General features: G+C 37.8%; 7 protein-coding genes across 14 annotated transcripts; 5 read left to right on the top strand and 2 right to left on the bottom strand.

Annotated features, from left to right (window-relative positions):
- Positions 1-23824: 23824 nt before the first annotated feature.
- LOC126796045 (uncharacterized) lies at positions 23825-27638 on the top strand. The gene is made up of 9 exons (XM_050522815.1): positions 23825-23951; positions 24042-24107; positions 24268-24639; positions 24700-24991; positions 25103-25160; positions 26468-26554; positions 26741-26872; positions 26975-27113; positions 27254-27638. Exons 1-9 carry the CDS (start codon positions 23878-23880, stop codon positions 27477-27479), a joined length of 1446 nt encoding a protein of 481 aa, XP_050378772.1. The 5' UTR covers positions 23825-23877; the 3' UTR covers positions 27480-27638.
- Positions 27639-28713: 1075 nt separating this feature from the next.
- On the top strand, positions 28714-30660 carry LOC126796788 (uncharacterized). The gene has a single exon (XM_050523518.1). The coding sequence runs from the start codon at positions 28714-28716 to the stop codon at positions 30658-30660; it is 1947 nt and encodes a 648-aa protein (XP_050379475.1).
- A 1284-nt stretch (positions 30661-31944) lies between these two features.
- Positions 31945-33279, bottom strand: LOC126792092 (autophagy-related protein 8i-like). Its single transcript, XM_050518584.1, has 5 exons — positions 33191-33279; positions 33013-33068; positions 32863-32915; positions 32361-32479; positions 31945-32243 (listed from the first exon to the last, which is right to left on the bottom strand). Exons 1-5 carry the CDS (start codon positions 33228-33230, stop codon positions 32146-32148), a joined length of 366 nt encoding a protein of 121 aa, XP_050374541.1. The 5' UTR covers positions 33231-33279; the 3' UTR covers positions 31945-32145.
- A 163-nt stretch (positions 33280-33442) lies between these two features.
- LOC126803151 (uncharacterized) lies at positions 33443-48027 on the top strand. The gene is given in 21 exon segments (XM_050530916.1): positions 33443-33559; positions 33606-33919; positions 34170-34320; positions 34825-34974; positions 35195-35395; positions 35491-35583; positions 35990-36204; positions 36609-37163; positions 37244-37266; positions 37269-37323; positions 37410-37495; positions 37985-38725; positions 38925-39078; positions 39186-39300; positions 40006-40299; positions 40388-40426; positions 41038-41153; positions 41779-42138; positions 42226-42254; positions 42342-42698; positions 47284-48027. Coding segments are annotated over 14 exon segments (2931 nt in total). The 3' UTR covers positions 39262-39300; positions 40006-40299; positions 40388-40426; positions 41038-41153; positions 41779-42138; positions 42226-42254; positions 42342-42698; positions 47284-48027.
- Positions 48028-49756: 1729 nt separating this feature from the next.
- On the top strand, positions 49757-50594 carry LOC126795554 (10 kDa chaperonin, mitochondrial-like). Its single transcript, XM_050522397.1, has 3 exons — positions 49757-49945; positions 50033-50172; positions 50261-50594. The coding sequence occupies exons 1-3, from the start codon at positions 49841-49843 to the stop codon at positions 50307-50309; spliced, it is 294 nt and encodes a 97-aa protein (XP_050378354.1). The 5' UTR covers positions 49757-49840; the 3' UTR covers positions 50310-50594.
- A 4966-nt stretch (positions 50595-55560) lies between these two features.
- Positions 55561-60172, bottom strand: LOC126792110 (uncharacterized). 8 transcript variants are annotated; one of them, XR_007671924.1, is made up of 13 exons: positions 59961-60172; positions 59663-59805; positions 59282-59381; positions 58365-58515; positions 57972-58269; positions 57753-57867; positions 57477-57573; positions 57283-57359; positions 57102-57183; positions 56964-57021; positions 56689-56852; positions 56097-56583; positions 55561-56005 (listed from the first exon to the last, which is right to left on the bottom strand). XR_007671924.1 is itself a non-coding variant. In XM_050518599.1 (7 exons), exons 3-6 carry the CDS (start codon positions 59325-59327, stop codon positions 57770-57772), a joined length of 600 nt encoding a protein of 199 aa, XP_050374556.1. In that variant the 5' UTR covers positions 59328-59381; positions 59663-59805; positions 59961-60172; the 3' UTR covers positions 57209-57573; positions 57753-57769. The 8 variants fall into 8 exon arrangements, 1 of the variants encoding a protein (XP_050374556.1); XR_007671923.1 differs by having other exon boundaries at positions 57283-57354; XR_007671919.1 differs by having other exon boundaries at positions 57283-57573.
- Positions 60173-68651: 8479 nt separating this feature from the next.
- Positions 68652-69563, top strand: LOC126794010 (hevamine-A-like). The gene has a single exon (XM_050520657.1). The coding sequence runs from the start codon at positions 68652-68654 to the stop codon at positions 69561-69563; it is 912 nt and encodes a 303-aa protein (XP_050376614.1).
- Positions 69564-71552: the final 1989 nt, after the last annotated feature.

Raw genomic sequence — 71552 nt, 5'->3', positions numbered from 1 at the left:
AACTCTCATAAGTCCCCACTGAAATAAGAAAATGAACAGAAGTAAAAATAGCACCTTTTTGTTATGCTGGTCACTCCTTCGGCCTTTACAACTGCGAAATACCTGCAGTGCTACCTCATGCACCAATAATGGTACACCAGGATTGTAAACACAAACATGGTCAGCTACAAAGCTGGTATGAGTAAACTAAAAGAAAAACTCAAGGATAATGTAACATATTTCTAAACTCATAAATATATATAAAACAACATTATCATCACAACACTAACAACGTCAAACTTGCAACCAATGCCACAACAACGCCACATATTGCCACACATGTATAATCACAACTCAAAAATCACCTCGCAACACATGCAGAACATTCTGGGTTAATGCGACCCTCAAGTTGCACCCAGAAGAATGACAGTAATACTAGAGCTCTAGATGATTATCCCCACAACTAGCCAAAGAGTGGTTCTGACATATGCCTACACCACTAAGGATGCTACAAGGCAGAACATTGAAATACATTTTTCCACTTGGGTTGCTGCTAAGGCTAAACCATATGTATTCATTTTCTTTCGCAAAACTGGCCGCCACTAAGACATAACAACTCACAAATTCTTTTTCCTCAAAATGGCCGCCACAATGACAACACCACAACCCACAAAACCATGCACACAACAATCATACCAAAATGTACATTTTCTTCCCTTCCGGTAACAACATAATAATCACAACACAATAACGCCGGAAAGTACATTTTCTTCCTTCCCGGCCACACAACAAATAAGCACTTCGACTATACAAATATTCCATCCAAAATCCTCTAATTTACCGAGAGGTACATTTTATTCCCTCTCGGTCTCATCCTCCACAATTTAATATAAACCAACAAAAATACACAATATATTTCACAAACATAATAGCTTTATACACTTAGTGATAAATATATGCATATCCTATTACCATTTAGATATACGTATATAAATCACCAAATATATACACATTTATATTTCAATCTCACAATAAGTAAAAATATACAAAATGTAAGTTCATACGTCTAGTTACCGCCAAGGGTAACTAGACCAAATGTGAGGTTTACTCACCTCAAAGCTTGCTCTAACTTCTAGTTCACCAAGTATGAAAACTCGTCTCACCTCAAACACCGAAGTAACAACAAAAATCACTTAGTAAGGAATATAACCCAAGACAACCCTACAACCCTCTTATGAACCAAAGAGCTAGGTTCTTCCTCTCCTACCTCAACCTCTCCAAAAATAACCAAAAAGACAAGCTCCCAATTTACTAAGGCCACCCTCTCGGCCTAACTCACCAATCGTAACAAACCGAAACCTCACTACCCCTAGTTCACCAAACTGAAACTCTAAACTCAAACACTCCACAATTTTGCTACCGACCTTACTAAAAGTAATCACCTCTCACCACTCAAATTCCTAAACACTCACCTTCAACACAGTGGGACTGTGCACAGCCCTTCACCATTCAAACAACTTCCCACTACTACCTCTCACTACCCTCCTGACCAGATGACTATAACTCTCACTATCTAAACACAAAACCAGCACAGCAAACACAGCAACCAAAACATCATCAAACTAACTCCAACTCAGCCAGACCACACTTCTACCCACATCACCATCTAAAACATTGATCAAAGAAATAGGGGAGGTATTTACCTCAGTGATTGCCCAAAAAGGGAAATGAGTTGTTGGAGTTGCAGATGGTATCTTTCCTTTTGAAAGAGTCACATCAAGCATAAGTTTCAAGCCCCAAAGTTCCACTAAACTTGTAAGCATGCAATCCAGGGACTGTCAAGGTTGATTCCAAGTGAACTCGAGCCTTAGGCTCGCCGGAAACACCACCCAGGTGGTTGTGTGATCTGCTGAAACTCCAAGGTAGTGGCACAACTCTTCAGACGATAGCGACAACTTATCTCCATCTCAGCTTGGTACTGCTCTGCCATGTGACGTCCATAGGTCTAGTAACAGTTGCTGCAAGGTTGGAAGTGGAAGATTGAGGGAGAAGAAAAAAAGATTAATTCGGTGGTGAAGATGAAGATATTTGAGAAAGGAAAGAAATGGAAGGGTCGGTGGAGTGAGAAGAAGGAACTGATGGAGAAGAAGAAGAAGAGAAATGGTGAGTTCGGTGGAGGGAGAAGGAGTAGATAAGTGTGAGAAGATATTTTCAAATCCTCTCCCCTATTTTACCCCTCCGAACAACAAACTTTCGTAATTAATTTCTTGCTCCTCCAACTTCTGAAAATTACGTGTTGAATGTTTACGAACTCATTTTGACGAGCTGTACAACTTTCATGAATGAAGTTTTTAGAAACGAGCGACAAATTATAAGTCGACTCTTGAGTCGAATGAATTAAATCGTAAAACAACTTAATGGTTCTCGAACCGAATTCGACATCAAATGAAGGTTTTTTAAAAGACGTAGAATATGGATATAACCAAAATATCATTTCATTAATCTCCATGAAATTACAAGAAATGAATAACGAAATTCGGGTTATTACAAGCCAAGATATCGAATAAGAAAAGGTGAAGTTGCTACAAATGTGTTGGTTGTTTGTTCTCGTGATTTGCAATTCATGTTTGTTTTACCGGGTTGGGAGGGATTGACATCTAACTCTAGGGTTCTTCATAATGGTCACTAGGACTAATGGATTAAGAGTTCCCACCGGTAAGGCTATTAGGTTTAGAAAAAAGATTCAGGTTGTTTCCTTCCCTATACTCATCACACTAATAGAATTTATATTATGGATTTTAGGTTATTATTACCTTGTAGATGGTAGTTATACTAATGGTGAGGGATTTCTTGCACAATACAGAGGAACAAGGTATCATTTATCAGAATGGGATGGTGGAAATTTACTTAGAGATCATGTGGAATACTTTAACATGAAGCAATCCAAGGCGAGAAATGTGATAGAACATTGTTTTGGAATGTTGATAGGAAGATGGGCAATACTAAGGAGTCATTCATTTTATCTAATAAAGACACAATATCGTATAATTACGGCTTGTTGTCTTTTACACAATTTCATTAGCAGAGAGATGTATGTGGATCCGCTGGAGAATGCAATATTTCCTATTGCGACACAAAACGGGGAAGATGATAATATAATTGGCAATGTTGAGTCCTCTGATCAATGGACTACATGGATGAATGAAGGTATGATGTTAATACCTTGGCCATTGAATGATGTTACTTGTTTCATTTGGTTGTAATCCAACTTATTTGCATGGAATGATGTTATTGGTTTTATTTGGTTATAATCTTACTGATTTGTGTAGAATGATGTTACTGGTTTCCTTTGGTTATAATCTTACTGGTGCTCTAAAATCTTACTGGTTTCATTTTCTTCATATGCCATAGAACAACAAAAATAGAGCAGGCTGGAGAATCAAACCTTATCCCTTGTTTGAGAGACTAGCCAACATCTTTGGGAATGATCGTGTAAATGCTAGTGCAGTTGAGGTCCCTGCTGAAATAGTGGAGGATCATAGCAACAATGAAGATGAGTTAGATCTTGATAATGACACAAGACCCATGTCACTAAAAAAGGAATGTAGCCAGCAATTCCAGGTTTGTAAACAAAGGAGAAAAATAAATGATGAGGATCGAGTCATGCTTGTATTGGATAATTTTTTTGCAGAATCTGGAAAAAGAATGCAAATGGTTACATATTCCATAATGAAAATTAATGAAGACCGATACGATATTGCTAAAGAACTTGAGGATATGGGACTTTGTATTGATAACAAAATTGAAGCTGTGGAATATATCTTGAGAAGCAACAATGTATTTCAACGTTCATTTCCTTACGTGGTGAAGCATGAAAAAGATGTGTTGATAAAATGCTTGCTGATGTTGATGTTGTTGCGGCAAGCGCTAATTTTCGATACACCTAGCTTCTGACTTTACACCTTTTGGGGGAGTGCCACCTTAACACATGTTGGACAAACCAGCTTTACTAATTGAAATCATTTTTTATTGTTAGATAAGCATTCATGTCTTTATACTTGCTTGACATGTAAAATACTAATTGAGAATTCAACTTCCAATGGTGGACTTGTATGTGTAAACTATTACTCCATTTTTATTTTGGTGGCTTAAGTATGTATGAATTTGTGGCTTACTTATGTATGATCTTGTGACTTACTTATAATCATCAAGGTCATTTTAATTGACAGATTGTTGGCTTGCTTAATTGTGGATATCACATTATGCCTTAATATTTAGCCGACAAAGGTCTGCAAGCCCAATGGGCTTTTACCCGGCCCGGCCCGCGAGAAAACCCGCCAAATCCCGCTTCTGTGGGTAGAGGGCCGAACTTAGATTAGGGGGATGAAACCCGACCCGTCCCGCCAAAATCCCGGAAGGCTCGGCCCGTAAAAGCCCGTCAGATGATAAAATATTATACATACATATTTTATTAGATTTGGAATAAAACTATCGCATTATGAAGCAAGTATATGAAGGAAAATTCTCGGGATCGATCAACACTAGCTAATATGATCTGTATATATATTTAGTGACCCTGTAAAAATTTCATCCAATTCAGACCTCGTTTTACCGTCAAAATTTTCGATAAACCGAAAACAACACTAATATGTCATAAAAGAAGACTCATTACCAAAATGCGAACACCGAAAACCGTTTGCATATCTGAAATCACCTGATTTTTGTCACCGATTGAATGCGGTCACACCAAGAAAACCCATTTGGCAAAGCCCCTGTCAATGAGGATTTTAATATGTTAAAACGCATCTTTTTTAGTTGACCATTGGTACGGACGATCAAACAATGTCCAAAACGGACGAAATTTTTACGGGGTACCTAAATATATTTACTGATCACATCTGCTGATGTCGATCAACCATATTTTGAACTTGAGTTATCAATCGCTGAAGTGTCCACTAATGTATCCTAACTTTTATATTAGGTTTATAATAAAACTATCGCATTATGTAGTGACTATATGAAAGAAACTTCTTAGGATCGATCAACACCATCCGATGTGATCGGTATATATATTTAGTGAATGTGTAAAAAATTTATCCAATTCGGACCTCGTTGACCGTCGGAATTTCGGGTAAACCGAAAACACCACTAATATGCTCTAAAGGATGACCCATTACAAAGATGCGAATGCCGGAAGCCGTTTGCATATCTGAAATCACCTAATTTTTATTACCTATCGTGCTCGGTCGCACTGAGGAAACCCATTTAGCAAAGGCCCGGTAAATGGGGTTTCAATATGTCAAAACGCCTTTTTTTTTGTTAACCGTAGGTACGAATGGTGAAACCATGTCTAAAACGGATGAAGTTTTTACGGAGTCCCTAAACTGATCACATTTGCTGGTGTCGATCGACTATATTTCGAACTAGAGTTGGCGATCGCCTAAGTGTCGACTAATGTATCATAACCTTTATATTACGTTTAGAATAAAACTATCGCATTATGAAGCGACTATATGAAGGAAACTTCTCGAGATTGATCAACACCAACCGATGTGATTGGTATATATATTTTGTGACCCTGTAAAAATTTCATCTAATTTGGACCTCTTTGTCCGTCAAAATTTTTTGGGTAAATCGAAAACGCCACTAATATGCCCTAAGGGAAGACCTATTACAAATATGCGAACGCCGAAAGCCGTTTGCATATCTGAAATCATCTAATTTTTGTTACCTATCGTGCGCGGTCGTACTAGAGAAACTCATTTGGCAAAGCCTCAGTCAATGGGGTTTCAATATGTCAAAATGGTTTTTTTTTGTTAAACGTTGGTACGTACGGTTAAACCAAATCCAAATCGGATGAAATTTTTACGGGTTCCTTAAATATATATACCGATCACATCTACTGGTGTCAATCGACCATATTTCGAACTGAAGTTGTCGATCACCGAAGTGTCCACAAATGTATCGTAACCGTTATATTAGGTTTATAATAAAACTATCGCATTATGAAGTAACTATATGAATGAAACTTCTCGGAATCGATCGACACCATCCGATGTGATCAATATATATATTTAGTGACCATTTTAAAATTTCTTCTAATTCGGGACCGTCAAAATTTCCGGTAAACCAAAAACAACACTAATATGCCATAAGGGGGGAGCATTACCAAGATATGAATGCAAAAAGCTGTTTGCATATTTGAAATCACCTAATTTTTGTCACCGATTGTTCATGGTCGCAACGAGGAAACTCATTTAGCAATCCCCCGGTAAATGGGGTTTTATTATGTCAAAATGACTTTTTTTTGTTGACCGTAGGCCTGGACGGTCAAAGCATGTTCAAAACGGATGAAATGTTTACAGGGTCTCTAAATATATATATCGATCACATCTACTGGTGTCGATCGACAATATTTCGAAACTAGAATTTATTTGTGACTTTCAAAAAAAATGTTTTCTAATAATTCTTTTATTGTTTCAAATCCTTAAATTAGAGTATTATGTTTTTTTTTCTAATACAAGCCCGCAAGATCGAGCCCGTAAAAGCCTGGAAGGCCAGTTTTAGGTAGGTGGGCTTGGATCTTCATATTTGTGAAAATACCCAGTCAGCCCGGCCTGTCACTTATTTAAATTTACTAAGCCCGGGCCCACCACTCATGGGCCGGGCCGGGCCGGGCCGGGCCCAACCCGTTGACGAGCCCTAATCACATATTAGGAAATGTGAAGAATGTGAGAAGGTTCCATTATTCGCCAATTGTCACGTGAATATGCAAATCAAGAAGTAAGATTGCTTATATGAACATATGTTATTAATGAAATATTATCTTATTATTGAATAATACTTGTTATAATCCAAAAAATATTTCAATAATAAAACTTAAGTTTGGTGGTTCATCAAACGTGAGACTGGACTATTCTGCTAGTTTTGTTCTTTTGTCCGAGACTGCACCAAACATGGGTAAGGAATTAATGTACCCTAGTCCGAGTCAGCATAGTCCGGGAGTGAGCAGAGACTTAGTCCGGAATTAGACAGTCCGAGGTAATAAACGTGTCATGTCAAAGGATTCCAACACAGAAAGACAAGTTACTTAACCATAGCCGCCAAATTAAATTGATGATAGTATTTTTTTTTCAAAACATTTTACGTTCTCCTTCCACTTTACCCTCTTCCACGAACGGAGAACATAAATGTTGGTCAAAATCTAGTCCAACTGAAACATATGGTTGTTTATTTTGCGACGTCTGCGAGGTGAACCAATGCGGTGTATGAAAAAGTAAAAGACTTTTGTTTTCCTTTTGCCTCCCATCTGGTTATCTTTGTTGGGACCAAGGTACAAAATCTTCCCAATATTTCCGATATATCCTTCGATATCTTCTTTTTTTAACAATATATTTTAGGAGTAAATATCCTATTTTTTTCCCGTATCTGCGATATTTCTCTGATAACATAAAATATCTCAGATATTTCTTCGATATTTACGATATATCCTATATATCTTCGATATTTTAGAGAAATATCTGAAAATTTTCTTTAAAAAATTTAACTCAACTTGAGGATGTCTTGTACTCTCATTGACCTGGAGTTTTGATTAATTAATCACCTCAAGGGATATAAAAAATAAAACTAGAAGAGTAGTCATTCAATCGGCTAATTTTTAATTTTTTGTAAAAGATATCGAGATGAGGAGTGAAAGTTCAAGTCTTAACTCTTAAAAGTCAAGCCATATCATGACCAATGCTCTCCTTGACTTTGAGGAAATCCAAAATAAAGGGTCACAACGTAATCTCATGAAGTTGGAAAAACTCGTATACTACTACTACAACATGAAGTTACGACTAAGTGATAAACGAGCAAAGAATAATGTGATCAATGAAAACAATTATATCAATCTACTTCATGTTGCTAGTGAACCACTTCAGAATGGCATTGATCCTCTTCATAATTGGATTATGCCCGCACAACTCGATGATAAAAAATGACAACTTTCCTCCACATGTCGTAGAAAAGACAACTAATTTTGGAATTGATGTAAACAAGGTATTATCTGATGAAGTTAGAGACCCGGGAAATGATTCTAGTAATGCTAGTGTGTGGGGCGATGTAGCAACTCCAGATGGTTCATATAGTGATGATGATGATGGTGGTGGTGGTGGACTTTTAGTAGACTGTGACTATGTGAGTACAGAGCTTTTAGTCCCATCTCAAGTTGTTTATAATTTCTAATAAGATTTTGTAATCCTTTGTCCAAAAGAATTGACTATCTAGACATGATTACAGAGTGCATACACTGTAAATTCCACGCTGAAAACAACCTGCCAAAAGGCTTAACAATTCAATTGTTTATATTATGTTGTAGAACGGGAATCTGAAAACAAACAAGAGTCCAAACACATGTACAAATAAAAATGTAATTTATATATAATCAAGCGCGGGGTTACAATCTTTGTGAACTCCACTGATTCTATCTCCGTATATGACTTGGCTCAAGGGTGACGTGCACTTGATCTTGAGAATTTGAGTTTGATTTGGATTTGGATTTGATGAAGAAAGAGCGATTTGGCAGCTTGATGATTCTTTGTAGGCTTGAGTTTGGATTTGATGAAGAATGATCGATTTGGTAGCTTGACGATTCTTCGTGGACTTGAGTTTGGATTTGACATCTTGATGATTCTTCGTGGGCTTGAGTTTGGATTTGATGAAGAACGATCGACTTGACAGCTTGATGATTCTTCGAAGACTTGAGTTTGGATTTGATGAAGAACGATCGATTTGGTAGCTTGACGATTCTTCGTGGACTTGAGTTTGGATTTGACATCTTGATGATTCTTCTTGGGTTTCAGTTTGGATTTGATGAAGAACGATCGACTTGACAACTTGATGATTCTTCGTGGATTTAGATTTGATGAAGAACGATGGATTTGACAGCTTGATGATTCTTCGTGGGCTTGAGTTTGGATTTGATGAAGAACGATCGACTTGATAGCTTGATGATTCTTCGTGGGCTTGAGTTTGGATTTGATGAAGAACGATCGACTTGCAGCTTGATGATTCTTCGTGGGCTTGAGTTTGGATTTGATGAAGAACGATCGACTTGACAACTTGATGATTCTTCGTGGACTTGAGTTTGGATTTGATGAAGAATGATCGACTTGACAGTTTGATGATTTTCGTGGACTTGGGATATTTCGGGATTTCTCGAGAGTGACCTTGCTCAAGTGATTTTCTCTCTTCTTCTCAAGTCCCCTCTCTTCATGTTGGAAGAGGTATTTATAGTGTCAAGGCTTATATTTTATAGAATATTTTAATGACTAAAATAATAAATTTCTTTAATTGAATAATTAATGAAAATATAAGATAGAACAACAACGAGTAATATCAGCGGAATATATAGAAGAATTTTACTTTTCTATTGAACAATTCATATTACAACGATTACACCTTAATCAATGATAATATCAAAAATAAAAATACTTCTTACTTGATAGTCACAATCAAGCATGAAACAACCTCACTAAGATCGTTGCTTCAAGTGTCGATACAACCTCACTAAGATCGTTGTAGACACACGGATGATCGACCACATTAAGAACGTTGATGTTGCCACTAAGGTCTTCAAAGGAGTCACAAAGGTCTCCTAGCACTAAGCTTCTCTTTGTGTGAATTTTCTTCTCTATGGATTCACTTCTTTTCTTCTTTTTCTCTTTTTCTCTCCTTCTCTCTATTTTCTTCTTCTTTCTGCCGTCTCTCTTTTTTGGCTCTAGTGCTACTTCATGAATACCTCCTATATATATATATAACACAGCCGGCCATGCATTCCCTAACCCTAGTACAAAATAGGTAATCAACCTAAATCATTTCCTAATACATCATTCTATATAAAAGGAAAAAACAATACATATGGAATACATTTTAAACTAAATATATTTGAAACTATTTTTCCAAATATACTTTATTCTCTCCATATATGATCTCATATATATTTCCATATATGTTCGATTTGACCAACTCACAAAATCTTGCCGCAAGGTATGTTTCCTAGTCCAAGTAGGAAATGTCATCAATGCTCCCCCTTTGTTGTGCTTCACTCCTTTTTGTCTTCATCACTTTATGAAGGCCAATATGTGTACCTTCAATCTCCCCCTTTGGCCTTCCATGCACCTTTTACCATCAAGTACCTACACACTCACAAAGAACCTCATAAGTACAAGTTTAACAAAAACCTAACCTATATCATAAGATGAACCTCCCCAATTCTCAATAAGAGAATACATCACTTGATATCAAGAATCAATGATCATCCTTTTCTTGATATCAAGTGACTTGATCATAGGTTCTAATAAACAACAACCAATTATCATTGATTAAGGTGTAATCGATCATTGTAATATGAATTGTTCAATAGAAAAGTAAAATTCTTCTATATATTCCGCTGCTATTACTCGTTGTTGTTCTATCTTGTATTTTCAATTGGCATCAGAGCAGGTACTGGAGGTGTCCGGTAGATCTAGCTCAAGATGGAACGTCAAGGATTGAATCAACCACCTTTGCTCGCTAGTATGGATTTCGCTCAATGGAAACTCCAAATGAGATCATTTATATATGGTATTGACTTTCATGCATGGAGAAGTGTCGAACGTGGATGAAATCCTCGAATGAAAGAGGTTGATTCAAAAGCTCCTGAAGGATTGTCTATGCAAGTTAAAAGATGAAGATGAGTGGATTGACAAGGAAATCAAAGCTAGTGAAGGAAATCACAAAGCTTTGAATGCTCTTTACGCATCAATGAGCAGAGATGAAAAGAAAAGAGTTCAGAATTGCGTTACCGCCAAACAGGTTTGGGATAAACTTTGTGTTTTAAATGAAGGTAATGATACTGTAAAAGAACAAAGATTACAACAATATTATTCTGAAATCGATGCTTTAAAAATGAGAGATGATGAAACTATTGATGATTTTTATAGTCGTTTTACTGATCTCTCTAGTTTATGTGAAAGCCTTGGAAGACCTTTACAAGAATCTGATATTGTAAGGAAAATATTACGATCTCTTCCAAAGTCATACAGGATGAAGAAGACAACAATCCAGGAGCAATATAATCTAAACGAATATTCTGTGGACTTGTTGATTGGAAATCTAAAGGCTTGGGAAATGGAGCTCGATGAGGATGAAAGACCAAAAGGTAAGAATTCAAAAATATTGCCTTAAAGGTTACTGAACCCTCAAAATCAATGTCTGAGGATTCTGAACATAATGAAATATTACTGTTGTCTAAAGAGTTTAAGAAATTTTTGAATCAGAAAAACAATAGGAATAAACAAAATAATCATAATTCTAGGAGAAATTTTAATAATAAATTTTTTGAAAAACGTAGTGATAATTTCTCTCAAAGGAAGTATGAGTATGGAAGTAGTAGTAACAACAATAAGAAATGTTATACTTGTGGTGGCATTGGCCACATTGCTATTGATTGTGGGAACAAAAAGACTGATTCAGGTAACAAGGCTTACAAGACATCTTGGAGTGACGATGATGATAGCTCCACAAAAACGGACAAAACATTTGCTCTTGTATCTTCTTTCTCGTTAGATTATGCAGGTTCTGAAACTGAGGATCAAGAAGAAGATGAAGACAACAGCTATGAAGATAATGAGATGTTTGAATATCAAGCAAGAGTTATAAAAGCTGTAGAAAAAATTTCTGAAAAAAATCTTATGTTAAAACAACAACTAGAGATGCTGGAAAACGAAAAAGTGAAATGGGAAGAGGAGAAACTGCACATGCGAAAGAAAAATGACTATGGTGATCAAGTGATTGAACGAAAACATCTTTTAGCCAAAATTCAAATGCTTCAAAATGAGGTAACAGAAAAGAATAATTTAATTGACTTATTAAACTCTAAACTTGGCAAGTTGCAGGTTTTTCTTGATGGAACGAATACCAAAGTTGAAAAGTTTCAACATAGTTCGAAATCACTATCTGATATTCTGAGTTCAGGAAAAAGCTACAACGATCGAACTGGACTTGGATATACTGGTAAGAGTAGCTCAACTAGAAATCTGAATTTTTACACTAATTTTGTCCGTGAACAATCAAGTTCAAAGGAATGTGAGAAATACATTGAAGAACATGTAGAATCGAAAAGTCTTCAGACCTCATTCAAATCAAATATTGTCAACTCGAATGATAGGTATGAGGAAGATATTCAAGATATTCGAAGTAAGTTGAAAGAACATAGTCAGCTTTTTACTTGATATCTCTCGTTTTGTTGGTTTGTCTAAATCTTATAAAGAAACTAAACAGGATGCAAACATGGTTAGGAGACATTCAGGTAAGAAGGTTTGGAGGAAAAAGTATAATCATGATTCCATAGAAGCTTTTTGTAATTTGTGCCATATTGATATAGATTACGAATCGAATGATATTCAGGCTACGTGTAATGTTGCTATTACTGCGTTATCTGCTAGACAGGAGGACACTTGGTATATTGATAGTGGTTGTTCTAGACACATGTGTGGTAACAAACATTGGTTTTCTGACTTAGAAGAATCAGGTGTGACAGGTGCTGTTACTTTTGGAGACGGGAAGAAAGCAAAAATTAGAGGAAAAGGCTCAATCAGATCTCAGGATATTAACTGCTTAAATAATGTTCTTTATGTTGAAGGTTTATCTAATAACCTTATTAGTATTAGTCAATTAGCTGATGAGTATGAAGATGTCTGGCTTAATAAACGCCGTTGTGTGGTTTTTGACAAGGATGGTACAGTTGTGATGGGAGGGGTTAGATCAGGAGATAATTGTTATCATGTTGCATCTAATTTAAATCTGATAACTCGGAATCGTGTTTCAGGACTAGCTCAGTTGAGGAAACCATGGAGCTTTGGCATAAGCGTCTTGGTCATCTAAACTTTCAAGATTTGCTTAGACTATCTAGTCAAAAATTAGTAAGAGGCTTACCTACATTAAGTGGTCGTACTGATGTTGTTTGTGGAGGATGTAAAACAGGTAAACAAACTCATAAAATTGTGAATGCTTCCTCATCATCTCAACCTTTGGAGTTGTTACATATGGACTTAATGGGACCTTCTGCTACTGTAAGTATGGCAGGTAAGGAATATATTTTTGTTGTGGTTGATGACTATTCTCGATTTACATGGGTTGATTTTCTAAAAGATAAAAGTGAGACATTTGATTTTTTCGAAAAAATGAGTAAGCAACTTATAGTGGAAAAACAACAAGCTAATCTTCAAATCGCTAGAATTAGATCTGACAATGGAACTGAATTTAAAAATTCCAGATTTTTTAAATATTGTCGAGATTACGGTGTGTTTCATGAGTTTTCAGCTCCCATAACCCCTCAACAGAATGGAATAGCTGAACGCAAAAACAGATCCTTATTAGACATGGCAAGGGTAATGTTGCATTCAACTGGTTTAAGTGAGAATTTTTTGGCTGAAGCTGTAAATATTGCATGCTATGTTGGGAGTCGAGTTCTTCTTCGTTCAGGTACAAAGCACACTCCATATGAATTATGGAAAGGTAAGAAACCTGATGTAAGTTACTTTCATGTTTTTGGAAATCCTTGTTATATTTTAAATGACCGTGAACATCTAGCTAAATTTGCTCCAAGATCAGACTCAGGTATTTTTCTTGGCTATTCTCTAGACAGTCGTGCTTATAGAGTGTATAATAAAGAAACTCGAACTGTCATGGATTCCATAAATGTTTCTGTTGATGATAATTTTAATGAATCAATTTATCTGAAGAAAGTCTAACTAGTTCGAAAGATGAGAATGTGCACTCACATGAAGCAATCACAGAAGTGGATAAAAATCTACAACCTGCAGTAAAATATCGAACTGGATTCAAGCAGGTTAGAAAAGATCATTCATTCAATGATATCATTGGAGATACTAGTGAAGGCATGCGTACAAGAAGGAAGACTGTTGAGATTACTTCAGCCACAAAAGACGACTCTGAATGCTCCAACACAGAAATTGTGGACATCAATAAAGCTCTAGTAAGTTTTGTCAAAGAAAGAGTTAAAGAAACTAACAAATTAAAGTGTTTTGGATTTGTTTCTTTTATAGAACCTAAAAATATCAAGGAGGCTTTGCTAGATGATGATTGGATCAATGCAATGCAAGAGGAACTAAATCAATTTGAAAAGAATGAGGTATAGATTCTTGTTCCTCGTCCTGAGAACACTAATGTTGTTGCTACTAAGTGGATTTTCAGGAATAAAATGGATGAACATGGCACAATCACAAGAAATAAAGCAAGATTAGTTGCTTAAGGATATTCACAGGTCGAAGGCTTGGACTTTGATGAAACCTTTGCCCCGGTGACTCGACTCGAAACCATCAGACTTTTATTAGCCATTGCATGTCAACGTAAGTTTAAGTTATTTCAAATGGATGTAAAAACTGCTTTCTTAAATGGGGAAGTACAGGAGGAAGTGTTTGTTGAACAACCTCCGAGATTCAAAGATATTCATCATCCTAATTACGTTTGGAAACTTTAAAAGGCTGTTTATGGTCTTAAACAAGCTCCTCGTGCCTGGTATGATAAACTTTCTACTTATCTTGTTTCTGAAGGATATTTCCGAGGCGCTGTAGACAAAACTCTATTTGTTAAACATGTTGGAAGTCATCTCATGGTTGCACAAGTATATGTTGATGATATTGTTTTTGGATCTACTTCTGATGTTTTAGTAAAAAAATTCACTAGAATCATGACTAATGAGTTTGAGATGAGTATGTGTGGTGAACTTACTTACTTTTTGGGTCTGCAAATTAAAAAAAATCATAATGGCATTTTTCTATCCCAATCAAAATATGCTGAAAACCTCATTAAGAAATTTGATATGACTGAGAAGAAATCTGTTAGTACACCTATGAGTACCACCATAAAGTTATGTCATGATCTTGATGGTAAGTCTGTTGACCAAACTAAATATCGTAGTATGATTGGCAGTTTGCTTTACCTTACTCCTAGTCGTCCTGATATATCTTACAGTGTAGGTGTTTGTGCCAGGTTTCAGGCTAATCCAAAAGAGTCGCATTTGGAAGCTGTTAAACGAATTATTTGTTATGTTTCCAGAAGTATAACATGTGGTGTATTTTATACGTATGACACTAATGCTGAAATTGCAGGTTATTCTGATGCAGATTGGGGAGGTAATCTGCAAGATCGAAAGAGCACAAGTGGCGGTTGTTTCTTTGTTGGTAAGAATTTAGTTGCATGGCATAGTAAGAAATAAAATTGTACTTCATTATCTACTACAGAAGCTGAATATGTTGCCGCAGGTAGTTGTTGTATTCAAATGCTTTAGATGAAGAATATGCTTAAGGATTATGGTATTCCACAGGGAAAACTTGTGATTTTCTGTGATAATACAAGTGCTATTAATATTTCCAAAAATCATGTTCAACATACTAGGACTAAACACATAGATATACGTTATCATTACATTCGTGAACTTGTTGATAAGAATATTCTATCATTAGAATTTGTTTCTACCAATTATCAATGGGCAGATTTGTTCACCAAACCACTGGATACAGAACGCTTTCTGACCTTATGTAATGCCATTGACATTTGCTCTCAATATTGACAAATAATAGCCTCTATGAGTACCTATGTTAAGGTAATCGTTCCTTGTCCTTGATCTTATCTTACTATAGATGAGTTACTGCATTTTACCTGTTAGTTCTTTAGGGCTCTTGACATTGTTACTTTAGATCTCTCATCCAGTGTTCTCGGATATTATTTATGATCATTAGCCTTCATGTTTGATTCTCACGTACATATACTTCATAGTGGTGGACAAATCTGAGTTGAGTCACCTAATCAGGAGCCGGTGTAGTTGAATACATGTTATAGATTATGACTGCATGAGAAAAAAATATGTGTAAGGAATTTGTGTATGCAGTCTTAGGCCAGGCTAGTTCTACATCTCAAGGAGTTGACTAACTACTCGACTCCTAGAGGAATGGATTGGTTTGGACTCCCCAGAGGATATGATACTCTTAGGCCAGGCTAGCTCTCCTCTCTAGCGATTGACTAACTACTCGATACCTGTTGGAATGGGCTGGCTTGGTCTCCACGGTGGTTGAAACATTGTCTCAGCAATGTTCTGAGCATATATTATCATTATCAAAGAAAAATATAATACAACTTATGGTGTTATAAGGTGATTTTCTGGAGAGATAGGGGGAGTGTCGTTTAAGTTGGCTTGCGCATTTAATCACTCCTCATTTTCATTCTCATTATGAAGTAAACTCAATGCACATCACATCTTACTATTGGCTAATGGTCATGTGTATTACTCGAGGATGCATGTTTTTGTGATTAATAAAGTGTATTGTCTTGCTCAATGAGAATGTCCAGGTAATTGTCGTAACTCTTCCTATAGTTGTATGGTCTACTTGGACTTGTCTCAATTATATTGACATCGTTTACTTTGTACTTCCTTCAGTGTCATGTTGAGATCTCAATGCGTGTATGGTCCAAAATTGCTTCTGTTTCATTGATTGGTCTACATACTTGATTTTTAGTTTCGAACTCTAGGTATTACTAGAATCATCCTTGTCTATGCATGCAAGTGGTTGTTATGTTCATTGTGGTGTTTTGTTTTGCCTACATACCGGTAGATAACTTGCATTGTTGATCATTTTATTGTGTATCGATTTCGTACTCATGCGTAGTATGATTAACTTATGGTTTTGTTTCATGGTTCACTAATCTTCCTTCTTGCCGTATGCATGTGTACGTTTTCTTTCTATGGAAGATTTAGTTTCCCTCTGTGATTCGATCTATCATCTACTGCATCTCCGTGTCAACTAGTTCATGATTTAGAAGGAAATATCTTCTATGCTTTATAGGTTGCAAATAGAAATCCAGTCTGGTCCATCTTCTGTCCCTTCAACAAGGTTACTCCTTACATCATTTTAATGACCTTGTATACATCACTATGCGCCTCCAAACCTGTTTTGTTTTGCCGTATACATCTAGGTTTGCATGGTGCATGCATTGGTGGGCAGAAATCCTCTCAGAATACTTTCCTATTGCTGCATCATGTTGTGTGACTTACCCTTATCCCCACGGCATGTAAGATTTGCATGTATCTTGGTTGGTTCCCTTTCCTTTTGCAGCTAGGGTTGCTTGATATTCTTCAATCTTTGATTCTCTGACTTGATACGTGCTTCGACTTTAATGTGGTTTTCCTTTTTACTCTGATTTGCCTTAGGGTTTATGTATTTATACCTCTATATATATAGTTGTCTCCTATGTGCTTCCCTTCACATCCTATTATCTCTTCTGATGTCTTCACAGTTTGTGTCAAGTGTGCAGGAGTCTCTACCATGGACGGAGCTAGGAGCAACCACCACGACACAGAGGATGCAAGACGTGAAGCTGCCCCTCGTCATCAACAAGCTGAGTCTGCTCGTCCGGTTACCCTAGCTGAAATCAATCATGCCTTCTCACGACTTGGTGTTCAATTTCAAACACAAATCAATCGTGTGCAGCTGTTGCATGAAACTGGTCATGGCAATATCACAAGGCAACTACATCGGATGGAGGCCGCCATACAACTGCTCGTGGATCTCAGGTTGGAGACACAATCCAGACTGCGGACTTCATCTGCACCTGCTGGACCACCTGCTTCTTACGGTTCCTTGTCAAGCTCGGAGGGACTTTTTCCTTCCCCTTCTCTTCCGACGGAGGGGACTCCACTGTGGGATACAATCTTTTAAGAAAGAGAGCGTCGTGCCGAGCGGAACATGCTTGCAACTCGGACTGCGTGGTTGGCTGATCACGAACGTCTTCAAGGTCCTCAACCACACTCCCATGCCGTGGCAGTTGTCCCTGCTGCTCCTCCTTCCCCTCCAACATCCAATGGTCCTGCTTTTCAGAATGGAGATCTCGCACCTCATGAATGGACAAATTACAACTCCATTGGTGGACGTCGGAGGAGTGCTCGGCGCGGACGTGGTCACCGTGGTGGTCATGCCTAGGCTGCTTAAGACCTCTCCTCCTTTGGCTTCATCACCTTAGGGGGAGACATCAAGTCCCTAATTACTATTCAAGCTTTAATTTGTGTTATTTGGCTAAGAACTATTTTCAATTAGTTTGGTTTGCTTTGTACTCTAAGTGCTATGCACAAACTATGTTTGGTTAAATCATGTTTATTTGAAATACTTCTTACTTGATAGTCACAATCAAGCATGAAACAACCTCACTAAGATCGTTGCTTCAAGTGTCGATACAACCTCACTAAGATCGTTGTAGACACACGGATGATCAACCTCACTAAGAACGTTGATGTTGCCACTAAGGTCTTCAAAGGAGTCACAAAGATCTCCTAGCACTAAGCTTCTCTTTGTGTGAATTTTCTTCTCTATGATTCACCTCTTTTCTTCTTTTTTCTCTTTTTCTCTCCTTCTCTCTATTTTCTTCTTCTTTCTGCCGTGTCTCTCTTTTTTGGCTCTATTGCTACTGCATGAATACCTCCTATATATATAACACAACCGGCCATGCATTCCCTAACCCTAGTACAAAATAGGTAATCAACCTAAATCCTTTCCTAATACATCATTCTATATAAAAGGAAAAAACAATACATATGGAATACATTTTAAACTAAATATATTTGAAACTATTTTTCCAAATATACTTTATTCTCTCCATATATGATCCCATATATATTTCCATATATGTTCGATTTGACCAACTCACAAAATCTTGCCGCAAGGTGTGTTTCCTAGTCCAACTAGGAAATGTCATCAATGCTCCCCCTTTGTTGTGCTTCACTCCTTTTTGTCTTCATCACCTTATGGAGGCCAATATGTGTACCTTCAATTAATCAATATGTATTTTTTGATTAATTTAAAATTAGTTATTCCCATAACTAAATTAAACAGAAGATAATTGACTTAATTATAACCGTTAAAGAATTTATTAATTTAATTAAATGTCCAATTACCGATTTGAATCGTCAATGATATTCAATTTTTCGATTTACGTCTGAATTACGTAGTTTCAATTACGATCATCGATTTATGTGCTGACATGAGTTTTATTCGGATCCGTACCAACTTTGTTGACTTTTGGGCCACATGTGCAATTTTATCGGGTCCTTGGTCAATTTAATTATTTAATGAATCATCTTTATTAAATTTCATGTTTCTACATATACTTTTGAGGCACGCTGACAATACATGATAGCAACTGAACAGTTATGCTTCAATTCTAATATGGCAAGTCCCTAACTGATGACATCTTCTAAATTCGATAGAACCATCTTTGTTGAAAGAGTGAGATAATAACAACAACTTTGATTTTCACTGTTTGTGTATGTTTTTTTAGTGTGGATGAGATTTCCAAATACTCGACAAGAATCATACTAGATATCACAACTCTCTTTTGATGAAAGCTTCACCAAGTACACAACAAAGCCTTCTTGAAAACAAAACCAAAGTACGTGCTGCCTTTCAACGCCAAACGCACAAACATGTTACTGGGTATTATACACTCAAATTTTCTTGAAACAATTACCACAAATGAATAATGCACAAATATTTATTCTACATTCTACAAAGATATGTATTTTTTATTTATGTTTTATTCTATAAAGTTTATGCTACTAACCACGGATAATGAGTTCATTGGGGTTTTAAATTGAACAAGTCCTTGAATTACTAAAGACTAATTGCAATAATAATTAACATTGGTTGTATACTAAAAGATAAATATTAATTTTTTTAGAGGTTTATATAAGAATTTAACAAATATAAAATATTATAAACATATAAATACCTCTTTAGATTTTTTGCCAAGTCTGGCGGACTCAAGATATGCGCATGCATCTTACAAATTATGACAAACATAGCTTTTACCATTGAAAAGCATGTCTGCATACGTATTGTGATGCAGCATATCGGCCAACAATAAATGATGCGTTTGCACACACTCGCCACGAATCACCGACCAAATTGTACAACAACATAGAAGAAAATCAATATTTCTCAATTCTAATCCAAACTTGATGGTTACATAAAAATGATTTTAATAAGGAATAAACTTGTTCCAACTATTAATAAGTAAAACAATAAAATAATACCGTCAAGGTATCCGCCGGTGTGAAGATCATCGCATGCTGATTTTGTCATCTGGTGCGATAGCACTTCTCCGGTGATTGGTTCTCACATACTGTAAAATTGAACGAATCAATATACATATGAACATTTATTATCTTATTTTTTTTAACAGAAGAAAGAATAATTATAACCAACTATATGAATTATACCAAATTTTGTTTAACTTGTGTAAGTCTCTTAGGCCCTTAACAGAGCCGCTTCCGAATCCAATCACTTGTTCTCGCACAAAGTGCGGCAAATCATACAAATCCCCCACTAAAATTATGTAGTGTCTACAAAAGGAAAAATCATAGTTACATTCAATATAATAAATTTTTTTGATTTTAATAGGAAAAAAAATACTCTAATGATTATTACTTATTAATTCATTTTATTCATCTCTCAATGTTCAATACACCTCTCTATTTTTTAAATACATCCAACATCAAATTTTGTGAGTACAAAAAATTACCAAAAGAGACATCGATATTAAACTCGCAGTATATAAAATCGTGACATGAGCCCATGAGAACGCACAGATGATCATTAACCTTACTAGAACCGTGATCAAAGCCATAAAAGCATTGAATATTTTCAATGTTACTAAAATGAATGTTGAAGGTCGAAAATGACAGTTGAAGGTCTGGTTGTAGTTTCCATGCCTCTTTAATATAACAAACTAGAGTCTTATATTTAGTCATGTTAACTTCTTTTTTTAAGGATTATGGTTCATTTTTTTTTTTTAAGATGATGAATATTTTCATTTAGATCGCAAACAAAATCCAAGGAAAAACTTCTACACGTCCACCCGTTACCACCTTTTCAGAATAGACAAGGGATTCCTGGCAAAGCCAAATGGACACATATCCCGCCCACCTATCTAAGCAACGAAGCACCATGCTAAAATAACTCATGATCAATATGGGAAGACAAATACCCAAACAAGGCCAAAGGGAAAAACAAAAAACTAGAGTGCAAATTAAGCACAAATAAACTAAAGGAAACAACAAACGAAAAAAAAAAACAACAAAATAGAAAAACTTTAGGAGGCTTGCACGAGTCACTGGGCTATGAGATACAGGTTAGACCGCCACCCAGTTGGAAAAGACCATTCCTATCTGGAGCATTATAACTAGGCTCGAAAGCCTAGGCCCAGTCCTACCTACATCCCAGACCTGCTTCTGCCATGCAGTCATTCCCTAGCATCCTTGATCCACTCACCGCCGGCCTGATTTTGTCCCTTCGAGAGCGCATCCGATCAGCCGCTAGCTTTGACCACCGTGCTTCACACCAGCTAGCATGATCCCACTCAAAAGATTGCAACCTCCCAAATAGAGGTGGATGTTCAAAACACCGCACACCACCATGTATATCACCCTCGAAAGGACGACACTACCACCAGAATAACCCAACCATTGAGAAGCTCCGCGCACGAATTCTTCTGTAGAAAACTTCTTCTATCTCCGACAAGGGACTACACATCAGATGTGAAGGGGAGCAATCAAGGACAATGCACCAAGGATGCGGCCTGAATACGACCTAGACGGGTTAGGATACCGAGCAACCAAGAGCGGCACTCTTGTTAGGAATTCGTTACTGAAAGACATCTTTTTATCCACTGATGGAAATCTATATTATGGTTCATATCATGTTTTTTCGACAAAGAAAAAGAACTATACGCTATAACGTAAAGCCCCTAATACAACCACTACCTACAGAATCAAAGAAAAACGCTGAGAGCATCTCCCACCATAAGGCAAAATTGGTAAGGTATAAGAGATATATGGCTTACCACTTTGGCATATTCTTTAGTATCTTTTATACATTTGGTTTATGAGTTCCCACCATAAGGTATAAATGGTAAGGTATACATAGAGTTTTGGGTTTGCAACGGCTATTATTTATGTAAGAGGTGACGATGCTCTTCCAAAGTACTGAATTCGGTGATTAGTGACTTCTCTTAATATTTATGCATTATTTAGTTATTTTACTTTTATGCATCAAAATGCATGATACTTTTTCCGAGTTTGGAGGTCATCTTCAAGATTTTAAACAGACCGTTAATTATCGTAATAAATCATAGTAATTATTATGCATTAAAATAATTTAGCCCCGATCATATTCAATATTATGCTTATATGAAAAAGCTCATTGTGAGGTCCGTGATGGTATAGTCGTTATTTGTAAATTAACTAAAACAAAAAAGGATATAATATGAATATTAAAAATGTAAGGAGGATAAATTAGGAAGAAAATGAGAAAATAATAAAATAAGAATCTCATTTACCTTACCAAATAGTATGTTATCTATGGCCTTCAACTGTTTACATAAGGGAAAAAAAAAATCAGGAAGTGGGAAATGACTTATGGTAGGAGGTGATGGTAAGCTATATTGAGAGTTTTACTTTATAGTGGGAGATGGTCTGAAGAAGTAAGCGGTAAGGAGTGATGCCAAACATGCTGACCCACATCATGACCAGTCTTTGCCAGAGCATCTGCCACAAAATCTGCTCCCTCTTGACATGGGAGAAAGAACGAACACGAAGATAAGAAGCAAGCTGAGAAATGTCCTGAATAAGAGTGGAGAGACGCCAAGGCATGGTGCTGGAACCATTGATGATGTCAATAATGTCCTTAGAATCACCCTCAACCAGAAAATCCATAAAGCCATGATACCAGGCAGCAATTAAACCCGCTCTCAAAGCTGTTGCTTCAGAAGTAAGAACATCAACTGCTCCAATGCGCTTAAAAGAAGCAATAATAGGATTCCCATCTGAATTCTGAAAAATAAAACCGGCAGAACCACGATGATTACGGACAGAACCATCCAAATTCAATTTGAGCATACCAGGAGGGAGAGGAGACCACACAAGCAAGGAGGGGCGAAGATGACGAGGAGGATTAAGAGATTGGTGATGCTATACAAAGTTGTTGAACATAGTAGCTAAAGCAAAGAAAACCTGATTAGCAAAAAGGAGACGTTGAGCGGAAAATGAAATTATTTCGAGCTTTCCAAATATGATAAGCTGTAATTAAAGCATTTGACAAGAGATGAGAGGAAATACAAGACTGAGTATCTAAATGGTAGATAAAATCTAACAAAGAAGAATAGGAAGCCACAGGTAAATCCGGAAAGGTGGAATGCCAAACTTGGAGAGCAAAAGGACAGGAAAGCAAAAGATGATTCATTGTTTCTAAGGAGTTGGAACAGAGAGGACAAGATCGGTCAATGGGTTGATTGGAATGAATGGAATCACGAGTGGAAAGACGACGGCGAATTAGCTGTCAACTAAAAACTTTAATCTTTGGGGGAAGACAGAGTTTCCAGACTTTGGATAGAAGATTAGAATGAGAATGAGGAACTGTATGTTTTGAAAGAAGAGTGGAAGCTGAACTAATAGTGAAACGCCCATGACTAGTGGCACCCCAAACCATAGAGTCAGAGACTCAGAATGAGGGAAAAAAGTTTAAGCAATAGCTAAGGTAATATCAACAACATCAGGGGGGAGTACTGAATTCAGAATGTAGTCTGCAACCGTTTCAGTCAAGCAAAGATTAGCACCAACAGGATCAGAAATAAGATTCAAAAGTGAGGTTTTCTTTTCTTTTTCCCTTAAGAATTTTTATGAGGGTAGAAAAAAACTAATAAGGACCCATTCTAATATTGCGTCTCGCAGTCGCAGCCTCCATTCCCTAATACGACGCCCACCTCATTTTTAACAGAACAGAAGAGGAGGAAGAAGAGACCCAAAGTAATATGGAAACCCGCTGCAAGTTTTGGCTCCCAAAAAAGAAGAGATTTTGCGCCAATGTTCCCCTCACTCCATCACCGTAACCTCACTACCAATCTCTCTTCCTTCTCAATTTATTACTTGCTGATTTCTCATACTGTGCCTTAACCCAAAATTCAAATCATGCCAGGTTCTGTGGCAACCACACACCCAGGTCCGACAGCCAGTGGATTCCATGCCCAATAGACCCTTCTCAGTACATAACCCTCCACCTAATCTTTCACTAGAAAACCAGACTATCTATACTTGAATGTTGTTTAACTTGTTCTGTTCTGTTTTGTGTTCTGATGTTTCACTAAAACCAGTCTTTAATCTTAATTGTTTAACTTGTTCTGTTATGTTTTGTGTTTACGTAGTTCTGTGCTTGAAGAGAATCTTGAAGGTCATCTTAGGAGATGCCCGTTGCTCAAACAACTGGAGTCTCTGACTCACCAGCCCTTTTACCAAAAGGGTATCAATGCCGGCACAGAAGAAGACCCACAAGAATTAGAAGTAGTCACTAGTGAAACAGTGGAGGATTCGGCATTGGCTGTTGATGAACCCAAGTCGGGGGAGTTGATATACATTCTTTCGGAAATGAAGAGGACTGTATATGGTATGTCTGTGCCGGATTTCTATAGGTTAGTCGAGAAAATCGAGTGTGTTCATAAGTCTATATGCAAGGATATTTACGAGTCGTGTAAGGTGCCGGAAGCTTGTGGAATGTGGGTCAAGAGAGAGGTGGACAGGTATATGTAGAAAGATGGAATGTTGAGTTTTTCTTGGTGGGGGTTTGTAGATTGTGTAAGAACAAGTTGTTGTTTGCAGAAATTGCCATTTCAAGAGAAACATGTTATGCAGCAGGTGTCTATTCTCGGAAACATGGAAGATTTCGGGTTGATAAAGAGTTTCATTGCGAAGGAGAGGGCTGACTGTGATGATGGCATTGGTTACCCTGTGAAGGATGAGTTTGATTATGGTAATGATGTACCTGCGGTTGTTGAGTTTGGAGCGGGGAGAGGGTACTTGACACAAATGCTGGCGGATTGTTATGGCATTAAAAGGGTCTTTTTGGTTGAAAGGAAGTCATACAAGCTGAAGGTTAGCATAATTAATGTATTCTTATCCCAAGTGTAGATTGCTTAGTTTATACTATATTTAAATCCGAAGGCACTGACCTTGTTTTGTTATGACTGCATATGCTGCTTGTAGGCTGATCGATCCTTGCGACAGAAAGAGAGCTTAATATTGCAGCGGTTGAGAATTGACAGTAAGGTTTTCTGAAACTTTAATCTATAAAGTTGTTTGGCTATTCCAATTCTTCATTACCTTGTACAACTGGTGATAATCTCATCGTGGATATGATAGATACAAGTTTAAGCAAATAAGTTCTCTGGCTAAGGCTCTTCCTTCCAGGCAAATAACAGTTGCATGCATACCTGCGTCTGTTACTGGTTTTTATAAAATTATCTCACATATGATTATTCCTATAGCTATTCGAAGATACCAAAACCATTTGTCTGCCTCAAACACTGGATTTGTGTCCATGGTAGAATTCCTATGTTGCAACTTGCAAGTACTTGTTTAGTTGTTTATTAATACAATATATATGAGATGGTTTTATTACGTTCCAAAGAAGTTACCGTGCATCTAAAATAGCTTTTAAATATTCTTCATCTATAACTGTGTGCGATTGCATATACACTTAGTTTGTAATCCACCTAAATTAATCAAGTAAGTATTAACTTTTTAACTTAATTTTGTAGCTTGTGATTATGCAGCTGGCTATTATTTTTCCATTTCATCTTCTTGTGTATAGTCTCAGCTGTTACTTAAGGTCCCATTTTGCCTATACTTTTTAAGACCCTTATTTTCTTCCTTGGTTTTTTCACATCCCTTTAAATCGTAAAAGATGGAATTTGGCATCATCCACTTATTTGAACTATATTACTGTTGTTTGAGTGTTTTGCTGCAACTTGATCTGAGTAACATCTCTTCCCTGTCCATATTCTTAGGCTTTGTATATTTTGGCAGTCAGCATTCAATTTCTCTCGTGTACTGCACTTGAGTAGTTCCTCGACCAATATGTATGCATTTATTTTAGTTTTTGCTAAATCAAAAGTGAAAGAAGGGATCATATTTTGTATTACAGTATAAGTTTCTGTTGGTTTTATATCTTTAAACAAGACTTGATTTATTCAGAAAAAAAAATCCAAGCACTTGATTGTTTAATTACTGAGGTGATGAGAGCAACAGTTAAAAGAAAGAAGTAATGTCTTGGTTAGTCATTTCATATGCTCTACAGCATAAACCTTCTTTTGGTACCATCACAGTATTTTCGGCATAGGAACTGTCACAATGCAGAAATTCATCTTCTTCTGCTTGTTCCAGTCAGAAAGTTGTATATTGATGTTGTGATCTGCAACTGGAAATGAGAATAAGAAAGTGAAGATACAAACAATTTGTCTTAGTTTATATTGCTAATTTAATTCCTACCATGAAAAGTGATAGAATGTTGCCTAAATGTTTAAAATGGGACTGAAGAGCCTTTGGCCGCCTTTTTTTTTTTTTTTGCAGTTGAGGATTTAAACCTGAATGCTGTTGAGACACTGCGTGGAGGTCCTTACGTAGCCATCGGTAAACATCTTTGTGGGCCTGCAACAGGTATACCATATTTGTAATTTGATAAACTTGCATTTAGTAGTCAAAGTAACCATTACACGTGAAGATAATAATAGTTCATTAATATTAAATTATTCATTGTATTTAATGTGAATGACTATTGGCTTGGAGAACTTCTGTTCTACTGAAGAATTGAAACTGAACATTTTTCTTATGTGTTATATTTAGATTTGACTCTGAGATGTTGCCTTGGAGAACAATCCAATCAAAGTAATGGACAGGGATCTGTTAACCCGAACCTAAGAGGTCTAGCTATTGCGACGTGTTGTCATCATCTTTGCCAGTGGAAGCATTACATAAGTAGTCATCTGATCTCATTATATACTTTCTAGTTGAGCATTGCATTCATATTAGTTGCAGGTATCTTGTTAAATGGCTGAATAAAATTTGGCTATCCTGCAGATAAAAAGTATATATTAGACTTGGGGATCACAAAAGAGGAATTTCACGTCATTATATGGTTTACTAGTTGGGCAGTGGATGCTGATCATGGCACAGATCTTCCTGATGTTACTGATTGCAGATTTCATCTGGAATCCATGTAATCACGTTGAACTTTAGTTTTAATGAAATTTATGCCTTCATTTCATATTTCAAATAGGCAACTTTTTGTTGGTAATTACAATAGATGGATTGCCTTCTTTTTCTTCCTTTTGAAATTGTTATTGCCCACTTGTGCAGTGAAAAGAAGCAATGTGATGGAGGTGATGGAGTTGAAGGCGTTGTAAAAAATATGAAAGCAGTTGAACGCTCTGCGCTAGGGTTTATGTGCAAGCAGATCATAGACATGGGTAGGTTAATGTGGATGAAGGAACATGGATTAGAAGCGCAGTTTCTCAAATACGTACCATCTACTATTTCTCCTGAAAACCATTTACTAATTGCCAGAAGCGCCAATGTTGCTTGAAAACTTTTTGCCCCTACTGATTTTTAATGAGATTAATATACTTTTTCGTAAGTTATAGATTGAGCTTGTAATAGTTACTGAAGCCATTGTTGTACTGATCTAGTGAACTCTACATTTAAACTCGAATTGCAGTTAAAAGAATTGAAGCATTGATACTTGAAATTTGAGAATAGCTTTGAGAACCTCTTATCCTCTATTCACTTCTTGAGTTCTTGTCCTACCTCAACCATGAAAACAAGAGCATGCACAAGTCCAAATATTAGAGATGAGAGGTTGAGGCAGGTCCTTTGGTCTAGGCCGAGTGATACCGGCGTTGGTAATTAGGTTTAGATTGGATTTATTTTTCCAAAACGGGGGTTGGAACTCACCCAAATTATTAGTACAAAAATTCACAAAGAGAACATGCTTGATAAGAAAGAAATATATTAACTCAAGGAGTAAGAACACCATATCTAAGAAGTAGACTATTAAGTCCTAGATTCAAGTCACGACAAGTAGGTATCAAATCGGTTCATCGTCTTTCTAATTAAAAAAAATTCTCTCCTGACCAATACTCCTTTTAATTAGTTAAATTAACAAAGTATGTTAACTACACCATTTATTTCACGATATATTGATAGATTGACAGATTGACCTTACTGTAGAAGAGCTGATAGCCCGGACTAATGTTTGCATTCTTATTAATATTATCTCAATGTAATCTAGACATATATATATATACATAGACGCATAGATAAACATAGACATAGTTTTTCTGGCAAAGCGCCATCAGTCATCAGTGACATCAGATTCGATTTTCCTTTGAAATGTCACTACGTTCAAACTTCTGAACTAATTAAACATATTTCGTGTCACGCAAGCCTCCTAAACCCAAATCATTTTCTCCTCCTATAATAATATAAAATCCAAACCCTGCATATGAAACCGGAAATAAATTTGCTGACCACGTTTTATATGATCATTCTTCTAAATTCATATTCAATTATTCAATTATTATCTAATTTTGAGTTGAGAAAAGACACATGACATGAATATAAAAAAATAAATACAAGATATATAAATAAAATATGGTCGACAAATTTATTTTAAAACCTCGAAAGATCTTCGTCATCTTCCACCGATAAAAACCCCAACCACATCCCAACTCCAACTCCAGCTCCACCGACTTCATCATCATCATCATCTTTGGGCAGTTCCACTCTCTCTCTCAGTAAAAACCCCACTGAACCCAAAAATGGAGCCCAAAGGTACTCTCGTCTTCGCCACCATCGGCCGAGCCCAATACGGCTTCGACCTCTTCTCCCTCCATCTCTCCACCCCCCTCGAACACTGCCTCACCGACGGCCGCTCCGTCAACTTCAACGCCCACTTCACCCACTCCCACCATTCCATTGTCTTCATCTCCGAACGAACTGGCTCCCCCGCCATCTACACAACCCGACCCGGCCTCCCTGACCCCGAATTCCTCCTCTCCGTCCCCGGCAGCCATTTCCACGACCGACCCGTCATGAAACACAACAAGCTCTACTTCATCTCAGCACACCAACAACCCGACCACCTCTTCAAGTCTTGGTGTGCTCTCTACTCCACTGACCTCGACGACACCGAAAAGAACACGACACGGTTGACTCCGCAAGGGTCGGTTGACTACAGCCCCGCCGTGTCTCTCTCCGGCGAGTTCGTCGCCGTCGCTTCGTACCACTCACGTCCCTGGGGAGGCGAGTTTCACGAACTCAACACTGAGATCGTCGTCTTCCGGGCTTCCGATCCCGGAAAGCGAGTAGTGCTCTGCGACCGTGGCGGCTGGCCTACCTGGTCCGGCGACTCCGTCGTCTACTTCCACCGCCGGGACGACGCCGGCTGGTGGGCCGTTTTCCGAGCTGATCTCCCCCAAGACGACTTCGACTCCGCGGCGTACCCGATAACTCCCACTCAGATCACTCCGGCGGGCGTTCACTGCTTCACTCCTGCCGCCTTCCACGACGGAAAACGCATCGCCGTCGCCACCCGCCGTAAAGAAACGAAGTTCCGACACGTGGAAATCTTCGACACAGAGATGCGGAGTTTCCGGGCGGTGACGTCGGCGCTGAACCCAGATCTCCACCATTACAACCCGTTTGTTTCTCCGGACTCCGAGTTTCTAGGGTACCACCGGTTCCGCGGCGAGTCGATGACTCAGTGGGGCGGCGAGTCGGTCATTCCTCACTTGGAGCCCGTAGTCTCTCCCATCAGAAACCTCCGCATGCTGAGGCTTAATGGCTCGTTCCCGACGTTCTCACCTGACGCCGATCTCGTCGCCTTTAATCCCGAGTTTGAAGGAAACACCGGCGTCAAAATCGTCAAGTCCAACGGGTCAAAGTCGTGGACTTTAATCAAAGACCGTTTAGCCTTCTACAACTCCTGGAGCCCCACAGAACGACACGTCATATACACATCCATAGGCCCAATCTTCCAGTCAGCAGGAACAACGGTCCAGATTGCCAGGATCGAGTTTGACCCGTCTGATCTGAACGGTGATAAGGAGGAGATTCCATGCAACGTTAAAATCCTCACCCGCGAAGACACGGGGAATAACGCCTTCGCTTCCTGCTCCCCAGACGGCAAGTTGCTCGTGTTCCGGTCCGGTCGAACCGGCCACAAGAACCTCTACATCGTCGACGCTGTCAACGGTGAGTTCAACGGAGGAATCCGTCGGTTGACGGAGGGGCCATGTATTGACACTATGCCGAGCTGGTCACCGAAGGGAGACCTCATCGCGTTCTCCTCGAACCGGCACAAATCGAATGACACTGCTGTGTTCGGCATTTATGTCATCAAACCGGATGGGTCAGGGTTGAGGAGGATACACGTGGCGGGGGATGACACGGACATGGAGAGGCTCAACCACGTGTGCATCAGTCACGACGGGGAGTGGCTACTTTTCACGGCGAACTTGGGAAGCGTGATGGCTGAGCCAGTGTCGTGGCCGAACCAATTTCAGCCGTATGGGGATTTGTACATGGTGAGGTTGGACGGGAGTGGGCTGAGGAGGCTGACGTGGAATGGGTACGAGAATGGGACGCCGACATGGTACACGGGTGATGACGTGGAAGTGGGGGGTCTGCGTTTGGGTACTTGTGAGGTTGGGGATAAGCTCAAGGGTCATTTTGACGAGCCTCATTGGAGTTCTTGTGACATATGAGAGTGGGAGGAGCTTGGTTTTTGGCAATAAGTGGTTCCATTATATGTTTTCATTTTAAGTTGTGTGTGGCTTGCATTATGATCTTACCCTTGCAAATAAAATCACAATCAAACTTTTAATATTTCATGTTGTATTAGGTCTTTGTTATGTTATAATAATTCGACAATTATGTCGTTGACATAATGGTATATATATTTTCATACACAATCAATCATCATATGATTTGCTCAAAATTTCCCAAATCAATGGCGCAAGCCATTAGTCTTTTGCGTTCCATTCTTTTGTGGTCTGCTTGTCTTCCTCGCCAATCTTGGCGGTTGAGGGAGGTGTTCTTGTTCCTCCATTTGGGAGTTATCAGTGGTTTGGTGTTGATTTAGATCCTGGTGATTTTATCATGGGTAATGGTGTTTCTCTAGATTCGGACTCGGATATATTTGCTAGTTTAAGGGAGGGTTGTGCGTTAAATCTAGTGTTGCAAGAGCCTTCTGTGACTTTTGTCGTTGGGATTGTCGGCGGTGTTGTTCGATTTTGGCTGGCATGGGGGTTGCCCAAAAATCTTGATCTTGGCCGGTATGAGTTTATCGGGGAGGCTTTGACTCTCTGAAATTGGTTATGGATCTACTATTGGTGGGTCTGAGACTGGTCGAGTTAGAGATCTCATCGAGTTTGAAGGCTGTGCTAGTGGCGTAGGGTGGATGACGATGGTGAGTGGTGACAGTGAAAGCTATTGGGCCTCTTTTGGTCCAAATACTTGTGGAATTTTGGATGGGCTGGTGCTACTGTTCGATGTTTTTGGTCTTCTTTTGAGCGATCTTCAATGGGTTTGGTCCAGCAAGAATGGTGGGGATTTTGTCTCCATCGAATAAAATGACTTGAATGCGTTGGGTACAGTGTTAGAGATCTTAGTTGTTCTTTTTTAATATCTATGTTGGGTATACTGTATGGCTCTGATACTTCATAATTTAGAAGGTTGATGTACTTTAGATTTGTGGGTCTGATTGTTCAGACTGGATTTGAGAGTTTTAGGAGATTTCTCTATTTGTCAGTTTTCGATTTGAGAGTTTTAGGAAATTTCTCTATTTGTCAGTTTTCGGTTAGGTTTTGTCTTGTATGATGAACATATATATATTGACAAACTATTTAAAAAAAGAGAGTATTAGATCTATTAGATCGTGCTTTTACTATGCAATCTTGCATAAAGGTTTGAACCAGCACTTTTACAGAGAAGAAAGTAAAGCATTCTCTATTCTCAAATCTAGTAAATGCACAATTTGTTTACTGATTACTCACCCGAAAGAACATGGGCTCGATCTCGCAAGGACAAGGACAAGGACAGGAAAGAAGTTCGATTCAAATCCTCTTCCGAGGCACAATTTGAATATTAAAATTATTGAGAAATTGGATATACTAAGAGATAGAGTTTACAGAAATTTATTTTAGAACAATGTACACAGTAGAAATCATTGCTGATCATATGTTTGGAAATCAACTAGCATGACCAAAGGTCTTCTCGGTGCTGTAACACATGTATAGAAATCCATCTTCTTCCTTGTAGGATTCATACACAAAGTTCATCATACTAGCTGCAAAATCACATTCACGAAAAAGCTTACAAGTTAGTTACAACATGATTTTATCATCCAATCTTGTGTCATATTAAAAATGTAAATCAAGACGCAGAATTCTAATTCACGACTTACCTACTGCGGGCAAAGTGTTCTTTACAAACACGAAAAGAGCTTTTCCAGGTTCCAAACGAAGTCTACTACTCAAATTGTACATAAATTGCCCAACAGACATGTCGCGAGGGACAAGATATCTATGGATCAAGGAAGAGATTATCAGAAGTCTCATATATATATGTGTGTGTGTGTGTGTGTGGAGATCCACAGCATAGCTACAAATTTACAGTGTTTTAATTACAGCCATTGTATCTTCTCCAATCTACCATGTGACTATGGTATACCCAATCAACAATATTTGTCTGACTACTCGATGCTTCGAAGATAAATACTAGTATAGGAAAATGGATAGAAGTCCCAAAATCTATCCCAATAATTGTTTATAGTGCAGCAGATATTAATAATGATTGAATGTTTGTGTCAAGAATCATATAATCAGTTACAAGAGAAATGTAAAATTCTAAACCCTAAAAGCTGATCGACCATTGTTTAACAAATTAAAAAGCTGGTGAAAATTGACCTTCTCTTATCCATCTGAGGAAGGCTGCACTTGGCATACTTTTCAACAATCACCTGCAATAGAAATCAACCTCTCAATCCATACATATATACATGCAGCTAGGCTTTCACCTTATCAAAACAATGAAAAGGAGTTGGGGTAGTTTCTCACCGGAACCCGATCAGGGTAATCTGCGAGCACATTCCGCGATTCTTCTACCCTTTTCGCTGTAGTCCGATTCATATTTGAACCAGAACGATATCACGGAGTTTAATGGTAACTCTAAACCAAAAAACCCAAATAAGAAAAACAAGGAAGCTAAGAGAAAATAGAAGAGTCGAAAACAAACCGAATGGAATCTCTTGCTTGAATGACTTTGTTCTACCCATCTCTCTAACTCTGCCTTGTCGATAAGATTGAAAGAGAGAGAGGAAGGAAAACGAATCGAAGAAGAAGAAGAAGATGATGAAGAAGAAGAAGAGAGTGCCTTCCAAGCAACCATTTATAGATTTTATACCAAAAATTCAATTTCGGGTCATTCTCTACCAACTGAGAGACCCGGCCCGGCCCGGCCCAGTAGCTCTTAAACCCTTTTGACAGAATGGGGTTTGAGCTTTTCAGTTGCGAGAAAACAAAAGAAGCAATGGCAATGGAGGAGGAGGAGGAGGAGAAGAGCGGCTCTTCATGGCGTCTGCAGAGTGGCCCCTACCTGGGAGAAGTCTCGGCCCTCTGTTTCCCTTCACCCATCGCCTCATCTCTCTCAGCTTCCCTACTTAGATGCCGGGTCGGGTTCGCAAATCCTTCTCTACGACTTGCAACTCGGAGCCGTGATCGAATCCCTCGACGTCTTCCAAGGCATTCGCGTCCACGGCATTTGCATGGATTTATCATCAGAATCAATCAATCTTTCTTCTAATCTTAAGGACCGGATTGCTGTTGGAGATGGTAAAGGAAACATGGCAGTTGTTGGGGTAATCTATGGCGCTTCTACCCCTAAAGTGGATTTTGCCTTTACTTGGTCAGCTGGAAGAGAAAGACAACTCCTTGGAGCAAATTGGTGCCAGTCACTAGGTTATGGGTAATACTCACTAATTTCCCATCCTTTACCTTAGCTACTAATAAATATTAATTGGATGCTTCTCAAATTTCCCATTATAGAGGTACTGGCTATGAATGTCGGATCACCTATTTTTGCTTCACATCACTGCGCCAATTTTCAGACTGATTATGGTCATGCTACTTAAACTTCCATTATATTCTCGATTTCTTTTTCAAGTGCTGAAATTTAGAATATGTAGCTCATCATTTCTACTGTTGTCCCCATGTAGGTACATCTTCACTGCTGATCATAGAGGAACAATGAAGCTGTGGAGGCTGTCTGGCCACTCTCCAACAAGGTGTGATGTGTCACTTTTAGCTGAATTCACATCAAGTTTTGGAAGTAGAATAATGTGCTTAGATGCATCATTGGAGGAAGAGGTGACCTAATCTCATCAATACCTTTTTTTCCTGTTGAATTACATTTATATGTTATCTTTACCATTTTCAGTCATCTAGTTAAATATTGTATCATTGTTGGGAAGAGTGTTTGGAATCTTTAAATGTACATATATATCAAACCAGCCCCAGTGCAGAGCAAACTTAAATTGAGCCATTTGTGGTGTCTGTTCTTACTTGTTGAGGACCATATCTTCTGGCTTTTACCACATTAGCATATCTGCATTCCATGGCTTTCCCCTCCGACACAAATCAGTGAAACACTTCCAGATTAAGCTCTTTGAAAGTTCTTTGGTAGGTAAGAAGTGATAAACAATGACGAGTGCAATGCTCAGTGACACAGGAACGAGAAGCATCTCCCTGGGATTTAACTTACTTTCCTGGGTTTTAATATTAAAACATATGGATCATTTCAAAGTGATGCCTTTGAACTTGAGTTAGATATATCCTCTATTGTTGATAAATCACCTCATGTTTAAATTGCAGGTATTAGTATGTGGAGATATACGTGGAAATCTTGTTTTGTTCCCTTTGTTGAAGAGTGGGTTGCTGGGCACATTGGTAGCTGATGTTAAAATAAATCCATCGAGTTGTTTCAAGGGAGCTCATGGGCTATCAAGCATCTCCAGTGTTTCTGTTGCTCGGTAAGGCAAAAGTAACTTCTTGATATAATACTTTTTTTTTCTAGCATCTATTTGTGTATGTCTCTGTATGTGTGTATCATGAGAAATTTTAAGGCAATATATCGTGCCCTTGTCTTTCAAAAAAGATCAAATATTATCATATGACAATGGTCAAAGGTGTTTTACACGGATGTATTATCATATCTCATTCCTGGTCTTTTCACTCTTTTCAGACTGGAGCAGATGGGTGCATATGCTATCTGGAATATTACAGAGATAGGAAAGATTTTGAATTTATAGGGATGAAACAAGTGAAGGAATTGAGTCTTATTGAATCTGTCTCTGCAGGCAATAGCTCTGTCAAGGAACTGTCAAACTATCATTATGCTGCCGGTTTTGCATCAGTGGATTTTATAATTTGGACTGAGACCAAAGTAAGTTCTCTTCCTGCCATCCTTTTGCTTCTCTAAAATGATTTAGAATTTACTTGTGTTCTCTATTTTGGTGCCTAGGTTCAAATTCGTCACAGGTCTTGCAAGTTCCATGTGGTGGATGGCGGCGTCCTCATTCCTATTATCTTGGTGATGTACCAGAGATGAACAATTGCTTTGCATATGTTAAGGTTCGTAGCAGCCTGCCCATGTTGATTTTAAACCACTAGAATAAGTATTGTCAAAAGGTAGATACACAAAGGGGGTCGAAGGTGTATTCCTTTCAATATTATTCTGTTATAAAGGAGGGCTAAGATCCAGGAGGGAGGAATGAGAGTCAAATTTTGACTCTTGTTGTGAGTAGAATGAGGCCACCGAAGCTCCAGTCCTCACTTTATTTTAACATTTTGAACTAATCTATAACAGCCATGATATGACATAAATTGCTATATAATTGCTATGCTTCCAGGTACATCAATTTATCTTTTTCACTGATCACTATGCGCGTGTTTTTACTATTTATTAGTAAGGTTCGAACATTTCTAAATATTACTGATTTTACGCTAGATGTCTTCACAATTTTTGTTTATTTGTCAGGATGATATCATATATATTCATCGACACTGGGTACTGGATGGTGAAAGGAAGGCACTCTCTAAGAATTTGCATATGCAATTCCATGGGAGAGAGATGCATTCTATATGCTTTGTCTCGGAGGAATTGCAACCGGATGTAACTGGGAAGGACCGTCTGTTCTATAGATCTAGTTGGATAGCAACTGGCTGTGAAGATGGAACTGTGAGGTTGACCAGGTATGGCTATTATTATATGCTGTTTAGAATGCATGTGGCTAATTAGCTATAAGCAATTGGTTGATGAAATGGGATAGCTCAAGTGGTAAGAGCACCATTACCTAGGAAGTAGGGTTTTTAGATCATAGGTTCGAGTCACGACAAGGGTGTAAAAAAAATTGGTAATATAATTGAATATTTGGTAATATATGCTGTCGAGACCTTAGGATGGTCAGTTGAGAGTCTACGTGCTTGCTGCATGTATTTATTTTCCATCTATCCACCTAGAAATGAGCATATGGTTGGGATTCTAAGTATTTTGTAACCCTATCCCAAACAGAATTTAAAAGGTCAGTAAACGAAGTAATTATTTTATTTATTTATGCAAGAGCAGCTAATTGTGTATTCTGTAATGGCTTACTTAGGTATGTGCCAGATAATGGGAACTGGTTTGGGTCGAAATTGTTTGGGGAGCATGTTGGTGGATCAGCTGTGAGATCAATATGCTCAGTGTCAAAGATAAACATACTTGCAGATATGACTGACTATCCCAATATGAGAACTGGTGACAATAGACCAACAGAGAATAGAGAAACTCCAACTTTATTGATTTCTGTTGGTGCAAAGCGGGTTTTGACTTCTTGGCTACTAAGGAATAGAAAAGTTAACAAGAAGGAAGACATAGGACGTGATCCGCAGCATGACAACTCTGGAAATGGAGATATATGTTTGTCCTCAGAGTCACCTTCAATGTCATTCCAGTGGCTTTCTACAGATATGCCAGGAAAATATTCTACTAATCAAAAAGTTCCGAAAAACATTGAGAAAAGAGCTGATCAAGCTGGGAATGTTTCTGATGGGAAAGATGTTGCAGCATCAGAAGAAGGAAACAAACAGTTGAACCCCACTAAAGATAAATATGAAGACGACCGGGGATACATGGCTGTTACTGCTTTTCTAGTAAAGTATGCCAATTCCAGGTAAAAGAAAATAACTAACAGTTCTCTTTCTTCTCAATTTCCTATTTTGACTTAATACATTTTATTGCAATTTGTTTCAGGATAACCGTCTGTTTTATAGCTGTTCTTGTTCTGATGCTACCCTTGCATTATGGGCCCTAGTTTTGCCCTACAGGCTATGGTACTTATGAAGAGTCTTTGGGTTTTTCTTCAATATTTTTTCTCATGACTTCATATATGATATTTTCTTTCTTAATCTCAATGTAGGTATGATGTTGCTTTTTTGTGTCCTCTATCATCACCAGTTTTGCCCCTGCAGCATGTCATCCTTCCTACCTCTCTACCTTCTGAAGGTTAGTTTTTATTCTGGTGTCTAGAAGTTTGTGCATTGGTAAAACTTTCTGGCATACACGGTTGGAATTGTTGAGCCTCTCCATTATGGACTGCAACATTGGTTCCCTTAGTTACATACTGCCGGTTGCAAATCGTATGATATTATTTGGGAATGTGGTTATTCAGAATCTGCCTTAATTGAATTTGGTTGGACTCATAATTGCATTTCATTCCGGAATTTTGTTTGAGAAGCACCTTTTTCCAGCAGCGTTGACCATTGCAACTCTGCCATTAGAATCTAAGAGCTGTTCATCTGCAACCATTGAATAAAGTATATTTAATACATTCTTGGGCTTCTCTTGCTATCTCATAACTCATTGACAGTCGGGATATTTTTGAGCACATTTCATCTACTTGGTTGAGATTATTCAAAATGTTTGTACCGACTCTTATATCTTGATTTTTGGTTGCATTACTGAAGTGTGTCTACTTGTCACTTTGATTCACAGGCAATTCACAGATTGGAAGTTTGTATATTCTCATCAGTGGGGCTACTGATGGAAGTATTACCTTTTGGGACCTCACTAGAGGCATTGAAGCTTTTATGCAGCTGGTATCAGTACTTGGTGTAGAAAAGCTCATTGACTGTCAGAAACGGCCGAGAACTGGGAGGGGAAGTCAGGGTGGACGATGGTGGAGATCATTAAACAGTAGCATGTCAAAGATTAGGCTAGGTGCCCGTTCCTCCATTGTTAAAGCTGGAGTGGAAGATGATGAGAATTTGCCAAAGGATTTTGGAAATAGAAATTCATCAATGCTAAATGATAATGGGAGCAGTGGAACAACTTCTTCACATGCTACTCATACGGCTTCCCAAAATTCAGAAGCAAGTGCTTATGATTCCTCATCGGAGATATGTGAAATATTATCTTTATTTGTTTTCAAGGCCATACATCAATCTGGTGTCAATTCTCTCCATGTTTCAAATGTAGAGGGTTGTCAAAGTCCTGAAATCAGTTTTCTCTATAATCTGATTAGTGGGGGTGATGATCAAGTCCTTGGTTGTCTTACATTTGAATTGTCAGGGTCAACAACAAACTCTGAATTTGATTCTCTGGAAATGAAAAATTCCATCACTGAAATTGGAAATGCAAAGAAGTTGATTTATTCAAACCAAGGCAACAAGAACTATTGGATCCGATTCTTAAATCATGATAAAGTACCTTCAGCTCACAGCTCTGCCATAAAAGGTAAAGGCATATACTTCGATCGTAATTTCTCTATGCAGTCCTACGAGTACATAATGCGCATAAAGAGGTTCCCTATTGTTGGCCACTTTTTTCTTCTTTGTTTCCCTTGATGTCTCAGTTTGTACTTACATTTTTAAGTTTTCTAGTTTCTGGTCTTCTATTATTGATGATGTTTACTAAGATATCTTCTTTTATTTAGCTGTTTGGACAGACGGATCTTGGGTTTTTTCAACTGGTCTGGATCAGCGTGTCAGGTGCTGGCGTCTGCAGGAGGATGGTAAATTAATCGAGTATGCTTATATGGTCATCAGTGTGCCAGAGCCAGAAGCACTGGACGCTAAACTGTGTGGCAGGTGAGTAGAGTGCCTTATGATGTAGCATTTGATTAAATACAAAAAATTAGCAGATAATAATTTACATGTTTTGTTTTTGTTTTCTTTTGTTTTTTTGTTCTGTTTAGGAACAAATATCAGATTGCAGTAGTTGGGAGGGGTATGCAAATGCTGGAGTTCTCTGAAACTTCTGGCATCAGTTGATATTACCCAATAAATAGAGGTTGGGTGTGTTGATAATGGGTATGTTTTTCCTTTATACTATATCAGAATCAAATTTCACCTCAATGATGGGGGACCTGATCTATTTAACATCTTGATTTAGAATATGATGACCATTCTTGTTATAGAAAGCGAATGCATATATAAACTTAAGATACTCTTTTACTTTACTTTTTGTTCCAATACTTTTTTTCTGAGGCGGAGCTTAGGTATAGCCTTTAAGAAATAATTACAAAATTGCCTTTGTTTTCCTTTACAATGGCACTTTTCTCTCCTTTTCATGTTTAGTCATGCCACCATTCCATTTAGATCAAATTCTTCTGTCCTTGTGGAAAAGAATATTCAAAGCTTCTCTGTTGGATTTTCCACCTTATTCTCAGAGTAGAATTCAGAGAACTGTTCCTTGTTTTCTTCTCCTCCTCGTCTTGAGTAGAGTCAGTCATGATTTTTATGCAAGGACAAGAACTTACAAACCAAAACAAATCTTCCACTACTATAAAGGTTACGTCGCTTTGGTGTCAAAGCTTCCCCAAGTATCCATGCAGAGACAGAAAAGATGGGTAGGAATAATAATGAGGAATCGATAATATGGTAAACTACAAAATAAAAAAGCAGAAAAAAGTTTAGAAAAATAATAGTAAAAACATTAAGATGTGGAATAGCAGAGAGATGGTTATTTCATGCCTTCACCCACGTTCAGTTATAACTGTCCTAGCAATTTCACAGGTTAAACCAGAGTATGATAGCACCTCAAGGTAATTTGCAGAGGGTAAGCATCTGTACAAGATCTTCAGCATCTTGCGTGTACTAGACAACTGACACAACTATGCAGTCCGAAGCATGGGGTAGATGACGACTCTGGCCAGATCGCATCGCCTCCATAACTTAAAAAATTTACCGTGCGGTACAAAGACAAAAGTCAAATCAATTGCAAAGTCTGTGGGCTTGAGTTTTGGCACAAGTTGCTGAACTTTGCTATCAAATGATGGATTATGCAGTTATATATGCATAACTACAAAGGTAAGACATGAGTTGCATATGCATTTTGCAGAGATGATTTCTGCATTTAAAGGCTTAATTTATTTTTTCTTTTGTATATTTTTTTCAGGTCTTGAACATTTGGAGCATTTGTGAAGTGTTCAAACAGGTGAGTACATATGTTTATTAGTATGCTTTCTTAGATAAGTTGCCGGTTGTGCAAACTAAAGTGGAATTCTGGTTTCGTCTGCCGATGATTTTTTTTTTTGTTATCAAACTCCAACTGATTTTAGATCCGGATATTACATCATTCCTTCAATTGTACTCCACTGTATGCTTCTGGGTCATTTCTAGTTCAGCTATTGCTTCTTTTTTTCACTTGATATTGGCCTATTGGGTCACTGAATCTCAATGTTTGTTTTAGGTTATCTTTATCCTAGTTGTTATAGAAAATAACAATTTAGATGAGGATGGATTTTTTCTTTTCATAGGTCTCAGTTTTAGTTGTTACAAGGTTGTTAGATTTTGGCTTCTATTATAGTTGCTGCTGTAATTGAAATAGGTGGACTTTCGGATGAGCATTCAAAGAGCTCGGACTTCTTTGACCATATAAGTCATACAAATTTAAATGCATTCTTCAGTATCAAGTTCTTTTAGTATAACTGCATTGGTTTGTGTAGATTGGAGTCTTTATTTCTTGATACTTAATATTTGCACTCCGATAGATTCCAATCATTCCATATGTACACATATATTAATAATTGAGTTTGATTTATGCAGGCATATTCAATTAAATTTGGCTATGATTGATCAAAAGAGATGGGTTCAAATGGAGTGAAGGCTTTCTGTTGTGTCATGGAGTAGCTGCCATGGGTCATGATGCCTCTTCAAATAGTGTATGTGATAATGTAAATCAAACTTACTGTTGATATTTGGGTGAATAAAGAGTATAGTAAGGAGAAATCATGAACAAATTTGATAGCTATCAGTCCACAAGGTCCGAATATAAGTATCTCCAATAGTGTTAGCTAACATAGTTAAAAATAACATTTAGCTACCCAATATCATCGTTATATTTAAGCGGTGATAGCTATTCTTAAGGTAATTCAATTTTCAACACATAAACATAATTCAGCTAGAGTTATTTTCTCTGACCTCTCTAACTATATTTAACTAGAGTTTTTAGACAAAGCTAAATCTAATTTTTTAAATAGCTAGTCTGATTTAAGTATAAATCATCATAAATTTTGTTAAGAAGCTAAAAAAAATTTCAAAATATGTACTCTTGGAGATGCCCAAGTTTACACGAGGCATTGTATGTTAGGAGGAGTGGTGAAGTGATGTTGGTACTTGAGGATAAAAATATAAGCAAATATAGATGAGTGCTTTCTCGTCTGTTACAAAGAATGTGAGACTTGGACAATACTTATTACATGAAAAAAATTATAATTATTGTAAAACTATATATATGTAAACATATTTGTCACATGACATTAACTCCTGGCATGGCTCTCCTATCAGGATGCTCAAGATGGCCATGTAAATAATTAACTGCATGAACATGATTCCATTAAAGTGATTCTTAATGAGAATCCTCTCCGATAATTTGAGTTTACACCATCAAATAAAAGAGGACTAGTAAATGCAAATAATGAAAATATACAGTAAATGCAAAACCCAAAACCTTCTTTCTCATTAATAGTCGACCTCTCCTCTCTTCCCTTCATCCCTCGAACCCCAAATCCCAGAACCTCAACAACCACCGCCACCAGAAACATGGCCAAGCGTTTGATCCCAACCCTCAACCGAGTCCTCATCGAGAAAATCGTCCCGCCCTCCAAAACCACCGCCGGCATTCTCTTGCCGGAATCTTCGACCAAGGTAAAATGAACAGTTACCCATCTCCTTTTTCATCAAATTGTTAGTGGGTTTGTGATTCACTTGCTTGATTGGTTGAATTGGTTGCAGCTCAACTCAGGGAAGCTTGGTGCCAAAGAGTGAGTTACTCTGTTGGGTTTGCTATGTGCTTTGGGGTTTGTGTTTGCGTTTGTGTGTTGAATTTGTTTGTGGGTTTATGTGTGTAGGTACCGACCCCAAAGCCAATTCCAAAGATGAGAAATGAGCACGTATATGAGTTGGTTATTTCCAAGATCGAATTCGAGTTTTCAGTTGGATAGTGGCAATGCCTTACAATCACAAGTAGTACGCTTAAGGGAAGATAAGTTCGTGGTGGATGTTGGACCTGGGACCCCCAGAATTTGTATGCAAGATGAGCTTACAGGAGTGCCGATCAACGGAGCCGTTACGTTTGAGAATATGGTAGGATGCCAGTGATAAGACTTAGTCTAAGTTTGTTATTCTGTTATAATAAGTGTGCTAGTCTTAGGGACTGTTAGTGTTTGATTAATTCCTAGTTTGTTACCACGTTTCCGTGGGTGTAGGTTGTTTCTGTTTCTTCTTGTGATAGGCTATAAGTAGCCACAACTATTCATTCAATAATATAAGTCATTCCCAGACGGTTGTTTTTCTTGTTTACTTGATTTCTAACATTCTGGTATCAGAGCCCCCACTAGCCTGATAAATAAAGGAGCCGCAGCTCTTGAGTGATTTGTAAACAAGAGAGAAAGAGAGAAAGAGAGAAAGAGAGATGACAAGTGAGAAGGATCACGTACCAATGTCAGTTCCTAGATTCGATGGAGATTATGACCATTGGTCGATGTTGATGGAGAATTTCCTTCGACAAAAGAAATTGTGGCGTTTGGTGGAGATGGAGATTCCGGTGACGGGGACACCAGCAGTAGCTGAACCAAGTACTCCAAGATCCTATTCGTCAATAGTGGCAGAGAGAACACAACAGTTTGAACAGCAACAACAGCAGCTTACAGAAGTGCAACGTAAGCAAGTGCAAGAACGTCTGGTGCAGCTGGAAGTCCTGGAGAATAAAGATCAAGAGGCGAAGTATTATCTATTTCAAGCAATAGATAAGGTGATTCTGCAGACAATTATGTAGAAGAATACTTCTAAGCAGATATGGGACTCGATAAAGAGGAAATATGAAGGCAACGCGAGGGTGAAATGCTCAACTCGTCAAGCACTCAGAAGGGAATTTGAGATTCTTGAGATGAAATCAGGTGAAACTGTTACTGATTATTTTTCTCGAGTTATGGTTGTTGCAAACAAAATGAGGGTGTATGGAGATCAACAGATGACAGATGTGACTATTGTGGACAAAATTCTTCGTTCCTTAACTGACAAGTTTAATTATATAGTTTGTTCAATTGAGGAATCGAAAAATACAGATGAACTCTCAATTGATGAATTGCAAAGCACCTTGATTGTACATGAACAAAAGTTCAATCGAAGTTTCGGTTCGCTTCCAGTGATGAACATGCACTCAAGATATCACAATGATTATGGTGGAAGAAGCAGAGGGAGAAGTGCTTTCAGAGGAGGAAGAGGTAGGGGTCGCCAATCCTATAATAAGGCGACCATTGAATGCTACAAATGCAATCAGTTGGGACACTATCAATATGAGTGTCCAACTTGGAAAAAAATGCAAATTATGTGGAGCTAGATGAGTCAGAGGAGATACTTCTTATGGCCTATGTCGAGACACTTCCATGTAATCGTGATTATGTTTGGTTTCTTGACTCAAGTTGTAGCAATCATATGTGTGGAGATCGTTCATTATTTGCTGAGATGGATGAGGAGTTCAAACAGATGGTCAGACTCGGCAATCATACAAGAATGAGCGTAGTTGGAAACGGGAATGTAAGGTTGTCATTAAAAGGTGTTAGTCATCTTGTAACAGAAGTGTTCTATGTGCCAGAATTGAGGAATAATCTTCTCAGTATTGGCCAACTACAAGAAAAGGGATTAGCAATTCTAATTCAGTCGAATCAGTGCAGAATCTATCATCCTTTGCGAGGTTTAATCATTCAATCCAACATGACAGCAAACAGGATGTTTGTTTTGCTATCCAACACACAATCGGTCAAAGGAGAGTTGAAGAAAGAGAAGGAAGTGTATCTTCAAGCAACAACTCAAGAGCTAGCTCATCTTTGTCATCATAGATATGGTCATCTCAGCTATAAAGGCCTGAAGATTATGCAAAACAAAAGAATGGTGAGAGATATGCCGAAATCAGTATGTGCTGACTGTTTGAAAAGAAAGCAACATCGAAATTCTATGTGCTGACTGTTTGAAAAGAAAGCAACATCGAAATTCTATGTGCTGACTGTTTGAAAGGAAAGCAACATCGAAATTCTATTCCTAAGAGGAGTACATGGAGAGCATTAGAGAAGCTGGAGCTGATTCACGCTGACATTTGTGGACAAATATCTCCCACCTCCAACAGTCACAAGAGGTACTTAATTTGCTTCATTGATGATTTCAGTAGGAAAGCTTGGGTGCACTTTCTTGTTAGTAAGGAAGATGCTTTTGCTACATTCAAACTATTTAAGAGTTGTGTGGAAAAGGAGACCGGTTTGCTTATTAGATGCCTAAGAACAGATCGTGGAGGAGAGTTCACATCAAATGAATTCAATGGTTATTGTAACAAGAATGGGATTAAGAGACAGTTGACAACTGCTTATACACCTCAGCAAAACGGTGTAGCAGAAAGGAAGAATAGAACTGATGAATATGGTGAGGAGCTTAATGATCGAGAAAGGTGTTCCAAAGACTTTTTGGCTTTGAGGCGGTGAGCTGGACATTTTTATGTTCTAAATAGATGTCCAACATTATCAGTAAAGAATATGACTCCGGAGGAAGCTTGGAGTGGTGCGAAGCTTTCTGTAGGGCACTTTCGTGTTTTTTGGAGTATATCACATGTTCATATTCCTGATGCTAGAAGGACAAAACTTGAAGACAAGAGTCACAGCTGTGTTTTATTTGGGGTGAGTGAGGAATCAAAAGGTTACAGACTTTATGATCCAGTGTCAAAGAAGATTATAATCAGCCGAGATGTTGTTTTTTAGGAAGACAAGAAGTGGAATTGGGATAAGAGCTATGAAGATCAGATTGTGGTAGATTTGGAATGGAGAGATGAAGAACATAATAGTGAAGAATGTGAGAACAATGAAGAGAGTGAAAGCATTGAAGAAGGAAGTGAAAGCAACAATGAAGAGAGTGAAGGCACCGCATCTGGTGAGGAAAATTCTGATGGTCTTGATAATGAAGTTACAAGAGAAGTTCGAAATAGAAGAGCACCAGGATGGATGAGAGACTATGTTTCTGGTAAAGGTCTTGGTTTTTCTCCAGAGACCGTGCAAAGACAAAGGGAAAAAGATCTTCAAGCTCATGAAGATGTTCAAGCTCATATGGAACTATTCACTGATTCTGATCCGACTTGTTTTAATGAAGCAGTGAAAGAGAAGAAGTGGAAGCAAGCTATGGATTCAGAGATGAGATCAATTACAAAGAATGGCACATGGATTCTGATTGATTTGCCAGAGGGAGCTAAAAAGATAGGGGTCAAATGGGTCTACAAAACAAAATTGAATGAATTTGGAGAAGTAGAGAAGCACAAAGCTCGGTTAGTCGCAAAAGGTTATGCACAAGAATACGGAGTTGATTATCAAGAGGTTTATGCTCCTGTATCTCGCATGGACACAATTCGAATGATCCTAGCTCTTGCTACACAAAAAAGCTGGAATATTTTTCAACTTGATGTGAAGTCAGCCTTTCTTCATGGAGAACTAACCGAAGATGTTTATGTTGAGCAGCCAAGGGGCTATGGGTTGGAGAATGAGGAGCATAAAGTGTATAAACTCAAAAAAGCTCTATATGGACTCAAGCAAGCACCAAGAGCTTGGTTTAACAAAATTGAGTCGTACTTCAAGAAACAAGGCTTTGAGAAGGATGCCAGTGAACAAACTCTCTTCACCAAGATCAACTAACAAGGTAAACGTTTGATCATTAGCTTGTATATTGATGATTTGATTTATACGAGAGATGATGAGGTTATGATGTGTGAATTCAAGAGCTCCATGATGAAGGAGTTTGATATGTCAGATTTGGGAAAGATGAGATATTTCCTTGGTATTGAAGTAGCTCAGTTTTATGGAGGAATTTTCATAAGTCAGAAGAAGTATGTCATGGAAGTGTTGAAAACTTTTGGAATGGAGCACAATAATTCTGTTCAGAATCCGATTGTTCCAAGGAGCAAGATTTTTGAAGATGAAAATGGTGTAGATGTGCACGGTTCATATTACAAACAACTGGTGGGAAGTATGATGTATTTGACAGCCACAAGACCCGACATAATGTATGCGGTTAGTTTGATTAGCCGGTACATGTCCAAGCCGACAGAGATTCATCTCGCAACAGCTAAAAGAGTATTGAGATACTTGCAAGGAACCACTGGTTTTGGCATTCTCTATCAGAAGGGAGGCAATAAGGAATTGATTGGTTTTACTGATAGTGACTATGCTGGTTCTGTGGAAGATAGTAAAAGCACATCGGGGTATGCCTTTATTTTAAGTGGAGCTGCAGTGGCTTGGTCTTCTCGAAAGCAACCAATAGTTACACTGAGTACAACTGAAGCTGAGTTTGTGGCTGCTGCAGCTTGTGCTTGTCATGCAGAGTGGATGAAAAGGGTATTGAAGAAGGTTGGTTATGATGGCAGTGAGAGTCCTGTGATTTATTGTGACAATAGTTCAACAGTGAAATTGTCTAAGAATCCTGTGATGCATGGTAGGAGCAAGCACATAAGAGTGCGTTTTCATTTTTTACGGGACTTGGTGAATGAAGGAGCTTTGCAGCTCAGTTTGTGTGGAACAAGGCAGCAAGTAGCAGACATACTTACCAAACCTCTCAAGCTGGAGGTTTTTCAGGAGCTTAGAAAGAAATTGGGGGTATGTGATGTGTTAGTTTTAAAACTAGTTACTTAGGCAGTCTGGTTTAGGGGAGGGAATGATAAGACTTAGTCTAAGTTTGTTATTCTGTTAGAACAAGTGTCCTAGTCTTAGAGACTGTTAGTGTTTGATTAATTCCTAGTTTGTTACCACGTTTCCGTGGGTGTAGGTTGTTTCTGTTTCTTCTTGTGATAGGCTATAAGTAGCCACAGCTATTCATTCAATAATATAAGTCATTCCCAGACTGTTGTTTTTCTTGTTTACTCGATTTCTAACACTCAGCCGGATGTGGTGGCCGGTTAATCACTGATCAAAGGCCAGAATTTGGAGAGGTTCTTCATCGATGTAGTGGCCGGTGACTCAAAGTCCAAAGAGCGAGCTGCCGCCAGGTTTAATTCTACTGTGGGGTTCACAGATGTAGTGGCTGGTGAACCACATCTCCTTCTTCCACGAAGATTCAGACAAAGGCTGGCTTGGATGGAACTGAAGAAGATTTGGCGAAGGAATAGAAAGGTAAGGGGCTTTCCTCTTAAGAAAGTTAAAGGAGGATTTTTAGTAGGCATCCGGGGTTTCATTACTTTTCTTCTATTCCTCCGAAACAAAAGGATTTCGAATGGTCGATTCACCATTGAGAGCATTAACCTCAAAAGGATGAGAATTGTGCTGTTCTAACAAGAACTTATTTCTACTAGCTTCACAGCTATGAGATCTTCGACTTAGCTCCCAAAGGTAATCCACCCGGCCCTTATTTTGGGCACTCTTCATGACTGAGTTATTTGGTATTAAGTTTTTGGCAATCATGCTGTTAAGCGATGTAATTGGTAATTAGTGAACTCGAATTTCTCATGGATTTTAGTTTGCGCTGGAATGAGATAATTTCCAGCTTCTAATGGATTTGGATTCAGAATATGAATTATGGGATATCATTGAACTTGTAATTGGGTCTAAATTCACTGCATTTGTTTCGACTCTGTTTTTTTTATTTGCTTTAATTTGGGCAGTTGTTGAATTAACTGAATGCTGGCTATACTTGTCTGTTTTGTTCTTGAATTTTGTCCTCAGAGTTTGTGTTATTAATGTGGTTGAGTGTGTCATATGATTTGGGTGTATGAGATTTTAGTGATAAATTGCCGTCCCTAAATCTTCTGTTGTAATAATATTCAACCTCTTGCTGAAACAATGATGTATATAAAGTTTTTTGAAATTGCAACAACTCTGGAATGGTCTAACCCTAAACATGTAGCAACTACAGCAAGCGAGATAGCTTCCCACTTCTGCAAGCTCAACTATTCAGGAAAAGGGGTTGTTAATTTATATTTGTTAATTTAAATTCCCAGTTCAATTGTTTAGAGTGGATTTGATCGGATTTATATTTCTTTTCTTGTTTACTAATGTTTGATATGTTAGAATGTTTTTCTTCAAGTCGATATCTTTCTGGGTACTCATTGTTGAAATTTGGTGGAAAAGAAGTGCCGCAAAGAACTGGTATTAAATCTGTCTATTACTTTTTATGCTTTTACTAAACTAAAGAAAAATGGTACTGTATGTATGTTTAGGCACAACTGATCTCCAAATAGATGGGATGGATTCACACTCTTAAAACAATTCCAACTTTTCTTCTATAAGAGAGGTCTCCTCTAGATGTATTTTCTGGCTTTAGATCTCAATCAACAAGAGGATGCACGCACTTTATGCAGGTTTGTTGAATTTGGGGTTGTACGTGGAGTTCTATCTATAAACTGATTGACTTGATTCCCTTCAATCTTCCGAGATTTTCATAGCCAAGTAGTTGTGGATTAGAGTAGGTTATAGAATCATTAAGATTAAAATTTTAAGTTGAGTTCAGACTCTAGCTGATCACAAAATGTTATTCGAAGGCTATCCTAGCCAGTCTATGTTTGACAGAAAAAATTGTACTCGTACATGTATGCTTCATGGTGGTTGATCAAGATTCACAGTGAGTGTTCATGACAATCAATTGACTAAGGCAAGCAATATCCTTAAGTCACCAGAAGTATCACCTTTGACGGTATCAACCAAAGAAACGTTCTTAGTCCGTTGGTACTGTTCCATTATCTGCTTCATGTCACAAGATGGCATGATGGCTCTCCTATTATGCTGCTCAAGATGGCCATGTAAATAAATAACTGCATGAACATGATTGCATTAAATTGATTCATAATCGTGAGTTACATTGTTAAGAATGATGCACATCAATTGTTTTTTTTATACGAAACAAAACAGACTAAAGAGAGAAATCTCTTGGACAATTCGAGTTTACATCATCAAATAATAAGAACACTAGCAGCAATAGATGGATACCTAGCCATCTGTGCGCATTCATTAGGAAGAAGATGACATTCACGAGCAATTGCATCCGCTACTAAATATCCGTATTGGACACGATACGATAAGTGGACATAATAAATAAATTTTTTATTAAACACACGACACGCGACCAAATTAGCGTGTCGTGCATCATAGTTCCTATCACAAGCTTCGAATCACCTTTGACTTGAATGTTCAAATAACCTTGCTCTTTAATTTTGCTACAGTTGTAGGAAATTAGTTTGTTTTTTAAAATTAATGAAAATATAAATGCAAAACCCTAGCCTTAAACCCCAACTCTTTTTCTCCTTCATATTAATAGTCCACGACTCTCCTTTCTTCTCTTCTTCCCTCGAACCCCAAATCCCAGAACCTCAACAACCACCGCCGCCAGAAATATGGCCAAGCGTTTGATCCCAACCCTCAACCGAGTCCTCATCGAGAAAATCGTCCCGCCCTCCAAAACCACCGCCGGCATTCTCTTGCCGGAATCTTCGACCAAGGTAAAATGAACAGTTACCCATCTCCTTTTTCATCAAATTGTTAGTGGGTTTGTGATTCACTTGCTTGATTGGTTGAATTGGTTGCAGCTCAACTCAGGGAAGGTGGTGGCTGTGGGACCAGGAACGAAAGATAAGGCTGGAAATGCGATCCCTGTGGCTGTCAAAGAAGGTGACACTGTTCTCTTGCCCGAGTATGGTGGTACCCAAGTGAAGCTTGGTGACAAAGAGTGAGCTACTCTGTTGGGTTTGCTATGTGTTTTTGGGGTTTTTGTTTGTGTTTGTGTTTTGAATTGGTTTGTGGGTTTTTGTGTGCAGGTTCCATTTGTACAGGGATGAGGACATTTTGGGCACTCTTCATGACTGAGTTATTTGGTATTGTGTTTTTCTTGGCAATTATGCTGTTAAGAGACGTAATTGGTAATTAGTGAACTGGAATAATTTCTCATGGATTTTAGTTTACGCTGGAATGAGATACTTTCCAGCTTGTAATGGATTTGGATTCAGAATATGAATTATGGGATGTTATTGAACTTGTAATTGGGTCTAAATTCACTGCATTTCCCATGACTTCGTTTTGTTCATGTACTTTAATTTGGGTAATAGTTGATTCAACTGAATGCTGGCTATACTTGTCTATTTTATTCTTGAATTTTGTCCCCAAATTTTGTGTTATGAATGTGGTTGTGTGTTATATTATTTGGTTGTATGAGTTTTTCATGAGAAGTCGCTGTCCCTGAATTTTCTGCTGTAATAGCTTTCAACCTCTTGCTGAAACGCTGATGTATATGAAGTTTTCGAAATTGCAACAACTTTGCAATAGTATCATCATGAACTTGCAGCAACTACAACAAGCGAGATAGCTTCCCACTTCTGCAAGCTCAAATATTCAGTAAAAGGGTAAGGAAAATCTTCTCTACGACTCCATTTATACTTGTTAATTTAAAATCCCAGCTCAATTGTTTGGAGTGGACTGATCAGATTTTTGTTTCTTTTCTTTTGGACTAGTGTTTGATGAGTTAGAATGTTTTTCTTCAAGTCGATATCTTTCTGGTTACTCATTGTTGAAATTTGGTGGAAAAGAAGTGCATCAAAGAACTAAATAGTAAATTTGTCAATTAATTTTTTATGCTTTTACTAAACTAAAGAAAAACAGTATGTTAGGCACAACTGATCTCCAAATAGACGGGATGGATTCACACTCAAAACAATTCCAGCTTTGCTTCAATAAATAGATGAATTCCGTGGGTGTGCTATATCTCACATATAATTAACAACCCAAATTACAACTAATTTCCTCTTTTTCTTGCTCATAGTACCTTTATTTGAGTTGGCTGCAATTCCAAATGCTTGTATCCATTACTAGAAAAATTCTTATATTCACCTGCATTTGACTTTTGGAAAGTATAAGAGAGGTCTCCCCTAGATGTAATTTCTGGCTTTAGATCTCAATCAAGAAGAGGAAACACACTTAATGCAGTTTGTAGTTGTAGTTGCTATAAACTGATTGACTTGATTCTCTTCAATGTTCCGAGATTTTCATAGCCCAAGGCCTTTTCTTCCAAGTAATTGTACATTAGAGTAGGTTTCAGACTCGTTCAGATTTTAAGCAAAGTTGAGTTTCAGATTCCAGCCGATCCCAAAATGTTTATCGAAGCCTATTCTAAGCTGGAGGAGCACTGGATTATTCCCATTCAGTCTGTATCTTTGACAGTAAAAAATTATACTAATGCATGCATACTTGATGGTTTTTTTTTTTGGGTAACATGCATACTTGATGGTTATGAATCACAATGAGTGATGATGGCGATCAATTGACTAAGGCAAGCAATATCCTTAGATTGTCACCAGAAGTTATCACCTTTGACGTCATCAACCAAAGAAACGTTGTTCTTCCGTTGGCACTGTTCCATTAACTGCTTCATGTCAACTTCCGGTGATGACGGAATAGCAAAGCTAAAGTCCGGCCAAGTGGTTACCACTCTGGTAAGAGTCTCTTCATCAAACACATGAATTCTCAAATGAGAAGTCTTTGTCTTACCACCCCTCCACAAACGGCATTTTTTAAATGAACGTTATGAAGCACGGATGAGATGATTTAAAATTTCTAGACTAGCTCCATACGTTCGTAGTAAATTACATCCTAAATCTGCATTTCGTATTTGGATAAACGAGTAATGGTTAACGATTCTTACTTCTTAGGATTTAGGGTAACCAATGTAATACACTAGTGTTGAGGCCGCACTCTGCAGAGCGGTGGTTTTTGGGTTGATTGCAGCTGATAGGCTTTTGTTTTAGAATGTAGAAATTTGAAGCATTTGGTGTATAATTTGTCTGCAGGTTTACTTAGACATTTTATCGAATACCTTGACTACAAGTTATAATTTGTCTCTCTCATTCTCTCATTTCTTTCTTCTCGTGAAATTTTTTAACTCAGTTTGAATTACAATGAAATTATTAGATAAACAAAGCATATAGGAAACAATGATGTTTGCCAGTATTAATTGTTTTTTTTTCTTCTCTTTCAGGCATTATGTCAAACACCTTAGAGGCAATAGATTTTTCAGCTAGTTTAGATATTGAATTTGGTTATGAATGCAATTCTGAAGAATATATAACATGAGTTTCGTACTATGGACTGATATGCATGTGGCAATACCTGTCAACATCAGTCATTAATAGAATGTAAACATATATTGTACATTTGTTACCATATCCAGAAGGTGCTCGACAAAATGCCTGAAAGAATAGTGTATTGATAGCAACCCTCAATATCTGATATGATTAACTAAGGATACCAGATGGTTGATAACAGATATAGGCACGTTAGTATTTAGCTGATTGAATTTATGTGTTGCTTTATTTCATTTCACTATTTCGATTTATTTGAATAGATAAAGTCTTCATTCAATTGAATTATTCATAAGAAATATTAAACGTAGTATTTACTGAAATGGCTAGAATGGCCGAATCCGGACAGTCCGTACCTGCGTAACCAAGAAGGACTATATATATATATATATATATATATATATATATATATATATATGAGGCATCGTTTTACATCATAATTTGTTTACTGATAACATAGTGCAGCTGTTACTTGATCTATAGGCTATTTAAAGGTTTGCAGTTGCTCTCAAAAGTGCATAGCTACTTGTTGATGTCCCACTGATATATTACATAAATATTCAAAAAAATTGGAGTCGCCTTGTAGCAGAAGTATTGTGATTTTGATGGAGTCTACTTCCAAAAATGTATGTATATGAGGCTTCATTTTCTGCTTTGTACTTTGTGACTTTAGCTTTTACTTCAGATTATCTAACTGCATACCTATGTTACAATTTGGTGCATGTAACGTCCAGAAATTCAATCGCATCTATTGTTCTGATATGCTTTTTGATGATCAACATACCAACTGATTTAAGAATAAAGGTAAGAAGAACAACATACCAGCTGAGGAGGTTAGAATGGATACTAATCTATTTGCTCAAATGCCAGTCTTACATTGGCTCCTTCTAGTATTGAATTGGACTTTCAATTTGAGAGTGGAAATTTTATAATATTAGTATCTGCTAATATTCGTTCATGTATAGTGAGACTGAATTGTTCTGGAGTCTGAATACTCTGTAATTGAAATAGCGTCTCTGTCTCTATAATTGAAGGAGAAGCGGAGAACACAAATTACAAATTATAATTGCTAGCTGATTTATTGCAGATTCTCATGCTTTAGTTAAGCTGCATTATTTATGCATGGCAGAGGTTGATCACTGCTCTTGACTTGTCCTGGTTCACTGTCAATATGTATAGGTCACTAATAAAGTAATTAGTACTTTTAACCTATATTACAATAAGAACGTTAACCTGGAGTTGGATTTCTCACCCTATGGTAGCCTGTTTCGTTGATTCTGTGCATTTCTGGTAATGATATCGTCCTGAGATTCATATTCACTGGAGCGACGTGTTTGACCAAATATTTTCCATTGATGTAACTGATTGTCCATGCGTACTCATTGTATATTTCTTCAAGCACGTCCAATGGGGCATCCTGTTTGTCATCAAATCCCTCTATTTCAACCAACCCTCTGCAAGTCTTCATGAATAATTTTTATGCGGCAACATTAGTCAGCTGGACCTCCACACCATTGCTGCAATCCAGGATTAGAAGACTTATATTGTACCTAATTATCAAGAAATATAATTTATGTATCTTCATAATAATACATTCATTTGTTAATTTGCATATGGTTGTGTCTGTGTTTGGCTTAGTATTGTGGTACTCCATGTCGTATTCCATGCTGCACACAAAAGGCTGGAAATCCATCAATCAATTCATTGTTGCACACTGGGCAGGCAATGTAGTACCACCCACTGCTGTATAATATTTTGACAATAGTAGCATGAACTCGGTGTTCCATCACCTATGCATTTAACATATCAGAGGTACCGTTAACTATACAAATACAACTGTTTGATTCTTAGTTTCACCACCATATCTATTATACTATAGAACATAATTTCACATGTGGATTGCAGTCGTCCGATGCAATGATTTACAGTGCTGAATAGGCTTTTCTATTGTGACTTCATAAGCACTGCATTGAGTTATTTGTTCTTAGATGCAACCGCTTTTCATAGGCGGCCTTTTGCCGATACTGGAAGTAAGGGTATTCTCCTTTTTTTTTCGTAACAGTTGAAGGTGTCGTCTTTTTGTCTGAACAATTATTTAGTCATTCTGGAGATCCGTGTGGTGTCTTGCGGCATGAAAATTAAGATATATCATGCCACATCAATTACACATCTGTTTGGGAATGGCATTTATTTTGTTTAGTTGTTAGAGGATGTGTTAGTGAATGAATGATTTCTCAGATCGTGTCACTCTTTTTTCTTTGTTGTCTTGCAGGCACTTCGTCGAACACCTACAAGTCACATATTTACTGCCTACAATAGCTGTAAGTTTTGTTTTCGATGTAATATTGAAGAGGATAAATAGTGAGTTTCATTCGGTCGATTTCTATCCATGACGTACTCCACATCTCCCAGCATCAATAATAGATTCAAACACATTTTGAGAACACTGAAGAAAAGGATATAATAAAGTGTTTAATAAAATGTCTGTGAGAACATATATTTTGTAAAATCTAAACTGGATAAAACCAATTCACAGCTTTTAGTGTTATAAGTACCACATATTTACCGTCTAGAGTATCTGTAAGTTTCATTGTGGATGTAATATTGAAGAGGATAAACATTGAGTTTCATTTTATTGATTTCTATCCATGACTCCATATCCCCAAGCATCAATAATGAAATAGATTCAAACACATATTGCACTCTTGTTGCCACATTCATAGTGTTTGATAAAATGTCTGTGAGAACATAAATCTTGTAAAATTCAAATTGAAGAAAACCAATTCACAGCTATTAGTGTTATAATTACATATATTTTTCCTGCAAATATGCAGGCTTGTACAGTTCTTTTTGAATGTTGAAAATTAAAAACAGTAAGATGAATAAAAAATCAAAAATTCTGTAAAAGAAGATAACAAAAAACAATTGTTCGCATCGTTAATAATTTGTATATATTGAGAGAAGATATCTATCAATTATACTTTTGTAAAGCCAAATTTAACTAATAGCATTAAACAGAGTATATATAAACAATACATTAGACTCCACTGTTTACATGGTATTACATTGCAACTGCGTTTCATCATATAGGTATTATCCAACAACTTATACTTACAATTAGAAGTTAATGAATACATTCCAAAAGGAGTCTTGATCAATTTGAGATTTGCATGAAATACTGTTGATCTGAACAAAAATGGTATTGCTGGAGGACCTTTCAAAAAATGAAGCCAAGAGATCCCCTTTTTCTTCGCATCTACTTCATAATAGTGTGCATTAGAACTTCCTAAGTTATATCTACATTCAGGCTACCCAGATGGTAGTGATATTCAAAAAAAAATTGATGTGCATCATCAATTCTTCAATCGGCAGTATGATTCTCTGGTGCTGATGTTGAGCCCTAATTGGTTGCCATCTTGTATATGCAGATATCTGATAAAACAGTTTAGCCAAATATTTTAGGAAGCAATAGGACAACTACTGTTTAATATAGAAATGTTTATATTATGATTCGAAGTATTACCTTCTACTCCTCTTATCTGCAGATGATGCAGGCAAACTTGTGTTTTCTATAATTGTCATTCTGTTTCTCCCCTGATGCATGAATGCCACCAAGAACCAAATGGGCCACAGTGCTGTGCATTTCTATGGATTCCTTATCATTTCCTATATTACTGGGTGTTATTTTTTGATTTTCAAAGGAGATTATCTTCTTGATTTCTTCTATTGTTATTAGTTTCTCCATTTCAGCAGTCCCTTTAGGCACTTTATCATTGTTCTTCTTTACTGATTCCACTATCAGCCCCTTGTTAATTTCAAATCCAATTCGTCAGGTAAAAGTTCTGAGGAGCTGATTACATATAAGTTGAGGAAGACACTACATATCACCACATCCTTCCATCTCAACTAAACTCTCACAGTCTGTGCCAAACAATGATTGCGCTGCACTACCCCTGGGTACAACTTCAATGTCATTGGTTTGATCTTTGAGTGTGACATTTACTCCGTAGCTGTTGCGGTACAAAATACATTACAACATTAGATATAAATCTTTGAATTTATAATCTGTAATAAGACATACTTTCTATTTACATTAATCATTAGGAAATCCTTACATTGGAATTCCAGTGCTCTCTCCATCGCGCTCACAGCTAATGAGATGAGTACCCATTTGCTTAGGCACTTCCCTGTTACATGTACTACAGGTCATGTAATACCAACCATTCTCAAACTCTATTTTGTCGATCATTGCAACTATACTAAATTGGTAACATGCAATCTGTATATTCAATTCAAAGTAATGGTGTTAGTTTGATGTCTTACGTAGTATTACACAATAAATATTTTAAGCAGGATAACTTTGTTTAAAATGCTGAAATATGTTTCGTACCGAAATATCAAATATTGTTGCATCAGATCGACCTGAATCCAGCAAGTTTTCATGATTTCTGCAGATTGCAAAGAATAGGTATGATATCTCGGTACTCCTGTGAACAATGAACTAAGCATGTGTTTCTAAGGGTATTACCTTATTCTCAACTTATGAATCTCTTTAACCATTGGATTGATAAAAATGTATGTATCAGAAATAGAATGGAGCTGTAAACCATCTATACAAACAAAACAGTTGGTCGTCAGAAAAAAATAATGGATCCTAAATTAAAGTGAAAGTAGTAGATCATCACATGAATCTAAATTGTAAATCCTACTTTGGCTTCCAGTAACAACAACAGGGGTAAATGCAGCTACAACCGGACGAAAGTCGCTTTTGTTAATAGAATCTGCACTGATATCATTGGCAAGGTCTCCCCATAAAGACAACATTAGATTTTGGTTCCTGCTCAACAGTATGAGAGAAGCAAATGTGACCAATTTTATAAATATACATGATTTGAGCCACCACCTTTGATTCTCTAACTGGACATATCGCCTTGCCCTCTTGTTGGCATCTAATCCTGTTTTTTCAAGTTTGTACACATAGACCACCCTTCCAATTACATCTACAAAAGTAAACAAATTACATAGTAACATAAATGAAATAATACAAACACATTGTATTATGAAGCTTTCACTTTAAATATTAAATTATAATAGAAGTCCACACATACACACAAAAAGTCTTACACATATGAACTGTATATATCCTACACTAAAAAACAAAATCAAAATAACCTTATACCTTATACTTAGATGGATCTAGCATACGAAGATCCATGATTGTTTTCCATGATTCATCCTTATTAATTCTAGAGAAGGTCTGCCCAACAATAGCTTTGTCACCGGGCTTGTTGAACCTGTATTTAACCAAATTTAAAATGAGCAGAGTCCCAACAAAATAAACAAAAACACAATAATCATATCATAATACATATCTTCACACAACCATATAAAAACTAACCAGCCAAGAGGACTATTTTCTTCTCACATTCCAACTTCTGCTGATCATTGAAACACTTTTCAACCTCAGAGAAAGGAAGAAAGTGACAAATATATTTCAGGATTGGACATGAATCATCTTTCAGCAAAACAATCTTAAACATCTCATTAAATCCGATCTCAACATCATTATCCACAACCTTATATCCATTACTGGAAGATTTTACATGGACATGAAAAATGTCATAAAGACAACCATCCTTCATAGTGGTAGTGTGAGCATAATCATGTTCATCAACAACAACATGGATTGAATCACTCTACAAATATATAAAATCAACATCATATCCATTGCAATTCAAAATAACAAAACAGGATTCACACATTTACCTATAAGAAAATAGCTATCACATACCTTCTCATCAATAAGAAAATAGTGCATTCCATCAAAAGCATTGTTCTGATACCTCTTTGATCTCCAAGAACGATTAACACGAACTCTAATTCTGTTTACATATTGGAATCGACAGATGCAACTAAGTGAAGTCACAGTCATCCTGAAACAGCTGTAATCAAGGAGTAACAAAAAAATCATTATCAATAAATTGAACCAAAGACATAAGAAAAATCAATTATCGAATTCTCTTTAATAGATTAACGAAATCAAATTTCAATTCAAAACCCAGTCCTAACATAGTTATGAATAACTGAGATTTGCGTTATCAAAACTATCGATACCCAACTTATAATTTTCTCATGCATGCATGTTATAACTTATCTTTAATCTATACGTTGCTATTTATAATATGTTTGCGGGTGTTCTATCACGATAGGCAGCTTAATTTGCTAATAATGTAGCTATATTTGCTCAAACTCGATCTACTTCATTTTATGCATGCACTTTGCATTCTAGCTCTAGCTAATAATGGAAATCGGTCTACAAAGTTTTTGCATCACTTTCCACTGAAGTCTGCCTAACTCTAATGTAAGGGTACAAAAATAGTTTAAGATTTCTTATTGATTTTGACATAAGCCCAAGAGTACGTATCTTTATATTGATATAATAGATCTACGGCAATTGATATTCATTGCATATTGTAGGAGAGTTTAAAAGTAGGATGAGTACATGTAAAAATCGCAGATTCATTGCATAATTGTTTTTCATTACCAAAGACATTTTCAGCAACCTCTTCCAAGAATTCTCATACCATGATCCGATATATATTTACAGCAAATAGATCGATATATGATAATTTAGTCAATACTGACACCAAAAAGCTATGTCTAATTTTCCATGAATATGATCATCTGCTTTTCATTCTTACATGTTACCTGATTTCTCCATATCAATCAGGAACCACGTACATGCCCATGGCATAGAATGCTTTCCAACAAAACATTGTTATTTATCCTAGCTAGCACCAATAGTGACCTAAAAACACAGAAACTCAATACACCAAAAATCAAATTGACATTGAAATCGGATAAAGAAAGAACCACGAATGATTAAGAAAAATTACAATTGCTGAGATTAGTTTCCTCAAGCTAAATATGAGTCATTTGAAAGACCCACCATAATCAAACTATTTGATCAAGTAATCAAGAAATTAACAAAATCTGATAATTCATCCAATCAGAAAGTTTATGAATTCAAATTTAAAGAACGCACACAATCAATCAGCAAGAAATGGAACCTGAAGCGAAGAACCTTACCCATCCGATGAAGAATTCTTTTAATCCCACATGCAATTTGTGGGTTTGTAGAGGAGGAGGAGGAGACTAATTGAACGGTGGTGGTGCGCTAGCCTAGCTTGGCTGGACTGTGGCGGCGCACGGCGGCAAAGCCGCGTCGGTGTCTGGGTCGGGAACAAAGAGAGACCGAGCAGAAAGAAAGAAGGAGAAGAAGGAGAAAGAAGAAACAGAACAAAAAAATAAAATCAATAATCTAATAATCAAAACCCACACCCTCCTTCATCCATAACATCAGAAATTCAATCAATGATTTATGCACCTAATATAATAGCACGCGAATTGAGAGAATGGATCGAAACTTTACAAGAGAAGAAGCTTTTGAAGACGGATGCAGCAGTGATTTGGGAGAGGAAGCTTTTTTGGAGAGAAAAGAAACAACAAATTCTGGCTTTGATGGTTTTGGACGTGAGAGAAGTAATTGAGAGACAACTAAAGAAAAGGGCAGCGAGGAAGTTCTAATGGCCGATTACAAATCAGAGGGGGTGGTGGAGAAAGAAAACTGGCACTACCATGAAAAAAGCCCAGAGGCAAAATCTCTATTGTACCCTGACATGAACAGTACCTGCCACCTGCACCAACTTCCAAGTATTGGACTTGGGCCGAGAACGGCGATGTTTCCTCCCACCACGAGAGTTGTTACGTTGTTGCTGGTATGGAGCGTTCCTTGATTGATTCTTTTACTTAGGAGCTTTCCCATAGTTAGACTATGACGTAGCAATATTTTTAGTGCCAACATGTTTATTGTTATTGTTGAGGAGGGTCTCAGAATGTCTTTCCTTCTTTGCCAAGAGCGCCATTAAGTCGGCGAAAAACCAGATCTTCTCTTCCTCTACATGAGTGTCGTACGTATGAGCTTGAACCTCATAGTTGATTGGAAACGTGTCTAATGTCTTATTGAGAAGATTTAGGTCGGTCTTGATGACACAAACGGTGCCAAGATCAGATTACAGGCATAACATATCCTGATTGAAGTCATCCACTCTCTTATAGTCTAATAGACAGATGTTATCTCATCTAACGGTCAATTCAAGGAGAAGATTATCATGAACGTTGTTGTACCACAAGCGTAGTTTTTCCTATAATTCTTTAGGATCTTTTACGTTCAAGTATTGCCTCTTGAGAATTGCATGGATGTGACGTCTCATGAAGTTGAGATATTGAGTCTTGGCCATAGGTGGGAAATTAGTAGGAGGGTCGGCAAACATGTCTTCGATCCCTCGGCTCTCGAAAGCGAGTTCCATGTCAGAAACTCGGCGGTGGTATTCCTTGCCTTCTAGATCAAGAAGGCCAAATTCCGGTCAAGATGGCGATGATATCTACAAAAACGAATACGGAATCTATTAGATTCAAGTATAATAGGAATTAGAAGGGGTGACGTATATGGTTACAAGAAAATCGATGCAAACTACGATACTCATGATCACACCCAAAACAGTGGTGCACTCACGCGACCACACGAAAATCGATTAACTTCCCTTTCAAAACAATCGTGACTCCCCCAGGACCGTCACACTAAAAACATCGACCAAAAGGGTAATCATATCCCTCTTTAGTCTCATCGGCGTTATATGAAAGGCCGGAAATGAGACATGAAGAAGGCTAATAGCGCTCGATATAATATATCTATACGTTCAAAAGCGGAAATGTTAATGAAATTACCTTTGAAGGTGTGGAGAAGACGGGAGTATCTACTCTTGAGCGAAGACCTTGCTTGTTCAGTTCACGTTGCTTGCGTGAATATGCTGGAAGAGCAATTTCGAATGCTTTGATGTGGGCTCTTACGGGGCAAAAATATGATTTTGCGGGGCGAATGCGGAGGATACCTTGCAGAGCTGCGAGGAGGGACTGCAGGGGGTCTGTAGCGGCGGAGGGCAGGAGCTGTGAGGAGCGACAGGGGCTGTCGCCAACGAGGAGCGCCGACGGGAAGGGTGCCGGAGGCCGAAGACAATGGCGGCTAGCGGGGGAAAAAATATTTCTAGGGCTCTAAAAGTTCAGGGTTTTAGAGAAAAGTGCGTGATAACAATTGAGTGATATGGGGCCTAGATATAGGCATTACAAAACCACAATTCCCGTAGGATTCAGAGTCCTAATCTATTAGAGCATCCGCACCCATAAAATGGTTTTGCTCAAGCAAAAGGTGGTCCCAGAAGCAAATTTTGCTTCAAGAAAATCGATTTCATATTTTGCTCAAGCAAATCGATTTTTTCACACACCCATTTATAATTTGCTTGAGCAATTCAATTTTATTTTGTTGTGAAAAATGATTAAATATTTTTACCAGATATATTTACAACCAATAATAATGTGCCACGTGTCATTATCGACTCGATATTATCCAAAATTTCCGATAAGATTTTCAACTAATAGAAAATTGACAGGTGTCACTGGCACGTGTCATTGTCGGTAAAATAATTGGAGCAGATTTCCGATAAGATTTTCGACTAGTAGAGAATTGACATGTGTCAGTGTCGGCAAAATAATTGGACCTGATTTCTGGTAAGATTTTCGACCAATTTGCTATAAAACGTCTAATATCACTCATTCTATACTCACACCATTGTGAAGAATCCGAGCATATAACTCATCATTCAATCTAAACAGTTAGCAACATTTCCTTGTTCATCACTCTAATGAATCCTTTCAGCTTCCACAATTTTTTCAGGCGGAGACAACGTCAACAAGAAGAGGATGCGATATGGAGCAATCATTCGTGAATCAGGTGGTCATGGCGGAAGCACAACACGATGATGAATCAACATGACCAAGCGGTTCACGTCGCGGTAAAAAAACGAATAAGCCACGTCAGAGGCTATCTAGGGGACGAAATCTCATGGAAGATTACTTCATCGAACGTCCAATCTTCGACGCTCAAGACTTTCGCCGGAGGTACAGGATGAGCAGAGACCGATTCAACATTATCATGATGGACCTCTGCAACCATGACATGTCTTGGCATCAAAGAGAAGACGCCACTGGTTTGCTAGGGCTACTTAACCAACAAAAGATGACCGGGGATCTACGAATGCTAGCGTACGGGTCAGCCACAGATCAGTGTACTAAAATTACAGGGATGTGGGAATCGACTACCCTGGAATGTATGAAGGAGTTTTGCAGCCAAGTGGTTCATCTCTATGGTCCAAGATACCTCCGCAGTCCAAAACTGGCAGACCTCACGCGACTACTAGCTAAAGGCGAACACCGAGGATTTCCAGGCATGATTAGAAGCATCGACTACATGCACTGGGAGTGGAAGAACTGCCCAACCGCCTATCAAGGGGCATACTCGGGGCGAAAGGGTCGCTCAACGGTTATCCTAGAGGCAGTGGCCTCATATGATACGTGGATATGGCACAGTTTTTTTGGGTGTCTTGGAGCTAAAAATGACATTAATGTGCTCCACCTATCGAATGTGTTCTCAGAGATCCTTGCCGGAAGAGGCCCAACTGTCGTCTACGAAGTCCACGGACAGAGGTACACCACAGTTTATTATCTGGCTGACGGAATATAACCAAGGTACTCTACATTTGTCAAAACAATTTCCAATCCCTATATGCCGCAAGATAAGCTCTTCGCAAAGAAACAAGAGGCATACCGGAAAGATGTGGAGAGGGTATTTGACATCTTGCAATCTCGATGGGCAATTATACGTCATAGTTGTACATTGCACCACAAATCGGTAATGACTACCATCATGTTATCTTGCATTATATTGCATAACTTGATTGTTGAGGAAGAGTATGTGGATGATGAGGATGATGATGTGGAAGAAGAAGAAGACTTGCAAAACCCATCGAGGGCTTTCCGGGTTTATGATGGGCCGGTAAATGCACAAGGGAATTGAGTTCTTTTTTAGCCAATCAGTAGAGATGGAGTTAATATACAACAGTTTCACGACCGTGTTGCCGATCTCGAATCCGCTTACATCCATCGAGAGCTCCAGAGAGACTTGGTGAAACACATTTGGAGGGTAGAAACCGGTGAAATACTTAAAATATGTTATATTGTGTGTTTTCATGATGTTTGTGTTTAATTATTAAGCTTGTGTTTAATTTCAGTATGTGTTTTAATTTAATGTGTATTTCAATTTCAACTTAATAAATAAATTTCATTTTATTTCTTGAAAAATTTAAATTACATAAAATGACGAGCCAAGCCCAGATTTATTCTTAGTACAATACTATAACTACTATGGAAAAAGCACGCGACTTGGGTGATAACAATCCGAATATGTTTCATCGGTAGGTTGATCTTGACTAGCTTCTCCTTCATTAAGGATTGCTAGTTTCTTCTTGGTAAAATACATTTTTGAGATTGGGGTCATAGCCTCCAAATCCATTGTCATGATCCTTGTGTCATTCTCTTGTTTCTTCAATCGTAACTCTTCTTCCGCCCTTGCTTCTTTCCGCTTTTGAATGTCTATGTACTTTGCATAATAATTAAGCTCACTTTCATTATGGGCTAGCCTCTTGGTATGCCATGATGCTTGGTCACTTGCAATGGTATGTAAAACCTCCACTCGTTACTCAAAAGGAGTCTTACCCTGTTTCTTTTGGCGCCTAGCTTCCTTTGCCGTCTTGGTTCCCATTGGTCTAGGTGGACTCGATGGAGCTACCGTGTTGCTTTGAGGTGTCTCATTCAATTGGTCGTCATCCAAATTGATGGTTGGAGATGATTCAGTTGCGGAAGGAGTACCGTGGTAACTACTTGCATATGGAGATGGAGTAGTAGGTAGCACCGCAACGAAAGATTGATGATCTTTAACCACTTCCCAACATTCAAAGTGTGTAAACTTTTTCTTCTTGGCATTATAGTAACATGATTGAGCTTGTCGTTCCTGATGTAAAAAACTTATATTATGTACATATTTAATTACATAATTTAAATAAATTGGATAAAACAAATAATGTAACATATTAGATATATTAAAACAAATAATGTAAACAATGCTACATATTTAAACAAATTAGATAAAACAAATATTAGATATATTAAAATAATTAATGTAAACAATGCTACATATTTAAACAAATTAGATATAAATTACATAATTTAATTCATATAATCAAATAAAAATTATAATATATGATAAAATAATGTACTTACTTCGTCCATTAGCGAAGTGCTGCTAGCTATACGTTGTCGTGACGCCGCCAAACATTCTCCCTTTTTTTGTAAGAGTAGCTTGAACTTGTTGTAGTGAGAAGCGAGCGCGATTCGGGTCCTCGGCTCATTCGAAGGTTTCTCACCTGGTGCTAGCACCCAATTCTGCATATAATCGCCATGAATTGTCTCCCAATATTTGTCCCTCTTTTGTTTATTACCATCATATTCATCAATGCTATGACGGACAAAAGAAATGCACATTTGTAATTCTTCGGAAGGAAGCCAATGAGGCCCATTGTTTTGGAAAAAAATGCTAAACGAAATGAGAGAGGAGATGGAGGAAGATGTGAAATTTGTTGTGCACAAATTGGTGTGAGTTGATCAAATATTGAAGTAGTATTTATAGGAAAAATTTTGGGAGAGTTTTGATCAAATAGTAACCGTTGCCTATTAATTCTGACCGTTAGATCGAAATTTCTGATTCAAAATGGAAGGCCCAGATCTATTATACCGTTGGCCCATTCGGTAAGCCACGTGTCAGCCATTCATTGGCTCGTTAAATTTTTTAAAATCTTTTACTGGCGCGTGCATTGCACGCGACAAACAAACAAAAAATTAATCCCGCGCCTGACATCACCCACTTGTCGTGGGCTCCGCCAGGCAATCGAGCAATCGCCAGAGCAAACTTTGCTCGAGCGGAGGGGCGAGCAAACCATTCCGATTGACTGGGTGAGCACTTCTCGTCCGGTGCGAGATCGAAAATCGGTTTGCTCGAGCAAACCGATCAGTCTCTATCGCTGCTCGAGCACCAGCTCTTCCACTGCTCGCCGGTGCGGATGCTCTTACAGTGGTGTTAATCTATCTCTAACAGGAAACCTATTAAGGCTAAGACACACACAATGGTAGAATAGTAATTCTCCCCGAACAAAAGGATAATTATTAACATTTGTAATTAGAATAGATATGTTAAGAATTGTTTTTTGGTAATTTCATATGCATTAACTAAATCAAAATTATCTAGGAAAACAAAAGAGGTCTAAGTACTATTTTGGGAGGTATGAATAAAAGCTCCCTTATAGAAGATATTTGAGTAGGGAGCTTCTATTCAAACCTCCAAAAATGGTATTTGGACCTCCTTACTTAATACTCCTCTATTTTCTTTTTACGAATGTCTGAAATGCTATTTAGACCTCCCTAATTTTCCTAAAATAGCCATAATCCGTATGGCATTATTAGATATATCCAATCAAACTAGCATCTATCAATTTCTTTCTAATTACGCTTTCATTCGATATTTATAGATAACTCAAAAAAATTGTAATAATTACACAATCCCTCTCTTCAAATCAATTTTGTCTTTCACTCATTCGCTAAATTCATGATATTTTTTTTCATTCATTGATATGCAATTCACCTAACAGTAGAATCAACCTGAAAATTCTAACATTTATCAAACATATTTTTCTCTCGCACCCTAACCAAATTTTATGAACAATTCTATTGTGTTTTCGATTGATACATGAAGACTACTATTACTAATAAATAAATAGATAAACTAATTTTTTAACAACAAAGAAAGAAAAGAAATATGAATCATAGTATTTAATTTTGTTATTCCAAAATGGGGGGGGGGGGTATCTTGGAAGGCTGGAATAAATAAATGATTCACGAAAAAGGAAAACAAAATTATTTTTATTTGTACTTAATAGGTAAGTTGATAATTCTTTTTTATTTCTTTTGTTTATCTCTTGTATATTATTTTGGTAATTTTACATGTGTTGAAAAAGTCAATACTAAGTTAGAAAAAAATGGAGGTCCAAATGCTATTTTAGAAGATATGAATAGAAACTCCCTTATAATTTAGAAGCATTATCGTTATGAAAAAAAAGATAAAAAAATAATCACAAAAATATATATTTACAATAATTTATAACCGTTAGATTAAAAATGATAGAATTGTCATTTCATTTATAAATCATATTTTGTAATTATTTTAATTACTGATGTGTCATGCTGACGTGGCATGCCATATAGAATTATGGCGCCAAATCGTGCGTCATATTATGGCGCCCTAGTAGTCCTCATGTTTTTATTAGAGACAAAATTCATTTGAGTCAAGATTTCGATCAAGGCATCAACTTGGCAGTCAGATCAAGGCATCAATTAAGCTTAGGTTTCTTTTTAGACGCATGCAAATGCATTCATTTCATGTAGATGTATTTATATTTCTTCATATCAAAATAATGGAAATGCATTCATATCAAAAAAATGAATGATTTTTGCGCACTCATGCTCTCTTATATGTAACTGTAATTTTTAGACACACCACTTTGACGATTATACAATTGGACAAGTTTTGTGTATAAGTTGAGAATATGGATCCGGAGGCTAGTTGCCTAATTCCTAGACAACGAAACATAGGCAAATTATAAGCAGTATACCAAATTTTGCTCTCTCTATACATTCTTGGAGTCTTTTATTTTGTTCTGTCAGTCCATCATCTGAACTTAAGAGTTTCTTTGAGGTATGCTACTGATTCCTCAGAACTTTGAAGGAGACGTTAAGGAGAATCAATTATTTCACCGAAAGATATGCTTCTTATAAACACAGTTCATTACTGACAGGCAATAGCAAGATAACAAAACAAGCATTGCGAATCTGGTGAGCATATAGTACGTCATCACAAGGCAGGATTACAAATTCATATTACAAGCCCATGTGTCCAGATATTAGATGGACATTCAAATAGAGTGACTTCACAAATTCAAATGGTAGATTTAGTGGCCGTAATAGCTAAATCCATGCAGAATTTACTCCACAGCTTCAGAAATCGTCTCAGAAGTCATTTACCAATTCTCCCATGGCTTGCTGGTTTGACACAGGAAGACTGAGATGTTGTAGTCCGGCTTCTTCTTGTCCTTAGATTCTTTTATTGGCCAACTTTTTCTCCAAATCGTTCACACTGTGTTAATATAATTTCCTCTAGTCTAAGCCGTGCACTGAAGATAATCCGGAACAAATCGAGGGATTTTGGTGAATCTTATACACGACTATTGTTTAGGTCCAGTAGTTGGAATTTGGAAGTATGTAGCAGATGGCACGATTGACCTGAAGTCGAGCAAACCATGTTCACAGATTATATTTCTGTAAATTGTATGACGTAAACATTTGTATAGAAATTTCTCAAAATTTTGTAAAGGACAACAAGCGGGGACCTAGCAGGTAATCATCAACAATGCAACATATATAATAACTTTCAGACACGTCATTGGTACCAGTGGATTCAGAAGAGTTAAAACTTGAGCAAGTACTCCAGGCTTGACATTCAAGCAAAGATGTTAGATATTAATTACTACAATTCTTTGGGAGTAAGCCTGACTTTAGCCGAATAGTGAATTTAGGGTTAAGGGTTTAGAAAGCAGAATAGTGAAGAGCTATAATTTAGATCTTTTCCAAAAAGAAAATAAATATGTGTACCTAAAGGCGTCGATCCGGTGATCATTTTCAATCTAAAACGACGGATTATCAATTAAGCATTCAAGTTTCAATCCAAATTTAACACTATATATGTCGATCATGTTCTCTTCGTCCCTTGAGGGTAAAAATATTGAGTGCTGTCATATCATCTTTTGGCATCTTAGTTCTATCTTGCGAGTTGTGACTTGTGAGTGAAGTTCAGGGCAAGTTTGGAATGCGGTTCAATTATTGGAAATGACAAAAATTGACCAAGAAGGCAAGAAAGAGAGAGAGAGAGAAGTTTTCTTACATGTTTCAGAACTCAAAACCAAGTCTATAAGAGGTACCTTTCCCTTTGCATCTAAACTCATCAAAGCTAGAACAAACTAACATGACTGCCTTTTTTACCAAGTCTTGTTCTCAAGCTTTCCTCATCTTCCTGCTCACTTTTCCCTCCTTGTTTTCTCATTCAAGCGGGGCCGGAAGCATTGCAGTTTATTGGGGCCAAAATGGAAACGAGGGCACGCTAATGGACACTTGTAACACAGGAAGATATGGCATTGTCATCATAGGCTTCCTCTCAAAATTTGGTAATTTCCAAAAACCTGAGCTCAACTTAGCCGGTCATTGTACCCCGGCGCTAAACAATTGCCGGGGAATAAGCACCGGCATCAAAATCTGTCAAAGTAACGGAATCAAGGTGCTGCTTTCCATCGGCGGTGGCCCAGGGCCAAACACAGACTACACACTCAAATCAGAAGCCGATGCAAACAACCTAGCAGACTACATATGGAATAACTTCTTAGGGGGGCAATCAAGCTCGAGGCCACTAGGCGATGCTGTTTTGGACGGGGTGGATTTCGACATTGAGCAAGGTGATGTCCACTATGTTCCTCTCGCTAACAAGCTCGCGGCGTATCGCCAACGAGGCGGAAAAGTCTTGCTATCTGCAGCTCCGCAGTGCCCATTTCCTGACCACTACTTAGATACAGCACTTCACACTGGCCATTTTGACTATGTATGGGTTCAATTCTACAACAACCCCGGATGTCAATATAGCTCTAGCAACCCCAATGCCTTCAAGAGCGCATGGAGCCAATGGACCGCCATTCCGGCCGGACAATTCTTCGTGGGGCTTCCGGCTTCAACGGAGGTTGGCTCCGGTTATGTGCCTCCAAATGACCTGATTACTCAGGTGTTACCTTTTGTTAAGAGCTCTTCTAAGTATGGAGGTGTCATGTTGTATGATAAGTTCAATGACGACAAGACCCAATATAGCTCTAAAATCCATGACAATGTGTAATGTAACTCGTGTAAGCCATGCATGACTATCAGAGTGGCTTATATCTAAGTGAAATAAAGCTTGCAGCTACCTATATTTCCCTACTATTAAGCATGGGTGGGTTTACTGTTCATGGGTTTATATTGTTCACAGTACAGTGTGCGGACGGTTTATGGTGGCGGCGCCGTCCCCGTCCCAATCCTCAAGGTGCCTCCTCATGCCTCCACTTTTGGTAATAGCAAGTCTCCATGCTTGAAATGTGGCTCCTTCAAGCACTTTAATCGCGATTGTCGCGCTACCAAAAGATGATCAAAGCATACTCCGCCTATAAGAAGTTTCTACAACCCGAATTAAATCATGTGGATGAGGACCCTGAGATCGAGACTCACCACATCTCTATGAAGCCCGAGCCCCTTGCTTCCAAGGCTAAGCCTCCGGCCACTACAATAGCTACTCCCGACTTTGATTAGTCGTTTTTAGTTTATTCTAGCTTTATGATTTCAAGTATTGTTGTTTCTACAACCCGAATCAAATCATGTGGATGAGGACCCTGAGATCGGGACTCACCACATCTCTATGAAGCCCGAGCCCCTTGCTTCCAAGGCTAAGCCTCCGGCCACTACAATAGCTACTCCCGACTTTGATTAGTCGTTTTTAGTTTATTCTAGCTTTATGATTTCAAGTATTGTTATAGCTGACCGCCATTGTTATTTTCATTGACTTTATAATAGTCATTTGATTTTGGAATTAGAATTTCATATGTGATGTATTAAAGATTGGCATTCAATAAAAATTCTCAATTTCTTGTTTACAAATCGATCTCTTTCAAAATTTTATTTACCTTACACTTAGCATGATGATCAACGTGTGCAACTCACGTGGTTTTTAAATTGTACGCTCTTGGGTTACATGGGACCCCAATAACACTACATTGTGAATTTGGAACTTCAAAATTTGGAAAACATACCTCGGAAGGTCAAAATTAATGTCTTTTGGCCTTTGGCCGTACCCGGTTACTGTTCCGGCGTTTCCGGAACATTTTCCGGTGATTTGGCCACCTTCCGGCCACTTGCCGGCATTTCCAGTGCCACCATCCGGTTCCTGCTTATGTCCCCTGTCGGACCTGTAGCTCTGGCCTCCTTACCGGTTTTCCGGCAATCGGCGGCGCCGGTTTCCGACGTGTTTTCCAATGATTGTTTCATCGTTTCTCGTAATTTTTCCAGCATATTTCCAGCAGTTCTTGCTGTCAAGTTTTTCCAGTCCAAATTTCTCCCAGTTTTGAGTTCATTTGACTTGGTTTTCCGGTTAATTTTTCGGTTTTCTCCAAGTCTGTTATATGCACTCACTGACACTCTTTATGTGTGTTTTTACACTGCTTTGGGATGGTTTCTACCACTCTAGTTTACTGTTTAGTATTCCACTGCTTCAATACCATGTTTTTCCAACTTTTTAGTTGAAGATTGTAGTACTATTGTCATGTGATACATTCGATGGGATCGCACTTTGTTCCAATTCCCTTTCTTAGAATATCCTACGTCGTATCATATTGTATAAAATTGTTCCCATGTCACTAACTCTCTTAATTTTCATTTTGTAGATGTCCCACGGCGAAATTGAATGTCTAGCTGATTACAAAACCACCCGCACAGGCAGTTGTTCACGGATCTAGTGTTTTCGACTTCTTCGATGACTACAATGATTGGCTCGAAATCCATCATTCAAGGAAGAGGTACCGCTTCTTTTATGTTGCCTAATGGTACGACTCTCAATGTCCTTGACGCTCTTTATGCGCCGAAGTCTCCCTGCACCTTGCTAAGTTTTAAGGACATACGTGCCAATGGTTTTCACCATGATACTTATGTTTAGAATGGAGAGGAATAACTTTGTGTTACCTCTGAGAAATCAGGACAACGCCACATCTTAGAGAAAATGAAGAGTATCGGTAATGGTTTGTATCTTTGATAAGAGCACAAAGTGTGACGTTCTTAATGTGATTATGCCCTATTCTTA

Source organism: Argentina anserina, chromosome 1 (genome assembly GCF_933775445.1).
Source record: "Argentina anserina chromosome 1, drPotAnse1.1, whole genome shotgun sequence".
NCBI classification, from domain to species: Eukaryota; Viridiplantae; Streptophyta; class Magnoliopsida; order Rosales; family Rosaceae; genus Argentina; species Argentina anserina.
This window is presented reverse-complemented; position numbering and strand designations above follow the sequence as displayed.

Coding starts and splice junctions, on each gene's coding strand:
- LOC126796045 (XM_050522815.1), top strand. CDS start 23,878: ATGGAAACCCGCTGCAAGTTTTGGCTCCCAAAAAAGAAGAGATTTTGC. Junction 23,952..24,041: donor GTTCCCCTCACTCCATCACC/GTAACCTCACTA, acceptor AAATCATGCCAG/GTTCTGTGGCAACCACACAC. Junction 25,161..26,467: donor GCAGCGGTTGAGAATTGACA/GTAAGGTTTTCT, acceptor TTTTTTTTGCAG/TTGAGGATTTAAACCTGAAT.
- LOC126792092 (XM_050518584.1), bottom strand. CDS start 33,230: ATGGGTAGAACAAAGTCATTCAAGCAAGAGATTCCATTCG. Junction 32,916..33,012: donor ATTACCCTGATCGGGTTCCG/GTGAGAAACTAC, acceptor TTTCTATTGCAG/GTGATTGTTGAAAAGTATGC. Junction 32,244..32,360: donor GAACACTTTGCCCGCAGTAG/GTAAGTCGTGAA, acceptor GTGATTTTGCAG/CTAGTATGATGAACTTTGTG.
- LOC126794010 (XM_050520657.1), top strand. CDS start 68,652: ATGACTGCCTTTTTTACCAAGTCTTGTTCTCAAGCTTTCCTCATCTTC.
- LOC126792110 (XM_050518599.1), bottom strand. CDS start 59,327: ATGCCATGGGCATGTACGTGGTTCCTGATTGATATGGAGAAATCAGGT. Junction 58,516..59,274: donor ATGGAGAAATCAGGTAACAT/GTAAGAATGAAA, acceptor CCTTGATTACAG/CTGTTTCAGGATGACTGTGA. Junction 57,868..57,971: donor GAAAATAGTCCTCTTGGCTG/GTTAGTTTTTAT, acceptor GGTTAAATACAG/GTTCAACAAGCCCGGTGACA.
- LOC126796788 (XM_050523518.1), top strand. CDS start 28,714: ATGGAGCCCAAAGGTACTCTCGTCTTCGCCACCATCGGCCGAGCCCAA.
- LOC126795554 (XM_050522397.1), top strand. CDS start 49,841: ATGGCCAAGCGTTTGATCCCAACCCTCAACCGAGTCCTCATCGAGAAA. Junction 49,946..50,032: donor TGCCGGAATCTTCGACCAAG/GTAAAATGAACA, acceptor AATTGGTTGCAG/CTCAACTCAGGGAAGGTGGT. Junction 50,173..50,260: donor GTGAAGCTTGGTGACAAAGA/GTGAGCTACTCT, acceptor TTTTGTGTGCAG/GTTCCATTTGTACAGGGATG.